The 60,948-nt window shown below is 46.7% G+C and overlaps 4 protein-coding genes and 1 non-coding gene across 13 annotated transcripts in view; 4 read left to right on the forward strand and 1 right to left on the reverse strand.

Moving 5' to 3' along the window:
- The window catches only part of RBM42 (RNA binding motif protein 42), a 7,482-nt gene extending 4,660 nt beyond the window's left edge, over positions 1–2,822 (forward strand). For all 6 annotated transcript variants that reach the window (XM_055552661.1, XM_055552663.1, XM_055552664.1 and 3 more), the window contains 4 exons: positions 1–137; positions 450–567; positions 2,299–2,493; positions 2,574–2,822. The exon at positions 1–137 is cut by the window's left edge and continues 196 nt beyond it. In XM_055552661.1, coding sequence (XP_055408636.1) covers positions 1–137; positions 450–567; positions 2,299–2,493; positions 2,574–2,686 — 563 coding nt within the window. In that variant the 3' untranslated portion in view covers positions 2,687–2,822. The remainder of the gene's footprint in view (positions 138–449; positions 568–2,298; positions 2,494–2,573) is intronic.
- A 3,947-nt stretch (positions 2,823–6,769) lies between these two features.
- On the forward strand, positions 6,770–9,142 carry ETV2 (ETS variant transcription factor 2). Its single transcript, XM_055551142.1, has 5 exons — positions 6,770–6,962; positions 7,222–7,278; positions 7,557–8,015; positions 8,456–8,568; positions 8,813–9,142. The coding sequence occupies exons 1-5, from the start codon at positions 6,770–6,772 to the stop codon at positions 9,011–9,013; spliced, it is 1,023 nt and encodes a 340-aa protein (XP_055407117.1). The 3' UTR covers positions 9,014–9,142.
- An 8,673-nt stretch (positions 9,143–17,815) lies between these two features.
- Positions 17,816–26,311, forward strand: LOC129631470 (cytochrome c oxidase subunit 6B1). 3 transcript variants are annotated; one of them, XM_055552499.1, is made up of 4 exons: positions 17,816–17,972; positions 19,538–19,654; positions 20,961–21,061; positions 26,124–26,311. In XM_055552499.1, exons 2-4 carry the CDS (start codon positions 19,549–19,551, stop codon positions 26,175–26,177), a joined length of 261 nt encoding a protein of 86 aa, XP_055408474.1. In that variant the 5' UTR covers positions 17,816–17,972; positions 19,538–19,548; the 3' UTR covers positions 26,178–26,311. The 3 variants fall into 3 exon arrangements, with proteins under 3 accessions (XP_055408474.1, XP_055408475.1, XP_055408477.1); XM_055552500.1 differs by having other exon boundaries at positions 17,824–17,972; positions 19,455–19,654; XM_055552502.1 differs by lacking the exon at positions 17,816–17,972 and adding an exon at positions 18,964–18,988.
- Positions 26,312–26,716: 405 nt separating this feature from the next.
- TRNAT-UGU (transfer RNA threonine (anticodon UGU)) lies at positions 26,717–26,788 on the reverse strand. Its single transcript has one exon. It is a non-coding gene; the product is annotated as a tRNA-Thr (tRNA).
- A 9,493-nt stretch (positions 26,789–36,281) lies between these two features.
- UPK1A (uroplakin 1A) lies at positions 36,282–44,386 on the forward strand. Of its 2 annotated transcripts, XM_055552498.1 has the most exons (7): positions 36,282–36,381; positions 37,859–38,059; positions 40,659–40,733; positions 40,869–40,976; positions 42,129–42,308; positions 43,611–43,694; positions 43,773–44,386. In XM_055552498.1, exons 1-7 carry the CDS (start codon positions 36,298–36,300, stop codon positions 43,815–43,817), a joined length of 777 nt encoding a protein of 258 aa, XP_055408473.1. In that variant the 5' UTR covers positions 36,282–36,297; the 3' UTR covers positions 43,818–44,386. The 2 variants fall into 2 exon arrangements, with proteins under 2 accessions (XP_055408473.1, XP_055408472.1); XM_055552497.1 differs by lacking the exon at positions 36,282–36,381 and having other exon boundaries at positions 37,359–38,059.
- Positions 44,387–60,948: the final 16,562 nt, after the last annotated feature.

Here is a 60,948-nt window from a genome sequence, read left to right on the forward strand (position 1 = left end):
AGCCTGAACCCCTGCCCCTCCCGCTGGAAGTTGTGCGAGGCCTACTGCCCCCACTGCGCATTCCTGAGCTCCTGTCCCTGCGTCCGAGACCCCGGCCACCTCGGCCTGAGCCACCCCCTGGCCTCATGGCTCTTGAGGTAAGCAGGGAGCAGAGTAGTGGGGGACAGAAAGGGCTGGATGGGCAGACAGCAGCCCATGGGCTTCCCCACACAGAAACACAGGTTATGTTCTGTCCGTGGAGGTAGGAGGGACCCAGGAAATTGGAAGGTTTGGGAGAACATGGGGAAGAGGGAGGCAGACACACACATACACCTGACACCCAGAAGCGTATCCTGTGCTTTAACTATGGAGACAGGAGAACTAGGGGGACCAAATGGAAGAGCCTCAAGAGGGCAGATGGGCCCAAGAGACTCAGATCTAGCCCTTCGCACCCTTCCTTTCCTCTGTAGGTGCCGGAACCTCTGAGTGAGGACAAGAAGAAAGGGAAACCAGAGAAACTGAAGCGCTGCATTCGCACAGCAGCTGGGAGCAGCTGGGAGGACCCCAGCCTGCTAGAGTGGGATGCAGGTGAGTGGGCTCGAGTGCAGGGTCTGTGCTGCTCAGCCAAGGAAGGTGAGCCAGGCAGCTCCACACCTCACTGTAGGGCAGCACTGTTGTTAGCCCGCCTCCTGGAGAGTCAGACTGTGGCTCGGGGAGCAGGCCTTCACCTAGCCACTGAACAGAACTGGGTACAGGGGATTGGTGCGTAGGACCTCTGGCCCATTTCATTCATGAGGTGCCTGGCTTGTTAAAGGAGAAAGACCATTCTTTAACTTTTTGTGAGAAATAAATTTCTCACAGTTGCACAGTTAACTATGTATCAACCACCTAGATTCAGCAATTAACATTTTGCTACCTTTACTGTAACCCTCCGTGTGTATCTTTTTTTGGTTTTTGCTCAATTGTGTGAAGTAAATTATAAATGAGGTTATCACTTCACTCCTAAATACCTTAATATTCATCTCCTAAGAAAAGTAATATTTTCTTTCACATCATTACATGGTTAACACATCTAAGAAAATTCAGTAACTCTGTGTTATCTCCTGTTCTGTTTGTACTGTGATTTTCCCAGTTGTCTCCAAACTATTTGCTTATAGCTGTTTTCCCCCTAAACCAGGAGGCATGCAGTTTTGTGTCACTAGATTATCTTTTAAAGAGAATTGTCTCCCTCCCGCTGCTTTGTCTCAGGTATAATAGTTTTTTGAAGTGTTCAGATCAGTTGGTTTATGGACGGTCCTACCCTCTTAAGTTTGTCAGATTACTTCTGCCTGGAGTGACCTAACTTGTTCAAGAGTGCCCTCTTGAACAAAGCTGTGAGGCAACCACAGTGGTAGCTGAGGAAAGGGGCCCAAGTCCCACCCGACTCCTTGACTTCTGCCTCTTTTCCTGGGACCATCTGCCCACCCCAGGCCAGAGCCACACAGCACTGGCCCAGAGGTGGCTAGGCGGTAGACCCTAATTCTGTGACCTTGGACAAGTCACTCAGCCTTTCAAGCCTCATTTTCCAGCAAGAAGATAGTAATAGTATATGTTCGTGGGGGAAGGGATTCTCTGAGCTTGAGCACATTTGGTCAAGACCAGACTCAGCTCAGGAGGTATATCCAAAAACGGCAGCTGAAGTTGACCTTGGAGAAGAATCAGGCAGTGTGTTCAGGTTTCAGGGACTCAAAGGGGATCAGAGTGGGCTTTGCAGAGGAGGAAGAGCTGAGGAATGAAGTCTGCGGTCCTGGGGTGCCATTATGGGAACCAATGGGTGTCAGAGGCCCAGGGAGTGTCCATGGAGAGGTGTTCAGTAGACCAAAGGATGCTGGGGGCTCAGAGGACAGGCCAGGGCTGTGATGACAAAGGTAGGGGCTTCATCACGGGAGTGGGTGAGGTGGCCCTGGGGTGGGGCAGGGCAGTGCCATTAGTTGAAAGTGAAGGCTCTGGAGCCAGATGGATGCCTGAGTTCTTGTCCCAGCTCTGCTGCTTGCTAATTAACTTTGGGCAGGTGACTTGACCTCTCTGTGCCTTGGCATAAGGGGCTGTTGGGAATGCCAGGTATGTGAAAACTTTATGGATGCTTTGCAGAGAGTCTAGCACAGGGTAAATACTACCCAAGTGTTGGCTGTTACAACTAAGAGGACCTCAGGTCGAGACTGCTAGGATACAGAGGGAAGAGGGCTTGGGGGATGCTCCCAGAGAAGGTGGGATCATTTCAGTAAGACAGACACTGGGCCATACATGTGTATCCTCTGATCTTCCCTCTCCCAACCCCAGATGACTTCCGGATCTTCTGTGGGGACCTGGGCAACGAGGTGAACGATGACATCTTGGCCCGAGCCTTCAGCCGCTTCCCATCCTTCCTTAAGGCTAAGGTTATTCGCGACAAGCGCACAGGCAAGACCAAGGGTTATGGCTTCGTCAGCTTTAAGGACCCCAGTGACTATGTGCGCGCCATGCGTGAGATGAACGGTGAGTGCGGTCTCCCCTAGGGTCAGTGGGCATGGCAGGCATCTGGTCTGAGCATGACCTTGAACCGTCTCTTCCCACAGGGAAGTATGTGGGCTCACGCCCCATCAAGCTGCGCAAGAGCATGTGGAAGGACCGGAACCTGGACGTGGTGCGCAAGAAGCAGAAGGAGAAGAAGAAATTGGGCCTGAGATAGGGTCTGTGGCCAGGCACCCGCTCCCATCCGGCCGGGCGCTGGTTCCTCCCCACAGTTCTTTGGAAAACCCTCAACTGTCTACCCACCCATCCTCCCCAACACCAGTTTCAATAAATTTACGTTCATTTCCATCCTTGGCTAGGCTTGGAAGCACTCTTTGGAGAGCCGGGCTTAGCATCCCCCACTCTGGAGACAGTGGGGAGCCTTGAAAGTTTACATAAACATACAGATGGGCGTTTTCAACGCTGCTACCTGCCCGTTAGATCTTCTTGAAACCTCTTTAAGTGTACACTGAGTGCAGCCCATTCCTCAGAGGAGGAAGTAGAGGCTTAGCGTAAGGTCAAAGCCGAGTGGAGGCTCACACCAGTGGTCTTCTGACTCCACCCTGTGTTCTCAGCACCAAGGTAGTGGGTCTTCTGGGCCCTGCCCTTCTGGAGCTCAGAGCTTTCCAGGCTTTCATTCATTCATCCGCTTTCATCAAGGACAGTGTGTGGATACAGTGGTAACAGTGTTCCTAGCTAATGGTTCAGTGGCAGAGATAGGGCCATTGCCAGACAATGACAGCCCAGAGTTATCAGGGTTGGGATGGGGAACCATCCCTAGGGATCCTGGAAGGCTTCCTGAAGGCACTGGCCATTTCTGAAACTATTTCATTCTCTTCCTATTAATATCATTCTCTCTCCTTGTCTCTGCCGTTCTCACCCTTTAGGTCTCTGAGACTGTTTTCCAGTTTCTTCAGTCTTCCAAAACCTAGTCAACTTCTGCTGTCTCTTTGAATGTTTATGCCTCCTCCTGTTTCTCTTGAGTCCCCCTCTGCTTCTTGTCTCTTTCTAAATGTCTCTGAGTCTCTCCTCTCTTTCTGTCTGTAAGTCTCTCCCCAGCTCCTGTTTCCCAGCTCCAAGCTTGTCTCTCCTGTCAGAAGTAAGTGTGCGTGCAGGACCTTGAATGCCAGACTGAGAGCTTAGCCTTTACCCTGAAGGCAGCAGCCAGCCGTGAGAAGCTGAGACAAAGCTCAAGCAGGGGACTGGCATCACAGCTTTGCACTTTAGAGAAAACGGGTTCAGGAAGGAAGTTGGAGCAGTGACCAGCCAAAGGAGGGAGATGGCATGGGGAGGGGACAAGGGTCTCCCAGGGGCATAGCCATCAGAACCCCAGATTGGGAGGGGAGAAACAATACCAAGGCTTCTCAGGAAGCCAGTCACCCAGGAGAGGTGTCAGATTTCCTCTGTTCCGGTCTTCCTCCCTTACTGCCCACTCTGACGTCACATTTTCCAGTCTGGTGAGAGGGGTGAGGGCCTCCTTTCAATGACAGGAAGTGCCCTTCAGCCCCCTGCCACCTGGCTGGACCACCCAGCTCCAGAACCCTCAAACCCCATTCCCACATCACTAGCCCTTCCCTTCTCCTAAACCCCTTCTATTCACTGCAAGCAAGGGAGGAGATGCGAATGATTCCAGAAAGGAGGGTTTTAAACATGCATTTAAGTCCCAAGGAGAGAGAAGATCAATGGGGGTGAGAGACAGATGGACAGAGGAGGGAATGTAGTGAGCAGAGACTGAAGGGTGGGGAGGGAGGAAGAAAAGAGAGTGGTGGGTCAGAGGCAGTACAACAGGAAAGGGAGTTGGGGGAAAAGTCCAGAGAGGGAAAGAGATGGAAACAGATAAGGAGGTAGGGAGAGAGAGAGGAACACTTGGAGACAGATGGAGAGGGACTGAGACACCAGAAGAGACTTGGGGGACTTCCCTGGTGGTCCAGTGGTTAGGATTCCACACTTTAACTGTCAGGGGCAAGGATTCAATCCCTGGTCAGGGAACTAAGATCCCACAACCAAGAGTCAGGCCTGGTACAACAGAGGACACCAACCCAGGGCAGGAAGACATGGAGAGAGACCAGCTTCAGGGAGAGGAGGCCCCAGGCCTAGTGGGGCATAGCAGATACGAGATTCCTTTCAGACTGCTGGGTTAGATGGATGGAGGGACCAATGATTCCTGAGGGCTCTGTGGTTCAACCAACACTGGGTCCAATCCCAGCACCAGCCACCCACTGTATGACCTAGTGAGTAGCTCTTCCTCTTGAGGCCCAGTTTCCTTTGTGTAACACAGCAAGGCAGTGCCCACACCCCCCAGAATGGCAAGTGGTTAATGATCAAACTGGGTGAATATTGGAAAAGGTCCATATTAAAGAGGTTATTTTTTTTAATTTTTTTTAACACTAAATTTTTGTATTGGAGGATAGTCGATAAACAATTTGTAGTTTCAGGTGAACAGCAAAGGGACTCGGCCATACATATACATATATTCATTTTCCCCCAAACCCCACTCCCATCCAGGTTGGCACATAACATTGAGCAGAGTTCCATGTGCTATACAATAGGTCTTGGTTGGTTATCCATTTTAAATATAGCAGTGTGTACATGACCTTCCCAAAGTCCCTGACTACTCCCCCCACACCCGCCCCCAGCAACCATAAGTTCATTTTCTAAGTCTGTGAGTCTTAAAGGGGTTATTTTTAATGATACATATCTATTTATCAATATTTCAGGATAGAAACAACATAGGTTCTGAAGTCAAACGACCAGGGTGTAGGGTTGCCAGATATAGAAAATAAAAATACAAGACACTAAGCTACATTTGAACTTAAACAACATAATTTTCTAATTGTATGTTCCAAATATTGCATGTGTGTGTATATGTTGCAAGTATACATGTTTTGTTTTAGTTTTGCTGAATCATTGGAAAAGTTACAGACATAACACTTCACTCCTAAATAGCTGTGGGCCTTTGTTGTTTGTAAATAGCTGCGTTTCTTAGAAATAGCATTTCATATTATATAGCATTATCACATCGAAGAAAATGATCCATTCTATATCTCATATTCAGTTCCTACTCAAATTTTCCCCATTTGTCCTGAACTATTATAGCATGAAAGTGCGCAGATTCTGGAGATGAAGAAAAGTGGGAGTCATCTTCAATTTCCCCTTTCATAAAATCAGGATAAGACTAATACCTACCTCTTAAGGGGAGTAAACAAAGGCCCATAGTTTGGTGGTATGCAGTGAGCCCCCAGTAAACGTCAGCTATTACTACCACTGCTGTTATTGTTTACATTGTTACTGCCCTTGGAAGCATCCAGAATGTCCTCCTCAAAGCCCTAGGAAGCGGGGAACTGGGCCTGGTGGAGGATCCCAGGTCGATCTACCCCCACCTATCCCCCACAGGGCCCCTGCCGGTTGTGACGTCTGTCGACCGACCCGGGGTCTGGCCGGAAATCCCCCTTCCTGTTGAAGATAAGCCTGGCACAGCCCAGCTGACCCCTGGCCCGCTTCCCCCACCACCTCCCATGTCGCAGGATCAAGTCCCCAATCCCCACCCCCCGCCCGGCTCTTGTCACCCCGGAAACACCCCTTGCACCCTGGTCTCAACCCAGCCTGCTGTTTCCCAAGCTCCCGTTCAAGTCCAGGCCAGCCATGCAGCGGGACAACCAAAGCTGCCTCCTAAAGCTACCCCGGAGGCCAGCGGTCATCCCCGGGCCCAGAGGGGAGTGGGGCGGGGGTGACATGGCTTGGCCACGCCTCAGCCCCTGCAACTCGACCCCTACTGCGACCCCCAGCTCTGACGTCTTGGAAAATCCGCTCCCCCTGCTCAGGCCCCCAGGGGAGGGGTGCATGGTATGAAATGGGGCTGAGACCCCCGACCGGGGGCAGAAGGACCTGCCAGAGGTGAGCCATGAACTGGGGGCTGGAAGACCGGGTGTCTGGGGGCCTAGTTTCCTGGGTCTGGCTGGGTGTCTGGGGGCCCTCACTCCTGGGTCTAAGAGGAAAGGACACTGGAGGCCAAGATTTCAGGGCCCTGGGGAAGAAGGGAGCAGAGGCCTGGACTCCTCCTTGTGAGGGAAGCAAGGGATAGGGCTCAGACTCCAGGGTCCCTAAGTGTCACCGGCTCACCCTGTGCACCCCACCTTTTTTTCCGACCCAGTACATTCACAACGGACATCCATGGACTTGTGGAACTGGGATGAAGTATCACCACAGGAAGTGCCTCTGGGGCACAGGATGTCAGGTCTGGGTAGGTCCCAGGGGTGTGACAATGTGTGTGCGGTGGGTACGCAGGTGGGGGCCTTCGCTGAACCTGATGGGGCTCTGTCTAACCTCACTGCCTGCAGAAGGAGCTGAACTCAACTTCTATATCCCTGAACTGGCACTCCAAGGGGACACGCTGACAGAGGACACATGCTGGAAAGGTGGCTGTGGGCTGGGACCTCTGGGCGCTGGGGAAGAAGGTGAGGCTGGGCACCTAGGTCTGAGGAAGGGGGCATGCTTATCCTGCAGTTGAACCCTGAGAGGGATATGGGCTTAAACTGCAGAGGTTGAAGGAGGAGGAGGAGGGGGCCAGTGTCCTGAGTCCTAAGTCTAAGTGAGTAGGAGCTGGGGTTGAGAACTCTCAGTCCCTGACAAAGTCCACTGGGTGAGTGGCTGAGGGGAGTCTCCAGGCACTGTGCACGCCCTTCCCTAAATCAGCTACAACTTTATTCCTTGCAGGGCTCCCACAGCCAGACTGGAGCTCTACTCCGTACCCAGAAGCTGCATGGGGAGCGGGTGAGTGTGTACGGAGAAGCGCGGGGGGAAGGGGAGGGCGGGGCGGGGAGGAGAGGACTGGGGGTCCTCCACTGTGACTAGAGGTTTAGATTCCGCGATCTATGAAGGGGAAGGGGGTTAGGACGAGGGACACTGTGTCCTTAAGGTGGTATGACCTAGATCCTGGAGCCTGGAGTCCCAGACGCCAGGGCTGAGAGCTTCGCCTCCCAGAACTCCAGAGGGGAGCGGGAATCGGGACACCTGGGCTCCTCTCACTTGGGGTCCATTTGTCCTCGCAGAGCCCGCCCCTCAAGGTCTTCCGTGGCCGGGAGACTGGACAGACCTGCCGTGCTCCGGCACCGTCTCTTGCAGCGGTGTTTCCCAGGCCCTGGGTCCCGCCACCTGGACCGGCTCCGAAGGGGCTACTGGCCAGAATTACACCACCTCCGCGGGTAGTACCAACTCGTGGTCGCGCGCCCAGGTGGCCTCCAGCTCCACCAGCTGGGACTATTCTATCGGCCCCGACGGCGCCACCTGCTGGGGCAGGAGCCTCGGCGGGGAGCTCTGTGCCGACTCGACCCTTCCTTGGGCCGGGCCTGAGGCTTCGGACTGTACCACCTCCTGGGACTCAGGGCTGCATACGGATTGCACCAGCTCTTCCAAAGAGTACCAGAGCTCAGATCTCACCACTTCCTCTGAACCCACCCAGCAGTCGGACCGCGCAACCTTGGCTCGTTACCCCAAAACTAACCACAGAGGTGAGGTCCGCGAGACTTTGTCCGATGGGAGCGAAGCGGGCGTCTAATGAGGCGCTAAGGGGGCGGAACCCAGGAAATCGGCGGCGCTCCAGAGAGGAGGGGGAGGGGGCCTCACTGCCGGGTACCAAGTGAGGAGAGGAGTAAGACACAAGTAGTTTCTAGTGTTTCTAGGGAGCAAGGGACAAGGACCTAGGCTCCTAGGTGAGAAGAAAGAGATGAGGATCTGAATGCCTGGGTCCCTGAGATGGGGCAGCCAAAATCCTAAATCTCCAACAGGAGTCTCTGGACTCCTGGGTCCCCAGGCCAATTCTTAGGTCCCTTAGATGGAGGAATCCGGATTTGCTGGTCTCCGAGGAGGAGCAGATCCGGATTCCTGGGTCATCGAAGCGACATCATCTGGGGCCAGGAAACCTGAGTGTACACTTGTCCCCACACCACAGGTCCCATTCAGCTGTGGCAGTTCCTCCTGGAGCTGCTCCACGACGGAGCGCGTAGAAGCTGCATCCGGTGGACCGGCAATAGCCGAGAGTTCCAACTGTGCGACCCGAAAGAGGTAAGGCAGTTTCCCAGACCCGCCAAGTTCCGCCCAGGTCTTCCAGTGTTCGCCATCAGCACTTTGCCTAGTGCTAGGCCCCGCCCCCAGCCTCGCCTTCATCTCCTGTCTGCTGTGCCCCGACTAACCCCTCTGCAGACAGACCGGAACCCCGCCCCTGCCCCGCCCATCCACCGTCTAGCACCGCCCTCCCCAACCCTCTCCCGCCCTAAGGAGAGAGGACTAAGCCTGGGCTTCTCCCTAGGTGGCGCGGCTGTGGGGCGAGCGCAAGAGGAAGCCAGGCATGAATTACGAGAAGCTGAGCCGAGGTCTGCGCTACTACTACCGCCGCGACATCGTGCGCAAGAGCGGGGGGCGCAAGTACACTTACCGCTTCGGGGGCCGCTTGCCGAGTCCAGTCTATCCCGACCTTATGGGAGGCGGGCTAGAAGCACCGACCCAATAAAAATACCCAATCAAGCCTCGTTGTGCTGTCTGCATCCTTCCCACTGATACAAACTACTTCTGCTTGGGAGCCTGTGCACACCATCACATCCACATCCCAGCCCCCTCGCCCCCAACAAACCCCATGTAATCCCAGGAAACACGATGACCAAAACAGACCCAAGACCCTAAGGGGAAATACTGTGTGCTCGCTGTGTAATGGGATATGCAGAGGTTTCAAACTCAGTCCCCACTGCGCCTGCCTTGTGCTGGGGCCTACACAGAAATCAGACCCTATCACTAACTTTCCACTTTACCTACTGTTCCCCTCTTGAAGAGAAGGTTTATATTCCCCAAAAAAAGGGCCTACTGTGTGCCTTCCCAGTGCTAGCGACCATCACGGAATTAGACCTAGTGCTTGCCTCCTAAAAGCCTCTATTCCAAGCCACGGGACACAGAACTCATACTCCAAGGAGAGCCTACCGGATTCAGATCAGATCAGATCAGATCAGTCGCTCAGTCGTGTCCGACTCTTTGCGACCCCATGAATCGCAGCACGCCAGGCCTCCCTGTCCATCACCAACTCCCGGAGTTCACTCAGACTCACGTCCATCGAATCCGTGATGCCACCCAGCCATCTCATCCTCTGTCGTCCACTTCTCCTCTTGCCCCCAGTCCCTCCCAGCATTAGAGTCTTCTCCAATGAGTCAACTTTTCACATGAGGTGGCCAAAGTACTGGAGATTGGGGAACTACTAAGCCTGAAAGAGAGCCTATTAAGTGGTCCTCCTGTGGGCCCTGTTAGGGACTTAGCAATGACAAAGACAACTCTGGACCTTGCCCTTAGGAGGCTCACAGTCCAGTGAGGAGACAGACGCCTCCCCCTCCCCACCCCCTCACCAGACAGGGACAGCCCAGAGTGGTCAGGACTGAGATGGGAGAACTCTGCAGGGGTAGAGGTGGCCCCCAAAGAGGGACCTGCCCTAGCCTAAGGCAGGAAGTTGGGGATTGGTCAGGGAAAACTTACTGGAGGAGAAAAATAGCTGATTTAAGCAGTCTGCTGCTGTTGCTGCTAAGTTGCTTCAGTCATGTCCGGCTCTGTGTGACCCCATGGACTGCAGCCCACCAGGCTCCTCCGTCCATGGAATTTTCCAGGCAAGAGTACTGGAGTCAGGTGCCATTGCCTTCTCCGTTAAGAAGTCAGGTAGGAAAAAAAAGAAAAAGAAGTCAGGTAGGCAAAGAATGTTCCAGTCAAAAGAAATCAAAGGCCTGGAGGTAGATCTCACAGCACTGTTCCATGAATTAAAATATCAGCGTAGCTGGATAGGGGACCATGAGTCAGTTCACAAAGCTCCAAGACGAAGTGCCCATGTTGGCCGAGGTAAGGGGCCTAGACTATGTCCTGAGGGCACAGGGGAGCCAGGGAATTTAAGCAGGGAAGGGATTTGGGCTTGAGGAAGATCTCATCGAAGGGGGTAATGCAGGCACATAAACAGGCAGCTCCACAAAAAATTACAGCATTGATGAACACAGAGCATAAGAAGCCACCAACCCAGTTAGGCCTCAACACTGCACACCGCACGCACATGAGTAGCTTTGGAGACCAGACTGAGGGGAGAGGCAATAACAGTTCTCTCTTTTTTTTAAGGTTGAGCCACAGTCTTTCATTGGAGAAGGCAATGGCACCCCACTCCAGTACTCTTGCCTGGAAAATCCCAGGGATGGAGGAGCCTGGTGGGCTGCAGTCCATGGGGTCGCTAAGAGTTGGACACGACTGAGCGACTTCACTTTCACTTTTCACTTTCATGCATTGGAGAAGGAAATGGCAACCCACTCCAGTGTTCTTGCCTGGAGAATCCCAGGGACGGGGGAGCCTGGTGGGCTGCCGTCTATGGGGTCGCATAGAGTTGGACACGACTGAAGCGACTTAGCAGCAGCAGCAGCAGCACAGTCTTTCATGGCTTCCTCTTCCAGTCCCCAGAAGCCCACTTTATTCATACAAAAAACTCACTCATTCCACAAATATTTATAGAGTAATCATACTATGTACCAGATATTAAGTCGTAGAGATACAGTGGTGAGTAAGAGATAAAAATTGCTCCTTTATGATGCTTCTATTATATTGAGGGAAACAAAAAGAGAGAGAGAAATAAACAATAAAAGGAAGTATATAGTATGTTAGAAGATAAGTGCTTTGGAGGAATAAAGTAGGGAATAAACTGACAAGATAGCAATTTTAAATATTTGGACTGAGAAGAACTCACTGATAAGGTGACATTTTAACAAAGACCTGCAGGACATGATGGAGGGAGCCAGCTGACGGAAAAGCATTCCAGGCCAAGGGGACAGCAAGATCCTTGGGAGAAGCTAGCTTGCAGGTTTAAGGAACTGCTAGGAGGCGAGAGTGGCTGGAGTAGCAGCAGTTAAAAGGAGATAAGGGTCTGGTCCCATCACTTCATAGAAAATAGAAGGAGAAAAGTGGAAGCAGTGACAGATTTTATTTTCTTAGGCTTCAAAATCACTGCAGATAGTGACTTCAGCCATGAAATTAAAAGACATTTTCTCCTTGGAAGAAAAGCTATGACAAACCTAGACATCATATTAGAAAGCAGAGACTTGGCAGACAAAGGTTCGTATAGTCAAATATATGTTTTTTCTAGTAGTCATGTATGGATGTGAGCATATATGTGTTAGTTTCTCAGTCGTGTCTGACTCTTTGTGACCCTGTGAACTGTAGCCCACCAGGCTCCTCTGTCCATGGGATTCTTCAGGCAAGAATACTGGAGTGGATTGCCATTCCCTTCTCCAGGGGATCTTCCTGACCCAGGGATCAAATCCAGGTCTCCCACATTGGAGGGAGATTCTTTACCATCTGAGTCACCAGATGGATGTGAGAGTTGAACCATAAAGAAGGCTGAGTGCCAAAGAATTGATGGTTTCAAATTGTGGTGCTAGAGGAGACTCTTGAAGAGTCCCTTGGACAGAAAGAAGATCAAACTAGTCAATCTTAAAGGAAATCAACTCTGACTATTCATTGGAAGGACTGATGCTGAAGCTGAAACTCCAATACTTTGGCCACCTGATGCAAAGAGCCGACTCACTGAAAAAGACTCTGATGCTGGGAAAGACTGAAGGCAAAAGGAGAAGAGGGAGTGGCAAAAGGTGAGATGGTTAGATAGAATCAGACTCAATGTACATGAATCCGAGCATACTCCCAGAGATAGTGAAGGACAGGGGAGCCTGGCATGCTGCAGTCCATGGGGTTGCAAAGAGTCAGACATGACTTAGAGACTGAACAATAACAAGGATATAAAGGGAGACAAACTGTGTAAGTCATTTGTAAGGACTTTGGGTTTCAACTAAAAGAGTCAGACCAAGCACATGGGGAGGTTTCTAGGCCAAAGAAGAGAAGTGATCTAACTGAAGAGTTCACAGGGTCCCTCTGGCTGAGTGACCTGATTGCAGAGGGCAGCATGGAAGCTTAGGGGTCAGGGAGTGGGCCACTGCAATAATCCAGGATGGAGGTGCCTGTGACTTGAATCAGAAGATTCTGGATTTATTTTTAAGGCAGAGGCAACAGCACTTCTTGATTGATCAGATATGGGGTGTGAGAGAAAGGAGACAAGGACATGTCTGTGACCAGAAGTTGTCATTTCAGAGATGGGTCAATTTCTACCAGACCCTTCACGGACCCAAGCTTTAACTCTTAACTCTTAACCTCCTCTCTGTGAGGCAGGAATTTGGTTTATGAGCTCTCAGTCACTCAAATCTTTGTTAATTTGTACCTTCTAAGGTTTGGGGAAAGATGGTAATGAACAGGGAGGTGGAGTCTGGGCACCCTCATAGCGTGACAAACGACCCTGGGAGAAAAAAATGATTTGTTTTCAATCCCCTAACAATTCAGTTCAGGTCAGTCACTCAGTCATGTCCAACTCTTTGCAACCCCATGGACTGTAGCATATCAGGCCTCTCTATCCATCACCAACTACCAGAGTTTACTTAAACTCATGTCCATGGAGTTGGTGATGCCATCCAACCATCTCATCCTCCGTCGTCCCCTTCTCCTCCTGTCTTCAATCTTTCCCAGCATCAGGGTCTTTTCAAATGAGTCAGTTCTTTGAATCAGATGGCCAAAGTATCGGAGTTTCAGCTTCAATATCAGTCCTTCCAATGAATATTCAGGACTGATTTCCTTTAGGATACTGGTTGGATCTCCTTGTAGTCCAAGGGACTCTCAAGAGTCTTCTCCAACACCACAGTTCAAAAGCATCCATTCTTCAGTGCTCAGCTTTCTTCACAGTCCATCTCTCACATCCATACAAGACTACTGGAAAAACCATAGCCTTGACTAGACGGACCTTTGTTGGCAATGTCTCTGCTTTTAAAATGCTGTCTAGGTTGGTCATAACTTTTCTTCCAAGGAGTAAGCGTCTTTTAATTTCATGGCTGCAATCACCATCTGCAGTGATTTTGGAGCCCCCAAAATAAAGTCTGTCACTGTTTCCACTGTTTCCCCATCTATTTGCCATGAAGTGATGGGATCAGATGCCATGATCTTAGTTTTCTGACTGTTGAGCTTTAAGCCAACTTTTTCACTCTCCTCTTTCACTTTCATCAAGAGGTTCTTTAGTTCCTCTTCACTTTCTGCCATAAGGGTGGTGTCATCTGCATATCAGAGGTTATTGATATTTTTCTTGGCAATCTTGATTCCAGCTTGTGCTTCATCCAGCCCAGCGTTTTTCATGATGTACTCTGCATTTAAGTTAAATAAGCAGGCTGACAATATAAAGATTTGATGTACTCCTAGTCTGTTGTTCCATGTCCAGTTCTAACTGTTGCTTTCTGACCTGCAAGCAGATTTCTCAAGAGACAGGTCAGGTGGTCTGGTATTCCCATTTCTTGAAGAATTTTCCACAGTTTGTTGTGACCCACACAGTCAAAGGCTTTGGCATAGTCAATAAAGCGGAAATAGATGTTTTTCTGGAACTCTCTTGCTATTTCGATAATCCAATGGATGTTGGCAATTTGATAGTTGGTTCCTCTGCCTTTTCTAAAACCAGCTTGAACATCTGGAAGTTCTTAGTTCACATACTGTTGAAGCCTGGCTTAAGAATTTTGAGAATTACTTTACTAGCATGTGAGATGAGTGCAATTGTGTGGTAGTTTGAACATTCTTTGGCATTGCCTTTCTTTGGGATTGGAATGAAAACTAACCTTTTCCAGTCCTGTGGCCACTGCTGAGTTTTCCAAATTTGCTGGCATATTGACTGCAGCACTTTCACAGCATCATCTTTCAGGATTTGAAATAGCTCAACTGGAATTTCATCACCTCCACTAGCTTTGTTCATAGTGATGCTTCCTAAGGCCCACTTGACTTTGCATTCCAGGATGTCTGGCTCTAGGTGAGTGATCACACCATCGTGGTTATCTGGGTCGTGAAGATCTTTTTTGTATAGTTCTGTGTAATCTTGCCACCTCTTCTTAATATCTTCTGCTTCTGTTAGGTCCATACTATTTCTGTCCTTTATTGTGTCCATCTTTACATGAAATGTTCCCTTGGTATCTCTGATTTTCTTGTAGAGATCTCCAGTCTTTCCCATTCTACTGTTTTCCTCTATTTCTTTGCACTGATCACTGAGGAAGGCTTTCTTATTTCTCCTTGCTATTCTTTGGAACTCTCCATTCAAATGGGTATATCTTTCCTTTGCCCCTTTGTTTTTTGCTTCTCTTCACAGCTATTGGTAAGACCTCCTCAGACAGCCATTTTGCTTTTTTGCATTTCTTTTTCTTGGGGATGATCTTGATCCCTGTCTCCTGTACAGTGTCACGAACCTCCATCCATAATTCTTCAGGTACTCTGTCTATCAGATCTAATCCCTTGAATCTATTTCTCACTTCCACTGTATAATGGTAAGGTTTTGGTTTAGGCTATACTGAATGGTCTAGTGGTTTTCTCCACTTTCTTCAATTTAAGTCTGAATTTGGCAATAAGGAGTTCATGATCTGAGCCACAGTCAGCTCCTGGTCTTGTTTTTGCTGACTGTATAAAGCTTCTCCATCTTTGGCTGCAGAGAATATAATCTATCTGATTTCAGTATTGACCATCTGGTGATGTCCATGTGTAGAGTCTTCTCTTGTGTTGTTGGAAGAGGGTGTTTGCTATGACCAGGGCATTCTCTTGGCAAAATTTTATTAGCCTTTGCCCTGCTTCATTCTGTATTCCAAGGCCAAATTTGCCCATTACTTCAGGCGTTTCTTGACTTCCTACTTTTGCATTCCAGTCCCCTATAATGAAAAGGACATCTTTTTAAGGTGTTAGTTCTATAAGGTCTTGTAGGTCTTCATAGAACCGTTCAACTTCAGCTTCTTCAGCATTACTGGTTGGGGCATAGACTTGGATTACCATATGTTGAATGGTTTGCCTTGGAAACGAAGAGAGATCATTCTGTCGTTTTTGAGATTGCATCCAAGTACTGCATTTCAGAGTCTTTTGTTGACTATGATGGCTACTCCATTTCTTCTAAGGGATTCCTGCCCACAGTAGTAGATATGATGGACATCTGAGTTAAATTCACCCATTCCAGTCTAGTTTGCTGATTCCTAAAATGTCAGCGTTCACTCTTGTCATCTCCTGTTTGATCACTTTCAGTTTGCCTTGATTTATGGACATAACATTCCAGGTTCCTATGCAATATTGCTCTTTATAGCATCAGACCTTGCTTCCATTACCAGTCACATCCACAGCTGGGTATTGTTTTTGCTTTGGCTCCGTCTCTTCATTCTTTCTGGAGTTATTTCTCCACTGATCTTCTGTAGCATATTGGGCACCTACCGACCTTTGGAGTTCATCTTTCAGTGTCCTATCTGTTTGCCTTTTCATACTGTTCATGGGGTTCTCAGGGCAAGAATACTGAAGTGGTTTGTCATTCCCTTCTCCAGTGGACCACATTTTTTCAGAACTCTCCACCATGACCCATCTGTCTTGGGTGGCCCTACATGCATGGCTCATAATTTCATTGAGTTAGACAAGGCTGTGGTCCATGTGATCAGATTGGTTAGTTTTCTGTGACTCTGGTTTTCAGTCTGTCTGCCCTCTGATGGAGGATAAGAGGCTTGTGGAAGCTTTCTGATGGGAGAGACTGATCAAGAAACTGGGTCTTGTTCTCATGGGTGTGGCCATGCTCAGTAAATCTTTAATCCAATTTTCTGTTGATGGGTGGAGCTGTGTTCTCTCTCTGCTATTTACCTGGGGCCAAACTAACAATTGGGCTTCCCTAATAGCTCAGTTCACGGACCACAGCCTTAAGCCATGCCATGTGGCGCCACCCAAGATGGGAGGGTCATGGTGGAGAGGTCTGACAGAATGTGGTCCACTGGAGAAGGGAATGGCAAACCACTTCAGTTTTCTTGCCTTGAGAACCCCATGAACAGTATGAAAAGGAAAAATGATAGGCCACTGAAAGGGGAACTCCCCGGGTCAGTAGGTGCCCAATATACTACTGGAGGTCAGTGGAGAAATAACTCCAGAAAGAATGAAGGGATGGAGCCAAAGCAAAAACAATACCCAGTTGTGGGTGTGACTGGTAATAGAAGCAAGGTCCAATGCTGTAAAGAGCAGTATTGCATAGGAACCCGGAATGTCAGGTTCCTATCCAATACCATCTTCATGGCAGATAGATGGGGAAACAGTGGAAACAGTGTCAGACTTTATTTTTGGGGGCTCCAAAATCACTGCAGATGGTGATTGCAGCCATGAAATTAAAAGACGCTTACTCCTTGGAAGGAAAGTTACTACCAACCTAGATAGCATATTGAAAAGCAGAAATATTACTTTGCCAACAAAGGTCTGTCTAGTCAAGGCTATGGTTTTTCCAGTGGTCATGTATGGATGTGAGAGTTGGACTGTGAAGAAAGCTGAGGGCTGAAGAATTGATGCTTTGAACTGTGGTGTTGGAGAAAACTCTTGGGAGTCCCTTGGACTGCAAGGAGACTCAACCAGTCCATCCCAAAGGAGATCAGTCCTGGGTGTTCATTGAAAGGACTGATGCTGAAGCTGAAATTCTAATACTTAGGCCACCTCATGCGAAGAGTTGACTCATTGGAAAAGACCCTGATGCTGGGAGGGATTGGTGGCAGGAGAAGGGGATGACAGAGGATGAGATGGCTGAATGCCATCACCGACTCAATGGACATGAGTTTGAGTGAACTCTGGGAGTTGGTGATGGACAGGGAGGCCTGGCGTGCTGTGATTCATGGGGTTGCAAATGTCGGACACGACTGAGCAACTGAACTGAACTGATAGCTCAGTTGGTAAAGAATCCACCTGCAACGCAGGAGACCCGGTTCGATTCCTGGATCGGGAAGATCCCCTGGAGAAGGGAAAGGCTACCCACTCCAGTATTCTGGCCTAGAGAATTCCATGGAGTCGCAAAGAGTCGGACATGACTGAGCCACTTTCAAACTAACAATTGGCCCCATAATAATCATAGAGATTAGTTCAACTATGCTTCCTCAAAGCTCAATAGAAGTACCCGGCACTGGGTAAATATTCAATCAATAATTCTTACACGAATAGGAGCATTTCTGCTGGAATATTTTCCGCAGGACCACTCTCCAGCCAATTCCAGGACCCAGAACCCCTTTCTCCTAGTAAAGACAGAGAGCTGACCAGGCCGCGTCAACACCTTGGAACAGAGTCCACAGCTTGGAACAGCTCGGAAAGGTACCTACCAAGTGCCACGCAAGCTTACGATTGGGCCGAGAATGAGAGGATGACAGGCATTCGGCCCAATAGGAGGTTGGAATTCGCAAGTATGGGCGTGGCCCGAACGGCTCCAGGGACGGCGCTCTGGCCGTGCGGAAGACTCCTCTGTGCGCTGCTCCGTCCCGCTTCCGGCTGATCTTTTTTCCGCTTCCGGTCCGGTACTGGCGTCTTTGCTGAGGGTCACATTGAGCTTCCAGCCACTTCAGGGGCATCTTTAGGTGAGTGTTGAGGGCTCGGGAACCTGGAACCCTATCTTGGAGGACTGAGGATCCCTACTGGAAAATGAAATGACTTTTCCATCCGGCGGTGGCCGACCTCCCGGAACCCTGGGGTCGTTTCAATTATTGGTCGTAACTGACGATTATTTGGTTCTTCTCGGATGCCTAGAACTTTCAAAGCGATTTATGTTGATTCATTTAAGCTTCCCTCCAACTCTATGAGATAAGGCCTGTTATTATCTCTTTTAGCTAGGAGGCAACTGAGGCTTAGATACTACTCAGTTTAGCTAGCGATCAGGATTTGAAATCATTAGGACTGCATTGCTGTTAATCACCAGGCCGCAGGCATTTCTCTCCCCGGCCCCTGACCCCCGAGGCTCGGCTGGGCTGCAGCCTGGCTTCCTGGTGACTCCCCACCCCCACCCCCCGCCCCTTGCACGTTCGAGGGGTTGCAGCGTCATCCCCAGTCCACCCTTACTCCCGAAATCAGATGGAGATGGCTTTCAAAACAACTCTTCGGACCGTGTCTATGTCACCGCGTCTAGTGTTACACATCCTCTGCTCCCAAAAAGACGCTACTCCGGTGCCCCAAATCCTTACCACTACCCTTGGTCGCTTGAATTTATTACTGGTCTACTTAACTTCTATGTAATACCACGACTCCTCAAATAATCTGGAATAGAGGCGGTGTCAGATTCCCTAATGAAAACCGTGTGTCACCTCATAAAAGATTATGGGACAGGTTTTTAACCCTAGGTCCACAGAATGGATGGAACTCAAGGGATGCTAGTGAATAGAGATAAATTTACATCTGCATTTTTGCCAGTTTCTCATTGATAATGTAGCATTTCCTTTGCTTGGGAATGGAGGCAGTAGCGGTAGTATTTGGCATCATCAGCAGTGAAAATCACAGGTCATCATATCATATATCCCATTATGTTCGCAGGTTTCACAGCATAACCCTTTTCAGGCATGATTATTTGAAACTGTGGTAGTTCATAAATCCTCAGCTACAGGTAATTGGTTTTCTTTGTGATCCTGTGCAGTTTTTAAATGCACTGAAACATATTCGGAGAAAGGGTTCATTAGATTCCTGAGGACTTCATGGCACCAATAGAGATTAAGAACCTTTGCATTGTAGGTTATGTTAGTGATGGAGTGCACCTCCACCCCATGTGTGCTGTATGACCTTGGGAAGTTGCTTAAACACCCTGTCTCTTGTCTGTGAAGCAGTGATAATAATAGTTCCTGTCTTTTGGAATAGCTTTAGGAGTAAAGCTTCCTTGCCTATAGTAAGCACTCAGTGAATATCAACTAGTGTTATTTTGGCCTGTTTTTTTTAACCAAGGAGTTGTCTACCCCCACACATCGTGCTGTGACTTCCATACCTGATGTGTTCTTGCCCAGCCCTTCACCTCTGTCTGTATGTTGAAAGGAAGGGGGTATTGGCTCGTTCACACCCAGCCCATTCTTCTCTGTCAGGCCTCCACTGGGCCTGGGTGGGCTGACAGCCCCGTGTCCAGGCCCTCAGGACCTCTGCCAGAATCCACTGTCTTTCCCGCCAGGAGTCAGCACTATGGCAGAAGACATCAAGACCAAAATCAAGAACTACCAGACTGCTCCTTTTGACAGCCGCTTCCCCAACCAGAACCAGACCAGGAACTGCTGGCAGAACTACCTGGGTGAGCAGGACTTGGGGTGGACGGGGGCAGTGTTGACCTTCCCCTGATCCCACACCTCATATCACTTACCTCTTGCCTCCTTATAGCCTCTTCTCTTTCATTCTGAACGTCCTACTTCACGGGGCCCATGCCCCCATCACCACCTGTGTTCAAGATCTGACCTAGGGTCACGAACTTTGGATCCCATAGTGATTTCCGCACCCCCCCACCCCCACAAGATATGTATATGTCTGTCTGTCTATATGGAATATAACATACTTATAGGAAGTACATAAACCATAATATACAGCTAAATGAATAACTCTAAATTGAATCCTCCATGTGATTATAATCTGGATAGAAAACTGGATACTGCCAGTCCTCTGAGCTCCCCTGTCTGCTGCATGCCGTCTCCTGAAAGCAACACTCTGCTCTCCCCACTAGAGTTGTAACCGCACAGACTTAGGGCAGTCATATTTTGGTTTTATCACCACTTTAAGGTTTGCTTCTTTGTGAACTTTATAAATACTGTGTGTTGTCTTATGCTTGGATTTCTTCATTCAATAGTTATGAAGATTCTTCCATGCTGTGGCATATATTTTGCTCATTTTTATTGTGTACCGTTTTCCAACATTTCATTCATGAACACTGGTGTGGTTTCCAGTTTAGGGCTCATATGAATGATGCTGCTATAATTGATGTAATTTGATGTCTTTGTGAATGCTTTCTGTCTTAGGGAGTGTGCCCAGGAGTGTAATACTTGGAATAATCTTTGAATTAATTTCCTACTATTAAAAACTAGATTATCCCCCTCCTTTCTCCTCTCCTGGATGCCAGCATCTTAGCATCAAGACCATCTTCCCCTTCCCTTGTCCTGGTTCTGGACTTCCATAATCCCCACACACACCTCTCAGGTTTCCCTGTTGTTCCTGACCCGGAAGTTCCAAGTTGAACAGTAGTTCTTTTTTCTTTTTTTTCTTGGCTACTCTGGGTCTCCTTTGTGATGCACGGGCTAGGCTTCCTTTCCCTGTGGGATCTTAGTTCCTCCTCCAGGCCATGAACCCAGATCCCCTGTAATGAATGGAAGGCGGATTCTTAACACCAGGGAAGTCCCAGACAGTAGTTCTTTATGGATTGCAAAATAAGCTTAGTGTGGTGTGTCTAGCCCTTTTCAGTACTACCCTTGTAAGGATATACTTTCTTTGTGAAACTTGGGAGTGGGGGGGATTCGTGTAACTGGTTGTGAAGTAAAAAGTATTTCTGAGTTTTGATCAGAAATGTGTTCCAGCCCTTGGTGTGGGCTGACCCTGATCTCTTTTCTTCATAGACTTCCACCGCTGTGAGAAGGCAATGACCGCTAAAGGAGGTGACGTCTCCGTGTGCGAATGGTACCGGCGTGTGTACAAGTCCCTCTGCCCCATATCCTGGGTAGGTGCCTCCTGGGGCCCTTGGGATGCCAGGGTGGGGTGGGGTTTTTGCCAAGGGCGTATGGTGACTTGGTGGGGGCTTTTTTGTGAGGGGCAGAGGGAGGACAAGGCTTCACACCGGCCATGGATGCACCTTTGCTTCTTCCTAGAATTGCCCGCCTTTCCTCCTTTCACCAGACCTCTCAACCAGCCAGGCTCTCAGCCAAGGCAGCCAGATCCATCTCACCCAGGTGCTCTACAAGTACATGCCCTGTCCCTGTGGAGCTCATCCGCTTTTGGAGTCTTGTCCTTTCTTTATATGAACATTTCCAAGTGTGTATAAAAGTAGAATAATTCAGTCAGTTCAGTTGCTCAGTCGTGTCCGACTATTTGCGACCCCATGAATCGCAGCACGCCAGGCCTCCCTGTCCATCACCAACTCCCAGAGTTCACCCAAACTCATGTGCATCAAGTCGGGCCATCCAGCCATCTCATCCTCTGTTGTCCCCTTCTCCTCCTGCCCCCAATCCCTCCCAGCATCAGAGTCTTTTCCAATGAGTCAGCTCTTCGCAACTCTCAAGAGTCTTCTCCAGCACCACAGTTCAAAAGCATTAATTCTTCAGGGCTCAGCCTTCTTCACAGTCCAACTCTCACATCCATACATGACCACTGAAAAAAACCACAGCCTTGACTAGATGGACCTTTGTTGGCAGAGTAATATCTCTGCTTTTTAATATGCTATCTAGGTTGGTCATAACTTTCCTTCCAAGGAGTAAGCGTCTTTTAATTTCATGGCTGCAGTCATCATCTGCAATGATTTTGGAGCCCCCAAAAATAAAGTCTGACACTGTTTCCACTGTTTTCCCATCTATTTCCCATGAAGTGATGGGACCAGATGCCATGATCTTCGTTTTCTGAATGTTGACCTTTAAGCCAACTTTTTCACTCTCCACTTTGACTTTCATCAAGAGGCTTTTTAGTTCCTCTTCACTTTCTGTCATAAGGTTGATGTTATCTGCATATCTGAGGTTATTGATATTTCTCCTGGCAGTCTTGATTCCAGCTTGTACTTCTTCCAGCCCAGTGTTTCTCATGAATAATTAAGTGACCCCAAATATACCCATCACCCAAACTGAGTAGTTAGTTCAAGATTTCTCCACGTCTCCTCCATCTATCCCCACCCCCACCCCATTTTCTTTGGCTGCCCTGGGTCTGTGTCGCAGCACATGGGCTCTTTGTTGTGACATGCGAGGGGACTTCTCTAGTTACAGGGCACAGGCTTAGTTGTCCAACCAAAGATCAAACCTGAGTCCCCTGCACTGGAAGGCAGATTCTCAACCACGGGACCCTAGGGAAGTCCCATCTGTCCTTTTTGTTTCTTTCCTTGGCTGGAGTATTCTGAAGCAAATCCCAGATCTGTCATTTCACCCCTGCCTACTTCTGTGTGCATCTCTAAAACTAGGGATGCAGTGAGGCAGTCTTCTAGGCCTGATCCAACCAGACCTGTTGTTACTATTTGATACTCTGCCATACCCTCTTTTTTTTTTTAGTAAAATATTACTTTATTTCATCAAGTCGAAGACCCCATTGACTACAGGAAACACTTAGAGATGTTTAAATCTTTTTTTATTTTAATGCTGGAAATGAATATGACAAGCATGCTAATTTCAGAGATGTTAAAATGAAAAAATGTGTCTTAAAATCAGAATATGATATTATTACAAAACTAACAGTGCTCATTTTTAAAAACAAAACAAATATGAGCAATACAGTAAAATAAAAATTAGATCTACTTGCGTTCCTCAGTCCCCCTCTCCCCTTGTTGCTGCTGCTGCTAAGTTGCTTCAGTCGTGTCCGACTCTGTGCGACCCCATAGACGGCAGCTCACCAGGCTCCCCCGTCCCTGGGACTCTGCAGGCAAGAACACTGGAGTGGGTTGCCATTTCCTCCTCCAGTGCATGAAAGTGAAAAGTGAAAGTGAAGTCGTTCAGTCGTGTCCAACTCCTAGCAACCCCATGGACTACAGCCCACCAGGCTCCTCCATCCATGGGACTTTCCAGGCAAGAGTACTGGAGTGGGGTGCCATTGCCTTCTCCACCCTCTCCCCTTAGGTAACAATTATTAGCAGATTCCTTTTTCTGTGTATACATTTATCATTCATAAGCCTATGGAACTTCTGTGTAAGGATGGGTCATACTGTATAGTCTGTCCTATGTCTTGCTTTGACTTATCAACATGTTTTGAGCCTTTTTTTTTTTTTATGACATTGCCTATAGATCTACCTCATTTTTGTTTGTTTCTTTCCTTTTTTAAAATTTTTTGGCCATTCTGCATGGCATGTGGAATCTTAGTTTCCCAACCAGGGATCGAACCCTCACCCCCTGTAGTAGAAGCACAGAGTCTTAACCACTTGATTGCCAAGGAAGTTCTTAATATACAGATGCTTTTATTCAACTGGTCCCCTTGGATTATGTTCCCATTTTTCAGTATTTTAAACATCTATGATGTGCATCTTTGGGGCCTGTTTGTTGAGAACAGACTGCCTTAATTCACTTTTCCTCAGCCTGTTTGGTACCTCACACCTCTCCAGCCACACACTCTTAAGTGCCTTTGCATACCCACTCCCCTCTCAGGATTTCTCCTTGTCCCTACATGATCTTGGGTAGCATCCACCCTCCAGCCTCTGGGCCTGCATTGGATGGGTGCACACTGGCCCAGGCGCTAGGAAGTGTGCTTCTGGACCCAGTGCTGCCCCATACCCCAGTCCCTGGCACCAGGGCCTACCGTTACCTGGGGATCATCAGATTATGTGGTCCATCCCCTCAAGCACTCACTGTATCTGCCTCCTTAGCCCTTCTTAGGGCTGGATATGAACACATTTTTTTTAACACACTCTTTATACCCAGCAGGCCTGACTTCTTTGTTCTAGAAATTGGTGACACAAAAATAACTGTTTTGTTAATGCTGTTTGTTTTTGTTTTTTATAAGAATGAAACCACTTCATAAAAACTTAAGAAATAGAGGAAGGGTAAAAAATTGTTCTTCATCCTCCTGATCTGGCTGATCATAATGTAACATCTTCCAAGTGTTTCCTGTGTGTTTTTAAAAATTAGTCTCTAACCCCAAAATGTGTATTTGGAGAAGAATGGGGGTGAGAGTCCAGCACTTTTTGTGTATGAGCATTTAAAACATTTTTGCTTATCAGCTTTTCTCTTTTTCTCTTTTGCCACATCTTGAGGCTTTCAAGATCTTAGTTCCCCCATCAGGGATTGAACCCCGGCCCCCACAGCAGTGAAAGCCCTGAATCCTAACCACTAGGCCACCAGGGAACTAACTGCCTTTTATTTTCCAGTGTTAAAACATCTGTAGTTTCTCCATGAAAAATTCAGTGGCTTTTTGGAAAGCTTCAAAACAAGTTTTTATGGTGTAGAAAGTGGAAATCTCCTAAGTCATCCCCTTTCTGAATCCAAAGTTAACTTCCCTTCGAAATTTGGTATAAATCTTCCACTTCCTTTTCTGTGTGCTAATGTTTGTATAGGTGTGGGTATATATTTATATGCTTTTAAAATACAGTTATGGATCATACTTGAGATACTGTCTTATCTTTGGCTTTTTTACTTTGTTTTATTTTCGTGTCAGTACAACCTGCTCGATTACTGGGTAGCCATTGTCTTTCATAGTTAAAAAATAGTTCCTTCCCCTTTAACTGGACTCAGTCTTTTTTCACTATTTTAAATGATAACTGCAGTGTGCAGTTCCACTACAGGAAATATTTTTCATCTGCTTTCCATGAAGTGAGATTATTGAGCAAAGACTAATTTGACAAAGGATCAGATCAGCCTAGTCCTTCAATATAAAAGAAGGTGAGCAGGGGTAGATAGTGCTCAGTGTTGGTGGTTCTGTAGACTGGTCCAGTCGCTTTTAAGATCCATCCTGAGGCAGGATCTTTCAAAATTAAAAAAATCATACTGCAGATATGGCCTTTTCACCTCTACACATCCTGTAAAAATGTGTACGAAGACATCCACTGCAGAGTGGTTTGTAATGGGGAACATTCGGAAACATGTTGAATAAATGGATATTCATCTTGATCTTTATGACAGAATACAGAAAGAGCTCTAAGACTCATGAAAAAATCAAGTAGCAGGACAGTTTAAGTACAGAGTATTTGTGATGTATGGTGTATGTGTGTGTAAATAAAACAGGCACTTACTGAAGGCACTTAAATGTTGTATTTTATGTCATAAAAGGGCAAACATGTTAAAAACAGATAGGTCCTTTTATCAGGATCGTCATTTTACAGAATTGGAAACTGGAGCCCTGAAAGGTTGAGTGATGTGCCTGAGGAGATCACAGCTGGGAAGTGATGGCGTGGGGGTTCAGACTGTCTTCCTTGTCCATGCACTTAGCCATTCCTCTGCTGTATCGCATGTGAGTGTGCATGTGTGTATAAAAATGTGCTTCTGACTGCCTGTAGGAGGGTTCACACGTTGCAGAGCATTAGTTCTAGGTAGTGTTAACAGTTTGCTGTGGGCCTTTCTGTTAGGTTTCATAGGTGTGCACACATACATGAGCAATAGTGGGATCACGCTGTATATCCAGTTTGGATCTTTTTGCACTTGATTGTATATCTTGGAGATGCATTCCTGCTGAAGTATAGATAGCCTCTTTCCCCCACCCCCCCGCCCCACAGCTGCCCAGTATTCCTTCTTCCCTCTGTTCTGTCAGACATCATTGAGTGTTGACTTTGGGGTTCCTGAAGCAGGGCACACACAGTCATACTCCTGAAGCTCTGTACACACGTCTCCCCATGGACAGCTCGGCTATGAGTCTGCCTGATACTCCTCTCCACCCACCTTCCACCTCCTCTCCCCTCAGTGCGTCAGCTCATTCAAGGCATTGATTTTTGTCCTTCTGGGTCAGTATTGGTCCCGTGACTCCTGGAACAGCTGCCACTATTGACATATAGCAGGTACTGGGGTTCCTTGTTGACTGAACAGGTGGGCAGACTAAGGAAGGTGAAGAAGTCCGCCCATCTAGTTTCCCTGTGGAGGAAGGAAGTAACACTGGCTGTCTATCTACAGGTGTCAACTTGGGACGATCGCCGGGCAGAAGGCACATTTCCTGGGAAGATCTGAACTGGCTCCATCCCACCTCCTCTGTCCTCCGTCCTTCTCCCCAGGGTGGTGAAGGGGGACCGGGGTACATGGTGATCCCCACCCTGGGATCCTGAATCATGGTATAACTAATAATAAATGCTCGTTGGAAACGTGTAAGGCTGTGTATGTGTAAAAGAGCTGGACGATGGGGCCAGAAGCGGGGTGGAATTAGTACCATGATCAGTAAAGGGGACTGAATTCAGGGTGGGGTTTTTTGTTTTTTGTTTGTTTTTCTTTGAATAAACTTTGACCACCTCTTCTTTACCAGACAATAGAGTGAATGATTATACAAAATAACTTCAAGTTACCGTATGTGCTAAAATTTATCCATACGTTCTGCTTTGTTATGTACAATTTTTAAAACTTACATTTTGAATCACACGAAAATAGTATAATAAAAACTATCACCTAGCTCAGCAGTGATCAACAAATGACCAATTAGTTTCATCTCAGCTGCTTCTCTTTACTAGGTTATTTTATTTAGTTATTCCCACGCCACCCAGGTTGTGGGATCTTAGTTCCCCAACCAGGGATTGAACCTAGACCCTTGGCAATACAAGTGCCAAGTCCTAACCCTGGACCACCAGGGAATTCCCTATCTAGATAATTTTAAAGCAAATACTGGAGATCATATTTTATCTAGAAATATGGTACAGATTTATTTTAATCATAATTACATCTAAAAACTAAGAAGTTCTTAATATTGTCTAATAAGCAGTCTAATGTGCAATGTGTTAATTTCTCCCAGTTTTCTAGGCCTCCTGTATTGATCATAGTGACGATTGGAAGTCATGTAAGTAGACCAAGTTAAGAATTGTCCTTTCTTGACATCCCCAAAGGAATTGTCACACAACAGTACAAATTATCATCCACTGCAAACTTGTCAATAGGGAATTCCTCAGACAGCGTGACAGCTAGCGTACCGTGTTGTGGTCAGATTGATGTTTTCTCAAGTCAGTCAGTTCAGTCACTCAGTCGTGTCTGGCTCTTTGTAACTCCATGGACTGCAGCACGCCAGGCTTCCCTGTCCATCACCAACTTCCAGAGCTTGCTCAAACTCGTTCATTGAATTGGTGATGCCATCCAACCATCTCATCCTCTGTCATCCCCTTTTCCTCCTGTCTTCAATCTTTCCCAGCATCAGGGTCTTCTCCAATGAGTCAGTTCTTCACATCAGGTGGCTAAAGTATTGGAGTTTCAGCTTTAGCATCAGTCCTTCCAATTCAGGACTTCCAATTCAGGACTGATTTCCTTCAGGATGGACTGGTTGGATCTCTTTGCAGTCCAAGGGACTCAAGAGTCTTCTCCAGTACCACAGTTCAAAAGCATCAGTTCTTCGGCACTCAGCTTTCTTTATACTCCCAACTCTCACATCCATACATGACTACTGGAAAAACCATAGCTTTGACTAGATGGACCTTTGTCAGCCAAGTAATGGAGAAGGCAGTGGCACCCCACTCCAGTACTCTTGCCTGGAAAATCCCATGGATGGAGGAGCCTGATGGGCTGTAGTCCATGGGGTCGCTAAGAGCCGGACACGACTGAGCGACTTCCCTTTCACTCTTCACTTTCATGCTTTGGAGAAGGAAATGGCAACCCACTCCAGTGTTCTTGCCTGGAGAATCCCAGGGACGGGGGAGCCTGGTGGGCTGCCGTCTATGGGGTCGCACAGAGTTGGACACGACCGAAGCGACTTAGCAGTAGCAGCAGCCAAGTAATGTCTCTGCTTTTTAATATGCTGTCTAGGTTGGTCATAGCTTTTCTTCCAGAGAGCAAACGTTTAATTTCATGGCTGCAGTCACCATCGGCAGTGATTTTGGAGCCCAGGTCTGTCTCTGTTTCCATTGTTTCCCCATTTATTTGCCATGAAGTGATGGGACCAACTGCCATGATCTTAGTTTTTTGAATGTTCAGTTTTAAGCCAGCTTTTTCACTCTCCTCTTTTATCAAGAGGCTGTTTAGTTCTTCACTTTCTGCCATAAGTGTGGTGTCATCTGCATGTCTGAGGTTATTGATATTTCTCCCAGCAGTCTTGATTCCACCTTGTGCTTCATCCAGCCCAGCATTTTGCTTGATGTACTCTGAATATAAGTTAAATAAGCAGGGTGACAATAAATGGTTGTTTTACAAACTTATGTTCAAAAGAGCAGAGAGATGATTCTCATATTGAGGAACAATGGCCCTGTGAGAGTGCTCCTGAAACGGCCACCCATGTGGAGGGGGGGCTGTAAACCAATGGGCCTAGTGAGCACAGAGAAACTAGAAGCTTCTGGCATGTGTTGGGAATAGGAAAGAATGTAAACATGGTGAAATTTCAAATGAATACAGTCCAGTGAAAAACCAAGATGTAGGACTTCCCTTGACCCCACCTACCCAGTTCTGCCCAGAGGCTGCCACCATGAGCAGTTCCAGAGATTGCCCAGAGAAGCATCTAGAAACATAAATACGGATTCTGTCTATAGTTGGTTTGATAAGCATTCACACAGCTCTCCATTTCCTCTTTGATCTCCCACTGCTCGTGTGCTCTAGCAGTTCCAACTGCCCTGCTCTTCATTGTGACAGGAACTGGGAGGTAACGAGGTCAGCGCACTAAGCTGGCTCCAACCGCAAGGTCTGCACCCGCCGCTTGCTCTGTCTGCAGTGCTTTCCCACGAGCTAGCCACTCGGCTTGCTCCCTCCTGCATTCAGGTCTTCCCAGGTACCATGAAGTGAGCTCTTCCCTGACCACTCGACCTACCAATTCACCTCCACACACACGGAATTCCCTGGCAGTCCAGTGGTTAGGACTCCACACTGACTGCCAAGAGAATTGGGATCCTGCAAGAAGGGCCAAAAAAACAAAACACACACTTTGCAGCCCTCACCCCTTTCATTTCTTAAGCACTTACCACTAATATTCCCTACATTCTATCCCTTGATAATCATCTCCCCACCACTAAAACATAATTTGCACAAGGGCAAGGAATATGTATATTCCGTCTTCATCTTATTGCCCTGTTAGTGGGGGCCACTATTTGTCTCCTCTGAAAAGATCTGGCAGGTGACCTGTGGGATGATACTATGGAGAACAGTTCCACCACGACAGCCTTGCACAGTACAGTACTGTTAACTTGTAAGCACAATGTTGGACAGCAGACCTTTAGAATTTATTCATCTTGTATAACTGAAACTTTATATCCATTGATTAGTAATTTCCCCATTTTCCTCATCACTCCCCATCCCCTGGCAATCACCATTCTACTCTCTGCTTTAATGTCTGACTATTTTCCTCTTTTTTAAAAAAATATTTTTATTTATTTGGTGGTGTCAGGTCTTAGTCATAGCATGTGGGATCTACTTCCTTGACCAGGGATCAAACCCAGTGCCCCTGCACTGGGAGCATGGAGTCTTAGCTGTTAGGCCACCAGGGAAGTCCCTTCATTACCTGTGATAAGTGGAATTATACACTATTTGTTGTTCTGTGACTGGTTTATTTCATGCAGCACCGGGTCCTCTAGGTTCATCCGTGTTGTGTATTGCGGGATTTCCTGCCTTTCTAAGGCTGAAGGATATTCCATTGTATATATAGATCATGCTCCCTCTGTCAGGAATGTTCTTTTCTGCCTTTTACCTGCCAGCCCATCTCCTCCTCCAATGTCCCTTCCTCCAGGAAGCCTTCCTCTGCACCCTCGGCTGGGTTGGACACTTCCTTTGGGTTCACACATTCCCTTTGTTTTCCCCATGGCGCCCCTGACCTCTTGGCCTGAGCGTCCTCGCTTGGTCACTCTGGCATCCCCTTGACCGTGCTGAGCTATCACTCTCTGGTGACTGTCTGTCCACACAACTCCCTCCACCCCTGCCTGCCGCCAGCCCCTTCTTCCGTGAGCTTGTGAGGGCAGGGACAGAGCCATCTTGATCACCGCTGTGTTCCCAGCCTTGCCTCCCACAGAACTGGGAGAAAATTCAGTATGTGCATCAGATCCTTAATGCTTAGTTCAGGCCTGATCACATACTTGGTGGTTGATAAATCTGAGAAAGAAAAAAGGTCTTCCCTTAGTCCAGTGGCTAAGACTCCAAGCTCCCAATGCAAGGGGCCTGGGTTCAATCCCTGGTCAAGGAACTAGATCCCACATGCTGCAATGAAGAGTTTGCATGCTGTAACTAAAGATCCTACATGCTGCAACTAAGACCTTGCACAGCCAAGTGAATACATATTAAAAAAAAAAAAAGAAATAAAAAGGCCTTTTGACCACACTGCTCTCCTGCTTTCCTCCTTGCTTCACCACCTCACAGCACGTCCTAGTCTTCCCTGACTCCTCTCTCTACCCCTGCTTCCCTTCCTCTCTCCCCATCAAGCCACCCTTCACACTGGCCCCATTCAGCTCTGAAGCTTCACTTTCTTGGGCGTAATGCCCATCTCTCGCACCCTTACCCATGAATTTCAGGTCTTCCCTTGCTCAGCTGACCCAAAGGAGCACCTGAGATTTCAGCTTCTCCTTATCACCTTGGCACCCAAGCTTCAGGTTTCAGAATGTTGCTAAGTCTGTGTACCTCTGTTCTGCCATTGATGGCGTTTTCCTATATCCTCTTTGATAAGTTCATTTGGAAAGGAAATTTTAACCTATGGCATATTCTTGCAAAAGAATGGATGAAGTAGAGCCACATAGTTCAGTTCAGTCACTCAGTCGTGTCCGACTCTTTGCGACCCCATGAATCGCAGCACGCCAGGCCTCCCTGTCCATCACCAACGTATTAGGTGATGTATAAATCTCAAAAGCGTAACGCTGAGGTGCAAAAAAAATCAATTGTAGCACAAGACACAATTTATTTAAAGTTTACCCCCAAATCTAAAACTGTTCTATATACAGACATAGAGAACAAATGCATGGACACCAAAGTGGGGAAGGGGATTGGGGTGAATTGGCAGATTGGGATTGATTTATTTACACTTATATACACTATTTGAAGAAGGAAATGGCAACCCACTCCAGTACTCTTGTCTGGAAAATCCCATGGATGAAGGAGCCTGGTAGGCTATATAGTCCATGGGGTTGCAAAGAGTTGGACACAACTGAGCAACTTCACTCACTCATATACACTACTGTGTATAAAATCACTAGTGAGAAACCACTGTATAGCTCAGAGAACTCTACTCAGAGCTCTGTGGTGACCTAAATGGGAAGGAAATCCAAAAACGAGGGGCTATACGTATACATATAGCTGATTCACTTTGCTCCACAGCAGAAACTAACACGTTGTTAAAAGTAACTATACTCCAGTAAAAATAAAGCTATTCTATACATCGTTGATGAATACATGCATGTATATTAAAAATGTGAAAGCGTGCATAGGAGTAGAAACCTCAAACACTAACAAACATTTGAAAAGATACTCAAAATCCTCAGTCATAAAATGGAGTGAGAATGGAAATAACTGCATGTATCACTTTATACCAAATTACTCTTGTCAAAAACTAGAAAGCTGAGTAATGTCAAGCGTGGATGGTGAGGGAAGGATACAAGAACCCTTGTGAACTGTTGGTTGGAGTGTAAAGGAGACAGCCATTGTGAAAAGCAAACTGCCGCATACATACCCAGGACCCAGAAATTCTGCTCCCTAAGAAAGAGACACAAGCATCTGTCTACAGGGCCACACATGAGAGTGCTCGTTGCCGCATTATTTACAGTGGGAATGGTGGAGGTGGTGGAGTTGGAAGTAGCCTGACTGTCCTCTCTGGGGAGGAGACAGTAAGCTGTGAGGGATGCACCAGAGGTGTCCCAAGCAACCATCAGAAGCCACGGACTCAATGAGCCCAGAGTAACAATGATGGCCCTTAATAACACTAGTGCTCAGCAAGAAAAATAAGATTAGGATAAACTATTAACACAATCATGGGGAGATAAATTAGAACAGACATGCGCTGGACACAGTGGTACTCATTTTACAAGAACTCACTCAACAACAACAAAAAATACTATATGAACATATTAGAATGTTTGTCAGTAGCAGGTGGGGCACCAAAAGAGACTGGGATACGGAGACTGAGGGAATACATAAAAATTTTTTGAATATTTGTTATTGGTCAGTTACATGTGTGATCCATTCATGTAGCCTGTTCTTGTTTCAGCTGAAGTGGTAGTGGTGGTTTAGTCAGTAAGTCATGTCCAACTCTTTTTGAACCCATGGGCTGTAGCCCACCAGGCTCCTCTGTCCATGGGATTCTCCAGGCAAGAATACTGGAGAGAGTTGACCTTTCCTCCTCCAAGGGATCTTCCTGACCCAGGGATGGAACCCCCATCTCCTGCAGAGCAGATGGATTCTTTACCATCTGAGCCACTGGTGAAGGCCAGAATACATTAAATTTAAATCAAGAGATATCTTGCGGGGGATAATGAACTATAAACTGAGGGTGTGGGATTAATGCAATCCATGACACCTGCAATCTAAAAAGGAAGACAAGGGAAGGGATGTAGAGGAGGAGGAGTCCCAAATTTAGTAGTGAAGTTGTCTCTGGGCAGGAGGTGACTTCAAATGCCATCTGCGATGTGTGCACCTTAGAAAACCATCTGCAGTGAATACAATAAAATAGACTTGACGAAGCTGGGAAGTGAGGATGTTGGTGTCAGTTACATGATCTCTCCGTTTTCTTCTATACTGAAATATTTATAATAAATTTGAGAAAACTTTCCTTTCACCACTGACCAGGGAAAACAAAACACATCAGAAAGACTGGTTAGAAGTGGCTCATTTTCATATAACTTTTATATCATTTCGTGCCATTTCATTTTCTGTTCATGGAGCACCTAAAATTATCTTGTGTGCCTTCTTTGGGAAACACCACTTTTAACACGTCAAATATGTTTCTTTTGAAAGAATCTACCCTCTCTTATTTATTTTTGTCTGTGTTGAGTCTTCATTGCTATGAGTGGGGCTTTCTCTAGTTGTGGCGAGCAGGGGCTACTCTTCACTGCGGTGCGGGGCTTCTCATTATGGTGGCTCCTTTTGCTGCAGAGCACAGGATCTAGGCACACAGGCTTCAGTAGTTGTGTCTCGCAGGCTCTAGAGCACCGCCTCTAATAGGCTCTAGAGCACTAGCTTAGTTGCTGCAAGGCATGTGGAATCCTCCCAGAACAGAACCTGTGTCCCCTGCATTGGCAGGCAGATTCTTCTTTTTTTTTTTTTGGCAGGTAGATTCTTAACCACTGGACCACTAGGGAATTCTTGATCTACCCTCTTTCGAAGGCATTGGAATTAAAAAAAAAACAGAAAAGTGCACTTATCATGAGGGTACTGCTTGATGAATTTTCAGTCTGAACACACTTGCGTAACTGGTATCCAGATTCAGAAAGAGAAGTCCCTTTCCTGTCCCCTACAGTCACATCCCATGGGTAACCACTCCCTGACTTTTATCACTCTATTGCTTTTGCCTGTTCTAGAACTTCCTATCTAGAATCATATAGTGATAGTCTTTCAAGTGTGGCTTGTTTCATTTAGAGTAATGCTTTTGAGATTTATCCCTGTGGTGGGATGTATCCATAATTCATTCCCTCTTGTTGAATAGTATCTGGTAATATGCATGTACCATCATGGACTTATCCAGCCTCCTGTTAAGGGGCATTTGGGTGGTTTCCAATGTGGAATACATTCACAGCATCCAGTAGATGGAAGTGGCGAAATTCCCACGGACAAATGGCTGGATCGTGTGTAGGTGTTTGTCATCTTAAGAAGAGCTTGGCACTGTGGCTTTTATCATCAGCATTCTGAACATCTGAGTAATTAGCACTTGAAATCTTCTTGCTTTGAAGACTAGCTTATATAATAATAAGAAAGAATGGTGAAAATTCAACCTTGACATCAAAATACACTGGGTTCTTGTTTCAGAGAATAGATCCCTTTTATGACAGGTAACATGTTAATGCCCCCACTGACAACAACTTTTTGCTTTTATTAGACTTTATATAACATCCAATTACTTATAGTTATGAACTATTTGAAAATAAAAATATTTCATTATCAGCATGGCCCTATTATTTTGCAAGTTATTTTAGCTAAAACTTATAAAATGTATTTGACAGGTTATATACATTATTATTTTAATGTTCTCCTTAGTCCTTAATATAGATGTAAGTCATCAGAGAAAAACTATTTTAAATGTGAAGTGGATTGACTAAAAATCACATTATCCATTTTGGCTGGAAAACATCTCTTGTGTCTTATTACCAAGCTAGTATCCTTTTTTTTTTTTTTTCCCGGCCGCCGCGCTTGTGGGATCTTGGTTCCACGTGCACGTGTGCTAAGTCTCTTTAGTCCTTTCCGACTTTGGGACCCCATGGACTGTAGGCCGCCAGGTTCCTCTGTCCATGGCATGCATTTTCCAGGCAAGAATACTGGAATAGGTTGCCATGGACTCCTGCGGGGTCTTCCTGACGCAGGAATTGAACCAGCGGTTCCTACATCTCCTGCATTGGCAGGCGGATTCTTTACCAGTAGCGCCACCCCGAGATGTAAGCTGAACCCCGTGCATTGGAAGCCGTGGATTCTTAACCACCAGGGCAGTCCCACCAAGCCAGTATCTTGACGATGGAATTTTAAGTAGCGTTTGTGTGCCCATTTCTCACACACTGGGGGAGCCAAAACCCAGAGAGAAAATCCAGCAAACGCGCCAGCTCTCGGGGTTGAGAAGTTCTGGAGGACAGAGTCCAGGCCACCATTTTCGCCTGCGGAATGGGCCCTTGGGCCACTGGGGGGCGCCATCGGAGGGACCGCGGGCCTCTCTGGAACGCGGCTGGTGAGGCGCCTTCGCCCGCTGCACACCTGGCGGGAAGACTTCCTTTGCAGACATCCCAGCCCTCAGTTCCCACCGCCGCCCAGGAAAGCAATATGATGATACCCATTCTGCAGATGGGCAAATGCACACGCCAGGTCGCGCGGCACGGAGTAGGCGGAACTGGGATCAGAACCTAGGTCTTTGATTCCGCAGACTGAAGACATTTCCAACCATGGCTCCTCCTCTCTGTGACCTTGCTTTATCAGCGCGAGTGTGTGGTGATGGGGCGCGGGGGCGGGGGCGGGGGGTGGGGGGTGCTCCGACGAAGTCCATTCAGTATGCCTTCCCTTTTTCTTGCACACTCCTCTCCCCGCCTGCTCGTTGAACACTCATCTCAAAATGCCGTCACACACACACATCTTCCAAAGTCTCCCTCGGTCCCAGAGGGGAGCATCCCTTCCACTTGCCTCGTCTCCTCCCTCCTTCCGGCCTCATCCAGCGGCCCTGGCGGGCCGGGGTCACTGCCCTGGAGAGGTGGAGCCACCAGCCCGGAGGCAGTTCTGGGATTCCGGACTTCATTTGAATCTCTCCCCCTCCCAGGGAGGCTCTAGTCCTGCGGAGAGAAGTTGGGTGGTATACTCGCCCTCCCTACCCTGTCCCCATCCCCACCCCCACAAGGGACTGAGAACCAGAGGCCGCCGCATGTCACCCTGCCCATGTGGCCAGCATAATCTGGAATTTCAGGTCTATAAATCACTGGCAGGGGGTGGGGTGGGGGAGGGGGGGTCATAAAGCTGTTCTCCCATACTGGTCTGCTCGCTTGACCTCTTGTCCCCTCCTCCAGACACCCTCCCCCCTCCAGGAAACTGGCCTAAGGAGGGGCCTGGGCGTTTATAGGAAGCCACTGTGGGAGGGGCTGGCCAGAGAGGCTACAGGCAGAGAAGGTGAGGAGGGGGCCCTGGGGGGTCTGGATATGTAGGGGGAGCTGCGGAGGTCATCCCTGAGCTCTGATCAGTGAATGCCCCATCCCAGCCTTGGTTTCTTTTGGGGGGGGAGGGTGGGGCATGCTCCATGGCTTGCAGAATCTTAGATCCCCAACCAGGGATTGAACCCACATCCGATGTAGTAGGGCCACAGAGTCCTAACCACTGGGCTGCCAAGGAAGTCCCTCCTCTTCTGTAAAATGGCCCACTGCCAGGGTTGTGGGCACACTGGATACCAGCCTGGGCCCAGCAGCAAGGTGGGAGCAGAACCTGGCAGCTGGGGTGTGGAATGGGGGCAGTGGGTCCTGTCCAGCAAGACCCGCCCTCCTCTCCCAGCCTCTACCCGGCCTCACGTGTCCCAGGCAGGACTATGGCTTCTGCAGCAGCAGCAACGACAGAGAAGGGGTCTCCAGTTGTGGTGGGTCTGCTGGTCGTGGGCAACATCATTATTCTGGTGAGACATCCACTGGGAGCCCAGGGGGCAGGTGAGGAGGAGGGAGTCGTCCTGAACCTGGGCGCGGGGCGGCTGAGAGCCCAGGACCCACTTAATGGCCCGCGTCGCCTGGCTTCTTAAGTCTGAACGGTCCTAATTTGGATCCCAGCTCTGCCTCTCCCCAGCTGTGTGAACTTGAGCAAACAACTTGACTTCTCTGTGCCTACTTCCCCATCTATAGATTATGTCTTCACTGTGGGCACTGTCGAGTGGGTTAATCCTCAGATTAATGGTCCTCAGATCAGAAAAAGTGCTTGACAAGTGCCAGCTGTCATCATTAACATGACTATGGACATAAAGCGCCTGCTGGGTGCACAGGAGGCCCATAGCAATGAGTAATGGCAATGTCTTTAAGTTATCTAATACCTGCACGTGGAGCCAGACAGCCTGGATTCAAACCTCAGCTTTATCACCTTCTACTCTGGGACCTGGGGCCAGTGATATAATCTCTCCAGCCCTCAGTGTTCTCATCTGTAAGATGGAGATAAAATAGGAATGCTGAGAGGATCAAATGAGTTACTGGATCTGTGCTTAGGCCAGAGCCTGGCACACATGTTGCTATCAGTACGGGCCATCACGATAGTACAGGACAGCTGGTGACAATGATGAATATCACACGGGAAGCAGTTTGGGGATCAGTGCACTCAGTAAATACTCTGAACCTTGATCTGATTGTTGGCAAAGGTACCACCGAGCAGTCTTCCTCTTGCCTGATTCCCCATCCCAAGAGGTAACCAGATTTTTATTTTCTCCAATATTTCTTGAAGCAGATACAAGCAGATAGGAACTAGTACCTGTTTTCTCCCTTTTCTTGCTCATTCCGCATCCTGGCCTGTGTCTCCCCCATCCTCCTGCTCCCATTGTGCATAGGCCCCTCCACACCAGGCCTCCGCCAGCCTCCCCACCCCTTCCCACAACTGCAGAGCCCTCCGTTGTGTGGCACCCTGGCTCCTTTATTCCCTACAGTGCTGCAGGGAATAACCTGGTGGGTGTGTGACTTTCCTGCATGGGCAGGTATATCCGGAGGATCGATTCCTGTGAGTGGAATGGCTGGACCGAAGGGTAGATGCCTTTGTCATTTGTTCTGGCCACAGCCAGGCTCCTCTCCTCAGGGAATAGCAACTCTCTCCAGGAGACCCAGCGTCTCCTTGAGGCCAGTCATGAGCTCCAGGCTTTGCACGTAGTGTCTCCTCGTATCCTTGAAGTCTTCAGCAGCTGGGGTGGAGGTGGGGTTCAGGGGTCTGGCTGGGTCCTCCCTCCCTTCTCGGTCCCCTGCCCAGCTTCATCCCTGCTCGTGGAAGGGGACGTCTTTGTCACTCTTACTACTTTCCAAGAGGGCAACAGAGGCTCAGAGTGGGGAAGGTGCTTGCTCACAGAGACTCACGCGGGTGAGCCAACTGCGCCTGCCCAGCCCCTGCTGACCGGCCTTTCTGTCCAGCTGTCAGGCCTGGCCCTGTTTGCTGAAACGGTATGGGTGACCGCCGACCAGTACCGCGTGTACCCGCTGATGGGCGTCTCGGGCAAGGATGACGTCTTCGCCGGCGCCTGGATCGCCATCTTCTGCAGCTTCTCCTTCTTCGTGGTGGCCAGCTTTGGTGTGGGCGCAGCACTCTGCCGCCGCCGCTCCATGATCCTCACGGTGAGGCCCTGGGAGGAAGGGATGGGCATGGCTGGCCATAGAGGTCATCCTCACAGTCATAATACCAACTGCACAGAAGCCACTAGTGTGCCCTCCCCGTGGCATTGCACTGGGGCCTCCTGGCAATCACGTCATCTCCTCTGTCCATAAGCGAATAACCTAGGCTCAGCTGTTACTCTCGTCTTACTGGGAAAACTAGGGCCCACGGGAGGCAAGGAAAAAGGCGCTGCACAGGAAGATGGCTCTTGAGTAGCAGGACTGGGACTTGAACCTCAGCTGGTTGGTCTCCAGGGTCTGCACTTGTGAGCAGTTGATAACAATGACAATAAGAATAGCACAGCTACCACTTAATGAGTGCTCCATGTTTTACATAAATTAGTTCATTTGTGCCTCACCATCCGTCATGAGGTACCATAATCATCTCCATCTTCATCCTCATGAGCCCATTTGACAGAGTTGATACTGAGGCTCAGAGAAGTGAATCCACTTCTCTGGGGTGACACAGCAAGTGAGTGGCAGAGCCAGGATTTAAACCTGAGTCTGTCAGCGCTTGAGTCTAGGCTCTTAGTCTCTGCCCACAGCAATAACCCACATTCCCCCAAGTACCTCCCGTGTGCCTGACATGAGGCTAAGCAGTTTAGAAAGTGAACGCCTTCAAGCCAACCAGCAGCCCAGAAGTAAGTGCTTCTCTACTCATTTACCAGATGAAGAAACTGAGGTTCAAAGAGGCCCACAGACCAGATGATAGGGAAAGCAGGACTTCCAATCTCGGCCCTACTGACCCAGAGCCAACATGGGGCTTCATCCCCATCTGAGGGCTTTTTGGACTCCCAGGAGCAGCTACTTACCTAATCCACAAGTGCGTACTGAGCAAGAACCATGTGCCAAGCCCTGTGCTAGGCCCTGGGTTATTTAGTGAGCACACCCCAAAAGCCCTGGCTATGGGGCCGGATACTGTGATGGGGAGGCAGTGACCAGGGAAGGAAGAGCTGGAGCTGCGGAAGGGAGAGTGGAGAACTTGCAGGTAAAGTGAAGCAGAGGCGAGGTTGGTGGGGGGTGTGCAGGAAGGGGGCTGTGAACCACGTGTGTGTGGGCTGGAGCCAATTGTGCGGAGGTAGTGAGAGGAACTGAGGGTGGACAGGGGAGGAGAACACTGGGGGATGGGCATGGCGATGAGGGGAGAGAGGGGATGTGGGCCTGGTAAGGACTTTGGCTTTGCTATGTGTAAGATGGAGCCATGGAAAACACTTTTCCATGCCTTTCCTTTTATTCTTCTTTCTTTCCTGAATTTAGGTCTCTGGCACAATTTTCCAGTCCTAAAAGTCCACCCAGCTAGTAAAAGAAAAAAATTCTGTGTCTGTCTCCCCTGTGAGTTTGTCATTAATTGAGACACAGAATTTTTCTTTAATTATTATGAGAAATTTCAAACAGACTAGAGTGAACGGCACCATGAACCTTGTGGACCTATCACCTGGTTTCAACAAAATCACCCACACGTCATCCCCCGTACCCCACCCTCTGCCTGCCCGCATTTTTCTTTCCTGGGGTATTTTGAAGTGCATTCCAGACACCAAGTCACTTCCCTGTAAATACTTGAGTGCACATTTCTCTGAGCGATAAGGACACGGTTTTAAAGCAGCCAGGTGTGCTGGGCCACAGCATCTCATTTGGGCAGTGAAGTTGGCAGGTCCACACCCCACCCTCTGTTGCTTTAAGAGTAAGGGGAGGGGACAGCTGAGGGTCAGAGAAATAATTTTCATTAAACACCAAAGGGGTTTTTTTTTGGGGGGGGAGTTTTTTTTTGCACAACCACTATACCGTGGGCACACCCTGTAAATTTACCCCACTCCCTTCCTATCTATCTTCCAATACCCAGTCTGTGTTCAGATGTCCCTGGTTGTCTCAGGAATGTGTTTATATTTTTCTTTTCTATAGTAGACATTCATTTGACTGCATCCAAGCTAATAGTTAACTTCAGGGTATACCTTACATATTTTTAAATTTCATTTCCTCCTAACATTTTATTATAACAAATTTTCAAACATACAGAAAGGATGAAAGATTTGCACAGACAGCACCTATGTATCCACCATGTAGATGTTTCCATTCATACTGTGCATGCTTAGTCACTCAGCCATGTCAGACTCTGGGCCCCCATGGACTGTAGCCCCCCAGGCTCCTCTGTCCATGGGGATTCTCCAGGCAAGAATACTGAAGCAGGTTACCATGCCCTTCTCCAGGGGATCTTCCCAGCCCAGGGATCAAACCCAGGTCTCCCACATCGCAGGCATTTTCTTTACCATCTGAGCCACCAGGGAAGACCTCCATTCACATTGTCTTATACTTTTGTAAACAATTGCATTTCTGGGAATTCCCTGGCAGTCCAGTGGTTAGGAAGTGGTGCCCTCACTGCCGGCCCCTGGTTCAATCCCTGATCAGGGAACTAACATCCTGCAAGCTGCAGGACTCAGCCAAAAAAACCCCACAAAAAAAACAAAACATTGCATTTCTATCCATGGACCCATCCCGTGAGGGGTGTACCTCACAGGCTTTGCCCTGATGGCACTGGCCCTCCATCCCTCCCTCCGTCTCTCCGCAGTACCTGATACTCATGCTCATCATCTACATCTTTGAGTGCGCCTCCTGCATCACGTCCTACACCCACCGAGACTACGTGAGTCCGACGGAGGCCAGGGGAGGGACGTGACTTCTGGTGGGGGGAGTTCGGTGAGGGTCTCCGGTAGAAGTGGAGGTCGAGCTCTCTCCCCACCCAGCCTGGCTGGACCCTGTTCTTCCTGGCCCTCTGCAGATGGTTTCCAACCCGTCCCTGATCACCAAGCAGATGCTGACCTTCTACAGTGCAGACTCGAACCAGGGCCGGGAACTGACCCGCCTCTGGGATCGCATCATGATTGAGGTGGGCGAGGGTCTGCAGTGTTGGGGGGTTGGGGGCGGATCTTGGGCTCTGACCACAGAGGTAGTTAGGGCTCCCATGATGCCCACTGGTGGATGATATCTACTCAAGTGGTTCTTAGGAGGGAGGAACTCTGGTCGTTGCCATTTTCCAGATGAAAAACCTCAAAAGAGAGAACAGCACTTGCCCATATATTTGGTAAGGGACAGAGTTGGGGCTCAAACCTGGCAGCCTAGATCCAGACCCACTGCTCTGAACCGTCGCATGCACCATCTTAATAATAACAATAGTCATAATAATAACAGCAAACATCAACCAGCACTACCTTTTGTTTTGGAGAAGGCAGTGGCACCCCACTCCAGTACTCTTGCCTGGAAAATCCCATGGACGGAGGAGCCTGGTAGGCTGCGGTCCATGGGGTCGCTAAGAGTCAGACACGACTGAGCGCCTTCACTTTCACTTTTCACTTTCATGCATTGGAGAAGGAAATGGCAACCCACTCCAGTGTTCTTGCCTGGAGAATCTTTTGTTTAGCACTGTTCAAAAGCACTTTCAAGCTTCTTTAATCCTCACAGCCACCCCATAACAGAGATCAGCTCTTAGCAATGAGGAAAGGGAGGCAGGAGGTCACATGGCTGGTCAGTCACAGAACCAGACGGACTCAAACCCGGGCTGCCAGGTTCTAAAAAACACACATTAATTAAAGTCAGTGTGATATAGGAGCACAAAGGGAGAATGTTGAGGACCCCTCAGAAACTGAGGTCCCCATTTGCTTCAACCTAGCCAGGACTGGAGCCCACGTTTGAAGGAGCCTATGTTTTCATCATTTGGAAGCCACAAATTAAACACCCGCATGGGCCAGGAGAAGCCAGAAATCGGCCCTTTGGTGTCATTTAACTCTTTGTGTTGATGGCTAATTAAAAAAAAAAAATTTTTTTTTTCCAATGAATTTTTTTTTTCAAAAAGTTTAAAAAATAAACCATGAATGTGGGTTTGATCCAAATCCCCCATCAGCCTCAGGGTGCTGGGACAAGTATTGCCTGCTCCTTGCTCACACACAGACAGTGGAGTGCAGGCCCACCTCGGCCTTCCTCGCTGTGAGACGCAGGGGAGCGTCTGAGTTGGAGCCCACCTGACCCCAGCCTCTCCCTACAGCAAGAGTGCTGTGGCACGTCAGGCCCCATGGACTGGGTGAACTTCACATCTGCCTTCCGGGCCACCACCCCAGAGGTGGTGTTCCCCTGGCCCCCGCTATGCTGTCGACGGACTGGCAACTTCATCCCAGTCAATGAAGAAGGCTGCCGCCTGGGCCACCTGGACTACCTGTTCACCAAGGTGTGTCTCCTCCTGCTGTGTCTGTCGGTCTGGCCCTCTCTGGTTCTTCTGTCTCTTTCTCCCTCCCGCTGTCTGTCTGTCATCTCCTCCCCAACCCCCATCTGACTTTTCCAACCCTTCATCTGTCCGCCCTCCACCTCCCCCACCCCCCACCCGACCCACCACCTCCCTGTGCAAGTCAGCGGGATGCATACCGCAGGTTTGGTCTGATCCAGACCTGGCGACACCTGAAACTTTTCTCAGGTTGTCTGGGGATCAGAGCAACAAGAACAATACCAGCAGCACACCACCAATAACCACTAACATTTCTTGAGCCTTTACTTTGTAGCAGGCATCCTTCTAGGTGCTTTACATTTTCCTTTTTTACTTATTTCATTCTCACGGCAGCCTAATGAGGTAAGGTTGTGATGTTTTCATTTTACAGATGATGAATCTCACTAGTGAGGGATGGAGCTGGGATGTGATTTCAGGCAGTGAGTCCCCAACCAGGTGCTTTAACTCCTGCAAGGGGAGTGCAGAGGCTAAGAGAGAAGCCAGAGGAGGGGAACCAGTCCCAGTGGGCTAGGGGGGCCCTTCAGCGCCATGTCTTAGATCAAGTATCACGGAGAGAGGAGCCTGATGCAAACCATCACCCATCTAGAGTCAGATAGCTGTTCCTTGAGCCTCGGCTCTGTGCAGAGCACTTACACGCCTCATCTCACAGAATCAGCACAGCTACTTTTTGGAGGGTAGTGCTGTCAATATTGCTATTTCCCAGATGGGAAAACTGAGGCTCAGAGGGTCAGAATCGTAGCTAGGCCCCATAGCCAACAAAGGACAGAGCTGGCCCCCAGCTCTGTCCTGCTGACTCCAGGGCGCACACCCTGAACCTTTAAGGCAGATGGAGCAGGGGATCTACATGAAGGCAAGTGGTGTGGGGCTCTGGCCCTGCTCAGCCTCACCTCTAAACAAGAAGCTATTAGAACTGGTCTGATCCTAAAGTTAAATTTCAAACCTTTGGAACTTGGGGGCAGCATGGAAAGCCGGCTCCAGACAGACTTGCTCTCAGACTGCACCATCGGAGGCAGCACCTGCTTGTGCCGTCTGGGTTATCGTCACAGCCCTGACTCCCCGAAATCACCCTGGGAGGGAGACACTGCTGTGATCCCCAGAGTGAGAAACCCCCACCCTTGGTGATCCCACATGTAAGAAAAGCAAGACTGGAAGCAGGAAGTGACTCTCCCAAGGGTGCCCAGTGACTCTTGCTTTCAGCAGCCAGCCTCCCTGGGCATTATCTCACACTCCCACTTTCCCCTTGCCCAGGGCTGCTTTGAACATATTGGCCACGCCATCGACAGCTACACGTGGGGCATCTCGTGGTTTGGGTTTGCCATCCTGATGTGGACGGTGAGAGGCGGAGCCTTTGAGCTGGGTGGGATGGGGGTGTGAGGCTGGAGTGTCCCTCACCTGACGCCTCCTCTTCAGCTCCCCGTGATGCTGATAGCCATGTATTTCTACACCACGTTGTGAGAACGAGAAGTGAAGGCTACGTGCACACCTGGCTTCCTCCTCCTCCTGCTCTGGCTTCCTCTGGCTGAGATGGCCAACTCGCCTCTCCCTGTCCCACCTCCCTGGCCCAGCCCTCCCTCCACTCCAAAGATGTTTTACCAGGTTTCTGAGCCCTTCTGGGAGTTGGGGTGTCCTAAAACCCCTGGACATCCTCCCACTAAGGACTGAGCTTCCAGCAAATTCTCTAAGGGGTGTGTAGCATGTGTGTACAGACCATTAGTCCTTAACCTCCTTTCACTAGACTGATTCTTGGCCCATCTTTCAGGGTCAACTTCAAGTCCTGTCCTCGGGGGGCCCTTTCCTGATCTCACCACCACATTCACAGATGCCTTTCTTATAGTTCCCAGAGCTCCTTCTCCATGGTGGATGTCATCATCATCACTGAATAGTTTGTGATTGTCTGTTTAAATTCTGGTAGAACTGGGATTGCCATGAGGAGAGGGACAAGTTCTGTTATGGTCACTTTAACATCCCCTGCATCGCCTGGCATGGGGCTGAGCATGGATATTCAATAAATACTACTTGAATGAGTTCGTTTGTTTTCTTCTAAGGCCAAGGTAAATGAATAAGTACTATCCCAGAGGAAGTAGCAGAAACCCAACCAGCACTGACTGAAACATAAAATGGAATGTACAGGCTCATGTAACCAAGTCGGTAGTGCTGGCTTCAGGCATGCCTGGATCCAGGGGCTCAATCTAGGTTTCCAGGAAACCTGCTTCATTCCCTTGCAGGATTTCTCTGGTAACACCAGACTGACATCCTTATAGCTAAGCAACACGGTAGTGAGAAAAGGCCTCTTTCCCAAAAGCTTTCACCACGGTCAGGAATTAAATCTCACTGTTTTGGCTTAGGTTTTAGCCCCACTCTTCAGTCTGGGAAGTGAGACCAATGTGGATTAACATTCCTGCTAAAGATGCATCCAGGGGGTGGTGTTAGGAAGGGGACTGGTTATCAAAAGAAAATCAAAGTGCAGGGCTGTTGGGCCAGTACAGGTGACAGACATCCTCCTTTATTGTTGTTATCTGGTTGCCAAGTCCTGTCCAACTCTTTGCAACGCCATGGACTGTAGCCCACAAGGCTTCTCTGTCTGTGGAATTTCCCAGGCAAGAATACTAGAGTGGGTTGCCATTTCTGTCTCCAGGGGATCTTCCCTGATACAGAGATTGAACCTGTGTCTCCTGCATTGGCAGGAGTATTCTTTACCACTGAGCCACCTGGGAAGCCCCAGACATCCTCCTACTAGGGACTAAAGCTTCCAGTAAGTTCTCTAAGGGGTGTGTGAGAGCAAACAGTTTAAGAATCTCATCATTGTTCTTTTGTTCTGTCTGAAGCAAGCCCATGCTCTGGCCACTTGACAGTGGTTAGGCCATATGGGGAGAACTCTTCCTTACCCATTAAGTGAGGTTTGTCAGGGTCCTCATTTCCTCCACTGGTCTGCAAAGGGCCTACAGATGCTGGAATCAGATGTCAGCTTTTGAAAACATACTTTAATGGTCAAATCTATTACAGTGAAAAATTGGAAACAACAGAACATCCATCAGCAGAGGGTGGGTTGTACAACTCATGTTATATCCTTGACTGGGATTCTCCGTGGCTGTCATAAAGAAGGTAAATCTATGTGAACTGATATAAAAAGATGTCATAATGGTATAAATAATTGAAAAGCATATATAAGGGTGTTCATTATAGTAACCTAAATGAACATCAGTGGTGAACTGGTTAAATTAGCTATGTTATGTCTGTACTCTAGAATGCCACAAACAATAGTAAAGAATAATGTTTTAACATGAAAAAAATCTCCAAGGAATGCAAGTAGAAATACTGGCAAAGCACATACAGTGCTTTTATTCCTGTAGATCTCTATACAGGGTAGGTCTTTTCTTTTTAAAGAAATAGATCAAGGTTTTAAAATAATGTTTAAAGGAATATGGGAAATACTTTTTAGAAAGCAAAAATAATTTATAATGCTTCCATTTAAAAAATTATAAAAATTTACAAATGGGAAGTGTCCCATGTTCCATTCCCCAGTAAACATCCCCCCAGATCTTCTCCAACCCTGTAGGTATTGCTATTAATACATGATCAATGTCCTCTTTGGCTTTTCAAACGTTTTTATCAATGTATTGATATATGCTTATATAAGCACATATATACACATGTTTGATAGAATCATGCTTTGGATTAGATTCCTTAGTGGTCCAGTGGTCAAGAATCTGCCTTCCAATGCAGGGGATGTGGGTTCAATCCCTGGTCAGGGAATGAGGATCCCACATGCCAAAGAGCAACTAAGCCCATACCACAGTTAGAGAGAAGCCTGCCCATCACTATGAAAGATACTGCATGCTGCAGGTAAGACCTGATGCCACCAAGAATAAATAAGTAAATATAAAAAAATAGAAACATGCTCGAAATATGTATTGCAACTTGTTTCCTTCACTTAAGTATATATTTTGGTCATCTTTTCATGTCAGCTTATGTGAATTCACTTCTTTTTTTGAAACTGTGACCGTGTATTCCAGAATACAGATATGTCACAGATCATCATACTCTGCTGTAAGTAAACAAGGAGCAGAACCACATGCATAAGTGATTTCTTTTTTATAAAAATGATATATACATATTTCTCATAAAGTTTTTTTTGAGAAATAGTTGGGATGGAGGGCCAAGAGGAGGAGGAATTTCCATACCATATATATCTTTATGATGTTTGGGAAAAAATGCTTTGTAAAGATGATGTGTTACTTTCCAAAAACAAAATCTAATAAAGGGATTTCTGAAATACTCAGCAATGTATAACTTTGCTTTTCGAGACAGAATTTTTTTTAAACACCATGTAGATGTAGATGTTATATGTACCATATTTTAACACATAAGCATACCTCCAGATTAACTGGCTTAACAGGCTTTTCTGCAGGCCCAGGAATGAAACTTCTCCTCCATCCTTGAGCACATATTTGACCACTTTGTAAACATGTCAAGGAAAAGAGGGTATTTTGTCACAATCTACTTTTAAAATCAGATGTATTCTCAGGTGGAAGTTCACAGTGACCTAGTCAGTGACTCAGATTCTCTGAGAAAGGAAAAGAGGCAGTACTGAGTTCTCACCCTCCACCACCACACTCTGCGCCTCCCTGTTGCCATTTAGTCGCTAAGTCGTGTCCGACTCTTTGCAACCCCATGGACTAGAGCCAACCAGGCTCCTTTGTGGGATTTCCCAGGCAAAAATACTGGAGTGGGTTGCCATTTCCTTCTCCAGGGGATCTGCCCTGGTCCAGGGATCAAACCTGGGTCTCCTGCGTTGAAGGCAGATCCTTTACTACCGATCCACCAGGGAAGCCCCGAGCCTCCTTGTACCCACCTCCCTAAAATGGGGTTCTTGGAACTTCCCTGGTGGTCCAGTGGTTGGGACTCCACTTCCACTAGGGGGCGCGGGTTTGATACCTGGTTGGGGAACTAAGATCGTGCATGTGGCAGGGTGTGGCCAAAAAAAGAAAAGTACAAAGAAAAACGGGGTTCCTGCAGCCCCTACCTCATGGCATAGGGTTCATTATATTCTAAGAGCTCAGGAATCCATAGACCTCTTTATTATGGATCAGGAATTTTCTCAATCCTGTATAATCAGAATCAAATACAGAAATAAACTGCTGGGTAAGGCTGATAAAAATATAAATATGTGTGTTGTTTGCCTTAAAACTGTAAAACACAGTTGTAAAACACAGTTGCCTTAAAACTGTAAAACACTGTAAAAAAACCTCTGTAAAATCCTAAAGTTTAACCTTGGTTATCAAGGAAGAGGACATACTTGAGGAGGGGGTTTGTTTCATTTCTTGGGCATTTTGGTATTTTCCAAAAATTTGTATGAAAACTCTTGCTTTTGTCCTCCACAAAAATAACTATTAAGAGAGTTCCTTTCTACTTGCTAGATGGGATGCCGTCTAAATCATGACCCGTTGAATTAAGCCAATTAGATCTTCAGATTTATTCAGCTGAATTTTCTTAACAGTCCTACTCAGTGCTAGCTCCAATCACACAACCACAGCTTCCAGAAGACAAATACTCTTGCTGGACATTGGTCTCACATTGGCCATTGCAATTTAACAGTGGCACTTAAATTTGCCTGCTTAAATGGGATGTGAACCAATTTCTGATAGGCAGTTGGTGAAGTAGAAGCAATGGGGGAGGGGGTCCCTCTATAGGCCTTTCTGTTTCCAGTAAGATCCAAATAAGTGACTGGCAAAGGAAACTTAAAGGAAGCTCACCACTGAGCAGTCCCAGGGAGACCAGAGCTGGGAAAACCAGACACCAGCCCCTTCCCGCCCCTAACCCCCACTGCAGACAACTGCAAACAAGCTGTTCTCGTTTCTCTCATTTCTGGTAGTAACCTGTATAAATAAAATAGATGAATGATATTCACCATTCATCATTCAGCTGGATGGCTGAATAGATAATGATTGATAGATTTTTTTTAAAGAAGAAAATAGAAATATTAATAAAAACTTCACTGTTGAACATGAGATGTGTATTGCGAAAAGAATTATTTTGCTAAACATTGTCAAACTTTATCTGAGCAGTTAAGGTCAGGCTTTGTCAGACGCTGGGGTTTGGAGTCAAGCTGGCCTCTGGGCCATGGGTAGGTGGACCTCCACCTCTGCCCCACATCAGCCACTCCTTTTTCTGGCTTCATTGGGTCACATTTCTGCTCAGCCGGAATGGCAGCAGTGTAACCTGGCCAAGGCCTCATCTGGCAGGACAGGTTTGTCTGCCCCGGCCCTACCACTCAGGGGCCTACTCCTGAGGGTGAGAAAGGAGCAAAGGGATGAGGTTCCCAGGACCACCCAAGAGAGAGGCAGCCATTTGATGGCTGTTTGTACTGCACCTCTGCAGGACCACATCTGTCTAGAGCTGAATCCAGCCTCTAACCCGCTATGGCTCCCCAGTGCCCTCAGCACAGAGTCCAGCTCCTCGGCCTGGCATTGAGGGGCCCTTGTGGCTTGTCTCCTTTCTTCCTCCCCAAGCTCATCTCTCCCTTCCGTCTCATGGAGCCAACCTCTCTTTCACCACTGGAGGTCATAGAATGAAAAGGATAAACTAATGTTATATAGCACTCAAGCTTAGATTCCTTCCATGAGAACAAGTTGATTTATTCACTAAAATATAAAACTCACACCCCTTTGACCCACCTGATTCCACCTCTGGGAATCTATCTTGCATATACACTCCCAAGTGTGTTAAAAAACCCACATACAAGGGTAACAAACACAGTAACTGAAGAGAACTAGTGATACAATTCATTTTTTTACACCATAGAATAGTATGTGGCTAAGTTTAAAGGGAGCTCCATTTATTTTTGCTATATTAAATCATCTCCAAGATAGATTGTTCACTGAGAAAAATGCAAAGTGAAAAGCTGAATTAATGCTAAATGAAATGTGGTATCCTAGATTGCGTTGTATTTAGCACTAATTCAGTTTTGCAATTTGCATTTTTCTCTATGAACAGTCTATAAGGAGGGCATTGAAACCCACTCCAGGATTTTTGCCTGGAGAATCCCATAGACAGAGGAACCTGATGGGCTACAGTCCATGGAGTTGCAAGGAGTCAGATGTGACTGAAGCGACTTAGCACGCATCCTAGATTGAATCCTAAAAAGACATTAGTGAAAAAACTAGAGCAGTCCAAATAAAGTCTGGAGTTTAGTTAATAGTCTTTTTTTTTTTTTTTTCCCCAGTCACTCAGTCCCATACTAGTGTTAATTTCTTGGTTTTGAAAAACATCATGGCTATGCTGCTGAATTCTAAAATGTATCGTTTGGCACAAGGTTAGGTCTTATCAGTAGAGGGTGCTGGAGGGACACAGCAGAAGTTCGAAGCTTCTCTCCAGATTCCAGTGGTTCCTTCTTGTTACTGCTGAGCTGTGACCAACCAGCAGGTCCTGTGGCTCTTCTCCATGTCTTCCTGAACCCAGCTAGGAATGCACCACTTAACCCAAGTAAGAAACCTATTGAAAACATGAAACAGAATCATGATTTCTCATTTTTTTCAGATAGTCTGCAAATAGAAGTAGAAAGATGCAAAGTAGAGAAAATGGTCATTTTGAAGAACCAATTCCACTCCTGCTGGAAAAAAATGATCAAAAGATCCTGGCATTTGATCCCTGGCATTAAAATTCATCTCATAAAAACGTATTCAGAAAGTTGATTAGACAAGTCCAGAAACTGAAGGGATTTTTCAACTTTCAAGATCTATACCCAGAGCCAAGGCAAGTGATATTGGTTGCCTAGAAACCACTCTGATCCAGGGTATATAAGTTAATTTTTGTTAACTTACACCAAAACACAGTGGCTTAAAATAATGATTTTTTTAGCTCCTGATTCTGTGGGACCATTTGGGCTGAGCTCAACGCTGAATATTTATTGGAAGGACTGATGCTGAAGCTGAACTGAAGCTCCAATACTTTGTCCCCATGATGCAAAGAGTTGACTCATTGGATAAGACTCTGATGCTGGGAAAGACTGAAGGCAGGAGGAGAAGGATGAGATGGTTGAATGGCATCATCGATTCAACAGACATGAGTTTGAGCAAACTCTGGGAGATAGTGAAGGACAGGGAAGCCTGGTGTGCTGCAGTCCATGGGGTTGCAAAGAGTCAGACATGATTTAGTGACTGAATAACAACAATAGTCATCCAGGCACTTCTTCCATTTTTCTCACCTGGGCTTACCCATGCAACTTGTCAGCTAATGGGGTGGCTGGGGGCTGACTGGTCTAGAGTGGCCTCCCTCACATGTGTGGCAGGCTAGAAGTTGGTATAAGTGGCTGGGATGAGGACTCTCACTGGGCCATGTGTCTAAAGAAGGCCAGCTCAAGCTTATTCACATGGCACCACTTGCACGTTTCCCAAGAGCAGAAAGAGAAGTCCCAAAACGTGTACTCAGTTTTCAAGTCTCTGCTTTTGCCAAATGTGTTATTATCCCATTGGTCAAAACAAGTCAATGGCGAAGGCCAGATTTAGTGTGGGAGGTATGCAGAAGGGAGGGGAGTTATGGAGGCTATTTTAACAATGTACCAGGATGAAAAAAAACATGCCAGCAGTCCCTGGCAGAAGTAGTCAAATGCCTTTAGTTGAGAGTGTTTCACAGCTGTGTTCTCCTCAAACAGCCAACAGTTCCCAGACAGAAGCAAGATGGGAAATGGTTAATGCCAACAGTAGTCTATGCCTTGGGCCATTCTTCCAGTAACCAAAGAGTTGTTCTATAAATAAGTGCCTTTTTCTGAATTTCAGATATCACAGAAGATTAAGGAGACGATTTTTTTGCCTGAATTCATGTTTCAAAACCCAAGCAGGAGATCTATTAAAAACATCAAGTTTCCCTTATATACTTCTCAGATTGCCTCCTCAGATGCCATAGGCACTGGATTGGAAAGGAAATATAAAAGTTAAAAAGTTAAGAAAGTGGTCTTTTTGGAGTTCCACTTCAGTACTGTTGGATACGTAATTAAAAGAAGGTCCCTAGTAGTCAGATTACCTAAGGTCAAATTGCCAAGGATGTTTCGTCTCATCACCCATCTCAAAATCCTGCCAGAAGTCCTAGCTAATGCATTAAGACAAGAAAAGTAAATGAAATGTACAGAGATTGAAAAAGAAGAAATAAAATTGTCTTTGTGCACAGATGACATTAAGTATCTATGTAAAAAATATAAAAGAATGGACCAAAAAATAACCATGGAACTAATAAGCAATTATCAGATCAGATCAGATCAGTAGCTCAGTCATGTCCAACTCTTTGTGACCCCATGAATCGCAGCACGCCAGGCCTCCCTGTCCATCACCAACTCCCGGAGTTCACCCAGACTCACGTCCATCAAGTCAGTGATGCCATCCAGCCATCTCATCCTCTGGCGTCCCCTTCTCCTCCTGCCCCCAATCCCTCCCAGCATCAGAGTCTTTTCCAAAGAGTCAACTCTTCGCATGAGGTGGCCAAAGTACTGGAGTTTCAGTTTCAGCATCATTCCTTCCAAAGAAATCCCAGGGCTGATCTCCTTCAGAATGAACTGGTTGGATCTCTTTGCAGTCCAGGGGACTCTCAAGAGTCTTCTCCAACACCACAGTTCAAAAGCATCAATTCTTCAGCGCTCAGCCTTCTTCACAGTCCAACTGTCACATCCATACATGATAGCAAAGTTTTATTACAGAGAAGATCTACTTGCTAGTCCAAGCATTACATCTACTGATCACATCCCTGCCTGATGTCAACTGAGATACCATCAGGACTTACAGAGGACTGGTCTAGAAATAACAGGTGCAATCACTGACACTTTTTGGAGGCTTGCAAGACACAAGTTCTGTTCCTTATTAGACTTTCCTGACCTTCTTCAAGTCAAAATAGATGAGTACATTTCCATGCCATGGCACCAAACCTTTAACTCAGTAAGGGCAAATTTTCTGATCAGGAGGAAATGAGGTTGACAGACACTATGAGACACATAATATGCTTTTTATTTAACTATCAAAATATTTTATGGGTAAGTGCCCTATTTTGATCATAGATACTTATATTTATAATGATTACCTTAGTAATCATCAAGCCAAGTGAGTGATAAAACCCCAATTTTAATCTTCTGAAAACATTCCTCTAAAATACAAGCATGCTTCAGCAATATTGCAGGTTCAGTTCCAGATGACCGCAATAAAGTGAATATTATAATAAAGGATGTCACCAGAATATTTTGTTTTCCAAGTATTTATAAAAGTTACATTTACACTACACTGTCATCTATTAAGTGTACAATAGTATTATGTATAAAACTTAATTTAAAAATACTTTATTGCTAAAAAATATGCTAACCATCACTTGAACTTTCAGTGAATTGTAATCTTTTTGCTGGTGGATGTTGCCTTGATGTTAATGGCTGCTGATTGATCAGGTGACAGTTGCTGAAGGTTGGAGTGACTGTGGCAATTAATTAAAATATAATGAAATTTGCTACATCAATTGGCTCTTCATTTCATGAACAATTTCTATATAGCATACAGTACTGTTTAATAGCATTTTATCCCTTTCAAAATGGGAGTCAGTCCTCTCAAACCCTGCTGCTGCTTTATCAACTAGGTTTATGTAACATTCTAAATCTTCTGTTGTCATTTCAACAGTCTTCACAACATCTTCACCAGAGGCAGATTCCATCTCAAGAAACACTTTCTTCATTCATCCAGAAGAAGCAACTCCTCATCTGTGAAAAGGTTATCATGAGATTGCTGCAATACAGTCACATCTTCAGGCTGCACTTCTAATTCTAGAACTCCTGCTATGTCCACCACATCTGCAGCTACTTCCTCCAGTCAAGTCTTGAATGCCTCAAGGGGTTGGAATCAACTTCTTCCAAACTTTTTAAATATTGATATTTTTATTTCATCCCGTAAATCACACTGTTCTTAATGGCATCCAGAATGGTGAATCCCTTCCAGAAGGTTTTCAATTTACTTTGCCCACCTCTATCAGAAGAATCATATATATGGAAGCATAGCCTTAGAAAATGTATTTCTTAAATACATTTTAAGAAAATCAAAGTGTTACTTGGTTTCTGGGCTGCAGAGTGGATGTTGTATTAGCAGGCAGAAAACAACATTAATCTCACTGTACATCTCCATTGGAGCTCTTGGATGACCAGATGCATTATCAATGAGCAGTAATATTTTGAAAGGAATCTTTTTTGTCGGAAAGAGTAGGTCTCAACAGTGGGCTTAAAATATTCAGTAAACCATGTAAATAGATGTGCTGCCATCCAGGCTTTGTTGTTCCATTTACAGAGCACAGGCTGCATAGATTCAGTGTAATTGTTAAGGGACCTAGTCTTTTCAGAATGGCAAATGAGCACTGGCTTCAAAGTAAAATCACCAGCTGCATTAGCCCCAACAAGAGACACAGCCCGTCCTTTGAAGCCGGACATTTTCTTCTCTGTAGCTATGCAAGTCCTAGATGGCACCTTCTTCCAACAGAAGGCTGTTCATCTATATTGAAAATCTGTTGTTTAGCATAGCCACCTTTGTTAATTATCTTAGCTAGATCTTCTGGATAACTTGCTGCAGCTTCTACATCAGCACTTGCTTCTTCACTTTGTACTCTTCTGTTATGGAGACAGTTTCTTTCCTTCAACCTCATGAACCAATCTCTGCTAGCTTTTTTTGTTTTTAATTTTTTGACCGACTGTGTGGTATGAGTGTGTGCTCATTCACTTTCAGTTCAGTTTAGTTCAGTCGCTCAGTCGTGTCCCACTCTTTGTGAGTGGGACATGAATCGCAGCACGCCAGGCCTCCCTGTCCATCACCAGCTCCCGGAGTTCACCCAGACTTACGTCCATTGAGTCAGTGATGCCATCCAGCCATCTCATCCTCTGCTGTCTCCTTCTCCTGCCCCCAATCCCTCCCAGCATCAGAGTCTTTTCCAAAGAGTCAACTCTTCGCATGAGGTGGCCAAAGTACTGGAGTTTCAGCTTTAGCATCATTCCCTCCAAAGAAATCCCAGGGCTGATCTCCTTCAGAATGGACTGGTTGGATCTCCTTGCAGTCCAAGGGACTCTCAAGAGTCTTCTCCAACACCACAGTTCAAAAGCATCAATTCTTCGGTGCTCAGCTTTCTTCACAGTCCAACTCTCACACCCATACATGACCACAGGAAAAACCATAGCCTTGACTAGACAGACCTTTGTTGGCAAAGTAATGTCTCTGCTTTTGAATATGCTGTCTAGGTTGGTCATAACTTTCCTTCCAAGGAGTAAGCATCTTTTAATTTCATGGCTGCAGTCACCATCTGCAGTGATTTTGGAGCCCAGAAAAATAAAGTCTGACACTGTTTCCACTGTTTCCCCATCTATTCCCCATGAAGTGATGGGACCAGATGCCATGATCTTGGTTTTCTGAATGTTGAGCTTTAAGCCAACGTTTTCACTCTCCACTTTCACTTTCGTCAAGAGGCTTTTTAGTTCCTCTTCACTTTCTGCCATAAGGGTGGTGTCATCTGCATAGCTGAGGCTATTGATATTTCTCCCAGCAATCTTGATTCCAGCTTGTGTTTCTTCCAGTCCAGCGTTTCTCATGATGTCCTCTGCATATAAGTTAAAAAAGCAGGGTGACAATATACAGCCTTGACGTACTCCTTTTCCTATTTGGAACCAGTCTGTTGTTCATTCACTTTAGTCATGTCCAATTCTTTGTGACACAATGGACTGTAGCCTGCCAGGCTCCTCTGTCCATGGGGATTCTCCAGGCAAGAATACTGGAGTAGGTTGCCATGCCTTCCTTCAGGGGATCTTTCCAACCCAGGGATGGAACTCATGTCTCTTATATCACCTGCATTGGCAGGCAGGTTCCTTACCACTAGTGCCACCTGGGATGCCCACTGTGTGCCATGTGGGATCTTATTTTCTCAACCAGGGGTGGAACCTGCACCGTCTGCATTGGAATTGCTGAGTCTTAACCACTGGACCACGAGGGAAGTTCCACAGTCTGTGCTAGCTTTTAATCTTTTCTGCTGCAGCTTCCTCACCTCTCTCAGCCATCATAAAATTGAAGAGAATTAGGGCACTGCTCTGGATTAGACTTTGTCTGAAGAGAATGTTGTAGTTGATTTAATCTTCTACCCAGACCACTAAAACTTTCTCCATAGCAACAAACAGGCTATTTCACTTTCTTAGCAGTCATGTATTCACTGGAGTATCACTTTTAATTTCCTTCCAGAACTTTCCTTTGCATTGACAACGTGGGTAAGTTTTTGGTACAAGAGGCCTAACATTTGGCCAATCTTGACTGTCAACTTGCCTTACTAAGCTTAATCATTTCTAGTTTTTTATTTAAAATGGCAGGTGTGTGATGCTTTCTCTTTTTTTGGCTACACTGCATGGCTTGTGGAATCTTAGTTTCCCAAGCAGGGATTGAACCCCGGCCCTCGACAGTGAGAACATGGAATTCTAAACACTGGACCACCAGGGAATTCTCATGTAATTCTTTCACTTGAACATTTACAGGCCATTGTGGGATTATTAATTGGCTTAATTTCAGCATTGTTGTGTTTCAGGAAATAAGGAAGCCCTAAGGTCAGGAAGCAACAGAACTACTGGACATGGAACAACAGACTGGTTCCAAATAGGAAAAGGAGTACGTCAAGGCTGTATATTGTCACCCTGCTTTTTTAACTTATACGCAGAGTACATCATGAGAAACGCTGGGCTGGAAGAAGCACAAGCTGGAATCAAGATTGCCAGGAGAAATATCAATAACCTCAGATATGCAGATGACACCACCCTTATGGCAGAAAGTGAAGAGGAACTAAAAAGCCTCTTGATGAAAGTGAAAGTGGAGAGTGAAAAAGTTGGCTTAAAGCTCAACATTCAGAAAACCAAGATCATGGCATCTGGTCCCATCACTTCATGCGGAATAGATGGGGAAACAGTGGAAACAGTGTCAGACTTTATTTTTCTGGGCTCCAAAATCACTGCAGATGGTGACTGCAGCCATGAAATTAAAAGATGCTTACTCCTTGGAAGGAAAGTTATGACCAACCTAGACAGCATATTGAAAAGCAGAGATATTACTTTGCCAACAAAGGTCTGTCTAGTCAAGGCTATGGTTTTTCCTGTGGTCATGTATGGATGTGAGAGTTGGACTGTGAAGAAAGCTGAGCGTCGAAGAATTGATGCTTTTGAACTGTGGTGTTGGAGAAGACTCTTGAGAGTCCCTTGGACTGCAAGGAGATCCAACCAGTCCATCCTAAAGGAGATCCATCATGGGTGTTCATTGGAAGGACTGATGCTGAAGCTGAAACTCCAGTACTTTGGCCACCTCATGCGAAGAGTTGACTCTTTGGAAAAGACTCTGATGCTGGGAGGGATTGCGAGCAGGAGGAGAAGGGGACAGCAGAGGATGAGATGGCTGGATGGCATCACTGACTCGATGGACATGAGTTTGAGTGAACCCTGGGAGTTGGTGATGGATAGGGAGGCCTGGCGTGCTGCGATTCATGGGGTCGCAAAGAGTCAGACACGACAGAGTGACTGAACTGAACCGAAGAAAGGGAGAGACAATTAGGGATGACTGATAAGTGGAGAAGTTAGACCACACATGACATTTATTAAGTTTGTTGTCTTGTATGGGCGTGGTTTGTGGTGATGGTTGTTGTTCAGTCACTAAGTCGTGTCTGACTCTTTACGACCCCATGGACTGCACGCCAGATTTCCCTGTCTTTGCCCCCAAACAATTATAATAATAACATCAAATATAACTGGTCATAAATCACCATAAAATATAATAATCGTGAAAAAGTTTGACATATTTCAAGAATTGTCTAAAATATGGCACAGAAATATGAACAAATGCTATTGGAAAAATGGCACCAATACTTGTTCAACATAGGGTTACTGCAAGAGTTCAATTTGTAAAAAACAAAAATACACGTCCATCAAGTCAGTGATGCCATCCAGCCATCTCATCCTCTGGCGTCCCCTTCTCCTCCTGCCCCCAATCCCTCCCAGCATCAGAGTCTTTTCCAAAGAGTCAACTCTTCGCATGAGGTGGCCAAAGTACTGGAGTTTCAGCTTTAGCATCATTACTTCCGAAGAAATCCCAGGGCTGATCTCCTTCAGAATGGACTTGTTGGATCTCCTTGCAGTCCAGGGGACTCTCAAGAGTCTTCTCCAACACCACAGTTCAAAAGCATCAATTCTTCGACGCTCAGCTTTCTTCACAGTCCAACTCTCACATCCATACATGACCACAGGAAAAACCATAGCCTTGACTAGACGAACCTTTGTTGGCAAAGTAATGTCTCTGCTTTTGAATATGCTATCTAGGTTGGTCATAACTTTCCTTCCAAGGAGTAAGTGTCTTTTAATTTCATGGCTGCAGTCACCATCTGTAGTGATTTTTGGAGCCCAGAAAAATAAAGTCTGACACTGTTTCCACTGTTTCCCCATCTATTTCCCATGAAGTGGTGGGACCGGATGCCATGATCTTCGTTTTCTGAATGTTGAGCTTTAAGCCAACTTTTTCACTCTCCACTTTCACTTTCATCTGCAAAGCACAATAAAAATAATAAAACAAAGTATTCCTGTACTGTTAAGTTAATTGATTGGTACTAAAATTTTTTTAAAGCATTTTTCAAAGTATTTTTTAAAATGTGTCATTTAAAAAAAAAACATACATTGGAACTTCCCTGGTGGTCCAGTAGTTAAGAATCTGCCTTGCAATGCAGATGACGCAGGTTCCTTCCCTGGGGAGGGAACTAAAATTCCACATGCCATGGACCAAGAAAAACTAAGCCTAAGCACCACAACTAGAGAGTTTGTGCACCCCACTGAAAGATGCCAAATGATGTAACAAAGATCCCGCATGCCGCAACTAAGACCTGATGCAGCCAAATAAATATTTTTTTAAGCCATACATTATCTCTAGATAAAACCAAACATGTATGTGCCTTTTCCCCCTAATAAAGTGGTTTTCGTATTTCCTCTTCTCCAGAGATTTTTGTCCTAATAGCTTTCATTGTTAAGTAGAATGTGTTCAAGGATAAAAACATTTAAAAGACTGAGGGAGTATTGATGAAATAAGAAAGGCAGGAATGGACTTCCCTAGTGGTCCAGTGGTTAGGACTCTGTACTTCCACCACAGGGGGCGCAGGTTCTATCCTTGGTCATGGAACTAAGATCCCACATGCCATGCAGCATGGCCAAAAAAAAAAAAAGCAGAATGTTGATAGCTCTTTCATCTGGGTGATAAGTACATAAAGGTTCATCAAACTATTAGTCTCTGTTAAAAAAAAAAAAAAGACACTTCCCTCTGTGAGTTTGCATGGCTCTTAAGAGAATGCCAGCACTCCTGAGCATGGATGGTCTGCAAGACCAGGCCCTGACAACTACACCCGCCTCACTCTCCCCAGCTCCCCCTGTGCTTCCTGTCTCTACTCTCTCTACTTCAGAGGCACTGGACTTCCGGGCCAGTTTCCTCCCACCCAAGAGCTCTGGAACCTACTTTCCTACTACCTGGAAAAGTCTCCTCCTTCCCCAGTCTGGTTAGTGAGTACGCATCCTTCAGATCTGAAAACAAACATCACTTCCCCTAGGAAGTCTTTCTTGAAAACACTGGCCAGGTCAGAATTTTACTTTATCTTGTGGGTTTCCTTCAGAACATTTTAGCAAGTTTTAATTTTACTTGTAATGAATAACAATAGCAAACATTTAATGAGCACTTACTCTGTGTTGGGGGCTGACCTAAGGATTTCAAGGATATCTGCTCATTTGATTCTCTCAAGGCACAGAAAGTGGAAGAAACCTGCTCAAGTCCACATGGTTGGTAAAGAGACAGAGCAGGACCCAGTCAGTTTGATTCCAGATCTGACATCTGAACCGTTCTCCTAGGCTCCCTTCACATGATGTAAATAATATGCATCTCCCCTACCAGACTATTTAATTCCTCAGTTATAGATATTTGGTGGCATAGACTGAATTCTGTCCCTGCCTCAAATTCATGTGTTGAAGCTCCAACCCTCAATGTAACTGTATTTGAAGATAGGACCTTTACAGAGGGAATTAAGTTAAATGAGGTCCTAAGAGCAGGAACTTAAACCAATAGGACTATTATCCTTCTTTCTGTCTTAGTCTGTTTGGGCTGCTATAACAGAACACCATAGACTGGATAGATTATAAACATTTCTAAAATTTATTGCTCACAGTTCTGGAGGCTGGGAAGTCCAAGATCAAAGCACTGGCATCTTGGGTATCTGGTGAGGGCCCACCTTCTGGTTTATAGATGGTGATCTTCTCACTGTAACATCACATGGCGGAAGGGGCAAGGGAACTCTCTCTGAACCTTCTTTTATAAGGGCACTAATCCCATTCATAAGGGCTCTACCCTTATGATCTAATCATCACAAAGGCCCCATCTCCAAATATCCTCACATCGGGGATTAGGTTTCACATATGAATGTGGGAGGGAGGGGGTAAACAAACATTCAGTTTATAGCACCTTGTAAGAAAAGGAAGAGACAACAGTAGTGTGCACGACAGCTGTCTGCAAGTCAATGGAAGGACTGAAGAGAAGTCAACTCAGCTGGCACCTTGACTTTGAATCCAGCCTCCAGAACTGTGAGAAATAAATTTGTATCATTTAAGCCACCCAGGCTGTGGTGTTTTGTTATGGCAGCCTAAGCAGACTAATACATTTGGTCTCTTCTTGTTTGCCATTATATGCTTTGTACTAAACACCATGTCTAGCACATAGTAGGCCCTCCAAAAATATATACTTCACCACCTTCCTTCACCCTTTCCCTCCCCCAGCCCTGGTTTTACTGCCCTTTGGGGGCTTTATTCATTATACTTTCCATTTGGTTCTGGGAAGATATGTTTTAAGGTCTCATTCCTTCCTAGAACCTTAGTCTTTTAAAGATTTTGAAGGGCTAAGTCTTCCTAGAGTTTGGCACAGGTGGCATGTGCTTTTGAAGTTTCATAAATATTTGATCAAATGCAAGTTTTCTGACCCCTAAACATGAGCCCTGGTTCAAGACAACCTGAGTTCTAAGCTTCATCTCTACCTGTGCTTGCATACTGAGCCTCAAAAATAAACATGGCCTTGAGTTTCCCCAGAGGTCAAAGCTTAGGTAAAGTCCATCATGCTTTTCCAAGACAAACCATTCAATATCACAGTAATCCAAGTCTATGCCCCAACCAGTAACGCTGAAGAAGCTGAAGTTGAACGGTTCTATGAAGACCTCCAAGACCTTTTAGAACTAACACCCAAAAAAGATGTCCTTTTCATTATAGGGGACTGGAATGCAAAAGTAGGAAGTCAAGAAACACCTGGAGTAACAGGCAAATTTGGCCTTGGAATACGGAATGAAGCAGGGCAAAGACTAATAGAGTTTTGCCAAGAAAATGCACTGGTCATAGCAAACACCCTCTTCCAACAACACAAGAGAAGACTCTATACATGGACATCACCAGATGGTCAACACTGAAATCAGACTGATTATATTCTTTGCAGCCAAAGATGAAGAAGCTCTATATAGTCAGCAAAAACAATACCAGGAGCTGACTGTGGCTCAGACCATG

The sequence above is a fragment of the Bubalus kerabau genome, chromosome 17 (genome assembly GCF_029407905.1).
Source record: "Bubalus kerabau isolate K-KA32 ecotype Philippines breed swamp buffalo chromosome 17, PCC_UOA_SB_1v2, whole genome shotgun sequence".
NCBI classification, from domain to species: Eukaryota; Metazoa; Chordata; class Mammalia; order Artiodactyla; family Bovidae; genus Bubalus; species Bubalus kerabau.

Coding starts and splice junctions, on each gene's coding strand:
- UPK1A (XM_055552497.1), top strand. CDS start 37,487: ATGCCTTTGTCATTTGTTCTGGCCACAGCCAGGCTCCTCTCCTCAGGG. Junction 38,060..40,658: donor GCCGCTCCATGATCCTCACG/GTGAGGCCCTGG, acceptor GTCTCTCCGCAG/TACCTGATACTCATGCTCAT. Junction 40,734..40,868: donor CCTACACCCACCGAGACTAC/GTGAGTCCGACG, acceptor GGCCCTCTGCAG/ATGGTTTCCAACCCGTCCCT.
- LOC129631470 (XM_055552499.1), top strand. CDS start 19,549: ATGGCAGAAGACATCAAGACCAAAATCAAGAACTACCAGACTGCTCCT. Junction 19,655..20,960: donor CTGCTGGCAGAACTACCTGG/GTGAGCAGGACT, acceptor TTTTCTTCATAG/ACTTCCACCGCTGTGAGAAG. Junction 21,062..26,123: donor CCCTCTGCCCCATATCCTGG/GTAGGTGCCTCC, acceptor GTCTATCTACAG/GTGTCAACTTGGGACGATCG.
- ETV2 (XM_055551142.1), top strand. CDS start 6,770: ATGTGTGTGCGGTGGGTACGCAGGTGGGGGCCTTCGCTGAACCTGATG. Junction 8,016..8,455: donor CCCCAAAACTAACCACAGAG/GTGAGGTCCGCG, acceptor CCCACACCACAG/GTCCCATTCAGCTGTGGCAG. Junction 8,569..8,812: donor AACTGTGCGACCCGAAAGAG/GTAAGGCAGTTT, acceptor GCTTCTCCCTAG/GTGGCGCGGCTGTGGGGCGA.